Source organism: Lactuca sativa, chromosome 4 (genome assembly GCF_002870075.4).
Source record: "Lactuca sativa cultivar Salinas chromosome 4, Lsat_Salinas_v11, whole genome shotgun sequence".
Classification (NCBI taxonomy): Eukaryota; Viridiplantae; Streptophyta; class Magnoliopsida; order Asterales; family Asteraceae; genus Lactuca; species Lactuca sativa.
Window position 1 is genome coordinate 280133799 of NC_056626.2, and position 72089 is coordinate 280205887.

At 37.9% G+C, this 72089-nt stretch overlaps 1 non-coding gene across 1 annotated transcript; it reads right to left on the minus strand.

Moving 5' to 3' along the window:
- Positions 1–39525: 39525 nt before the first annotated feature.
- On the minus strand, positions 39526–40082 carry LOC111918719 (uncharacterized). The gene is made up of 3 exons (XR_008232220.1): positions 40038–40082; positions 39821–39900; positions 39526–39726 (listed from the first exon to the last, which is right to left on the minus strand). It is a non-coding gene; the product is annotated as an uncharacterized LOC111918719 (transcript).
- Between the last annotated feature and the right edge of the window lie 32007 nt (positions 40083–72089).

A 72089-nucleotide genomic window follows, 5' to 3' on the forward strand; every position in this document is an offset into this window, starting at 1 on the left:
GTGTTTCGGATGTACATGCTGCCTTATCCAACATCCTAGAAGCACATGATCCAATTCTCAACCACTCAGTGAGGCGAACCCTTGCTGAAAAGCTTTCTCCTGCCATGGATCTTCTCAGCAAAATAGAAGGCTTACCGAGTTTCGTGTCCATTCCGAAACAAGAGGGAGAAGAGAAGGAGACCGGATCGAAACCACCTCCTTCCTCCAAAGCTACTCACACAACCGAACCACCTCCGACTGGTCAAGCTTCGGGTTCGGGTGTGAAGGACAAAGGAAAAAACATAGCTGAGGAAGAAGATGAAGATGAAGATAAAGAGACCATTGCTGACATGTTGAAACGAAAGAACAGTCGCAATGCTGATGATGATGCTAGTCGTGTGGCGCGAGAGGCTGAAGAAGCCGAACGCAAGCAAAAGGAAGCCCACGATCTCCTCGAGAGCAGGAAGACTCTCTTCCCTGCCTGGACTCGGGAGCACTTGATCAAAGAGGCCATAGATACTCCCAGCATCTTATGGCTCGAGCCGGTTATCTCGTTCGACTGCAATAATATTGTCGACTCGCAGTTCGACATGCCGCTGACTCGAAAGGCATTTATCTTCCATGCCTTCTCAAATATCTTTGAAGTCCCTCATCCAAATGCTGAACTTGATAGGGAGCTCATAGACTTCTATCTGAAGGCTGCTCGTCCTCAGTATCTAACTTGGAGCGCCCAGAAGATAGTGAACGTTCGGGTATTGAAGCCTTACACCGAAGGAAGGTTTATAAACGTTCGGTTCAAGGTCATTCGAGGATCTGCAAGAACTGCACATCATATCTCCCTGGCATATCTACCGAACTTAAATCCTCATGATTGGATTGTCCTGCATAATATCCTTTTGACTGATGAAGCCGAATACAGTCCCATTATAGACCATATCAAAAGGATGTTAGTCTGCTACATCATGGAGGTTGCCCTTATGGATCAGGAGGTTGCCACAGTCTTCAAGAAGAAACCGAAGATAGCTCCTGTGGGATCAGCCAGTGATCTCAACCAAATGCAAATGGGCAAGATCGACCCGAGACGCAACTCGGTTATGTTCACTAGAGCAGAAGGACCGAAATGTCTCTTTGCTTTAGCTGACAAACATCTTTACACCACTGCTTGTCTGGAGCATGTGTTATCGATCATCAAAAGGTGTAAAGAGAATTCAGCTGATGACATCAAGTACTTCAACGACATGATCCAATGGTACATCCGGTTTAGACAGACAATTCTCGCTCTCACCAAATGTCTGTTTAGTACCGTGAAGAAGAAGGTACCTGCTTCAGCTGCTGGCCCAAGTAACAAGTGAAGATCTCGCTCCAATTGACGCAAAGGGGGAGATTGTTGGGTTGAAGATTATTTTGAAGATTGCGTCATTTGGGCTCGGCTGTTTATTTGTTTAGTTTGTATTCCGGTTTGGGCCTGTCCAACCGAGAGCCCATTTTGTTTATTATATAAGTATATGCTTGCATGCATATTAGGTTAATGATTTTAGCAATTCATCTAGAGCATAACGATAGTATTTCCAGGTTTCTTTAATCGTTCTTGTAACCTACCAATCCTCTACAGTTGATGTTCTTAATCGAGCTCTTCTGAGGATTTTGTTTAATCATTCGACACGTTTGATTCACTCTTGTCTCGTTCTTATTTTCGTGTTCTTACAGTTTTATATTTACTTACTTGTTCAAGATCTAATCGATCTTCATAGATTAAAGGTTTTAAATCTCATCACAACTCCCACCAAAATCTAATACGCACGCACGTAGCATGTCCTCAAGAGTCTGAATCGTCCTCTCACTCTGTCCATCCAATTGCGGGTGGAAAGCTGTACTAAAATGAAGACGAGTATCCATCTCCTCATGAAACCACTTCCAAAATCTGCAAGTAAAGCGAACATCTCAGTCTGACACAACTGAAACCGACACTCCATGTCGGTTCTGGGAAGCTTTGTGATGAAATCCATAGTGATGTCTTCCCATTTCCACACACGAATCTCCAACGGTTGCGTCTTGTCGTTAGGTCACCGATGCTCGAACTTGACTTTCCTACAAGTCAAGAACCACTCCACAAACCAAGCTATATACCACTTCATGTAGGGCCACCAATAATCAGGGCGAAGATCTCGATACATCTTCGTCACCTAGGGATGAATGAAGAATCTCGACTTGTGAGCTTCCTCCATTAAAACTTGGCGCACACCGCCCCAGTAAGGAACCTAGACCCTACAATGCAGGGTCAACAATCCACGACTATCGTAGTCAAAGGAAGCCACATACCCTATAATTCGCTGACACTTTCGGCGTTCTTCCTTCATACCGGTGACCTAAGCCTCCTGTATCCGTTCCAGCAATGGAATAATCACTGTCATCCTCATACATACGTCCCTGATTGGAGTCGCGGCCGCCTTGTTGCTAAGAGAATCGGCCACCACATTGGCCTTCTGTGGGTGGTAGAGGATTTTTCAATCATAATCTTTCACCACATCCAACCAACATCACTGCCTCATGTTCAGATTTGACTGATCCATCAAGTACCTTAGGCTCTTGTGGTCCATGTAGATAGTACAACGGACCCCATAGAGGTAGTGTCGCCAAATTTAAAGGGCAAAAACAACTACCCCCAACTCCAGGTCCTGTTTCGGGTAATTCGCCTCATGAAGCTTCAGTTGCCTCAAGGTGTAAGCGATGATGTACCCTCTCTACATCAACACTATGCCTAAGCCCATGATAGACGCATTACAATACACTACAAAATCCTCAACGCCCTTTGGCAGGGTTAATATTGGTGCCTCGCACAACTTCTGCCTCAAAGTCTCGAAAGATGCCTGCTACTCAGGCCCCCAACAGAATGTAACTGACTTCTTGGTTAGTCAAGTCAGTGGAACAAAAATCTTGGAGAAATTGTGGATGAATCTCCAATAATAACCCACCAGAACAAGAAAACTCTGAATCTTAGATGGAGACCTCGGAACCTCTCATCTCATCACAGCCTCTACCTTGGCCGGATTGACCAGTATACCGTTTTGGTTGACAAGGTACCCCAGAAACTATACCTTGCATAACCAAAACTTGAACTCGGAGAACTTTGCGAAAAGTCTCTCCCTCCTCAACGTCTCTAGCACCTCCCTCAAGTGCTCCTCGTGTTGCTCCTGCATCTTGGAGTACACCAAGATGTCATCAATAAATTCTATCACAGATCGATCCAGCATCAGTCTTCATACGTGGTTCATGAGATCCATGAATGTGGCAGGAGCATTGGTGAGACCAAACGGCATCACCATGAACTCTTAATGACCATTTCGAGTCCGAAGGGTTGTCTTATGCACATCTTCATCCCGGACTCTCATCTGGTGATAGCCTGATCGCAAATCAATCTTGGAAAACCAAGATTCTCCCAGAAGTTGGTCGAAGAGATCGTCGATCCTCAAGAGTGGGTAACAGGTCTTTATTGTTACCTTATTCAACTCCTGGTAGTCTATACACATCTGGTGGGATCCGTCCTTCTTCTTCAAAAATAGAATCGAGGCTCCCGAGGGCGAACTACTCAACCTGATAAATCCCTTATCTAACAGCTCCTATAGATGGGTAGACAACTTCGGCATCTCGGGAGGAGCCAACTGATACGGTGCATTGGCTATCGGATTCGCACCCGGAACTAGGTCAACCCTGAACTCCACCAGTCTCTTTGGAGGTACCCACGAAAATCGTCTGGGAATACATCCTGAGATTCCCGCACCACCAACACACTATCCACAGTCGCCTTACCCTTCTCTCGAGTATCCATAACATAGGCGACAAAACTTGTGCATCCCTAGTGAATGTAGCGTCTGGCTCTCACTAATCGGTCCTCGTTGCGGTCTCTCACCCTGAATCACCAGCTCTCCCCCAGTTGGGGTCCTAACCCAAACCAACTATTGCTCACAGTCAATCACCACCCCATTACGGCTCAACCAATCCATGCATATGATGACCTTGTTTCCTCGCAGAGGAATAGGAACCAAATCCACAAGATAACGCTCGCCACACATACTCAGTTCGCAATCGCTATAAACCTATGATGCTCGAATGCATCAGTCGTCTGTAATCTCGACCTCTAAAGGACAATCCAACATGCTCGTATACTCAGCAAACCTCTTGCTAAGTGCAAGAGACACGAATGATCGGGTAGCCCCCGAGTCAAATAATACCAACACTGGGATATCGTTTACATGGAACGATCCTAAAACAAAGTACATGGAATATAAATATCAAAAATGACATGTAATAAAAGTTAGGGAGATGAAACATACCTGTCACCACATCTGGTGCGACACGCGCCTCCTCGGCGGTCAGCTGGAAGGCTCGGTTCCTCAACACAGGAGCATCTGACTTGCCCTGGCATCCATCTGTGATCCACAGGTTCGCTAGAGCTAGCGCTACCACTAGCGCTCCTGATACCAATCTCAGGCAGTTAGCCTTCTTATGGCCCCTCTGATTGCAATAAAAACAAAGCAGGTCTGATGTCTGAACGGTAGGGATAGGGGCAGTACAATCCCTGCTAAAGTGCCAGTCTTGTCGCACTTATAGCAGCCTGATCCCCATACTCTTCAAGCTCCCTCGTGTGTCTTGATGCATTTCCCACAACGGCTTCGTCCCTGCTGGCCCTTCGACCTGGTGTCGAATCCATTAGGTTTCTTCACCGAATCCCCAGTCGTATGCCCAACCTCAGCCTTCCTCTTCCTAATGTGCTTTATATCAATCTCCCTCTCTCGTGCCCTGGCAATAACAGAGCCCTTTCCCTGAATTTGGCAATAATCTCCGCAACTGTCTCTGTAGTCTGCCTCATATCCAAGAACTCCCTAGCCAGCTGCTGAAACTCCACAACTGATGCAAACTCCGCTCGGAATCTGGTCACAAAATCCGACCAAGTCATGGTCTCGATGGCTGGGGCTCCCAACATGTCACTAGCCACCTCCCACCAGTCTCTCGCTCGCTCCCTCAGACAACCAGCAACAAATCTGACCTTCGACCCCTCCTGGCAGAAGCTCGTCATATAGGAAGACTCAATGTCTGCGATCCATAGCCTAGCCACAATGGAAACTTTCACCCTGCAGACGTCCGGTGCTCCACATCCCCTGAAATCCTTGAAGGAGAGTATACGACTCCCCGATTGTCCAGGTGCCATGTCACTCCAGAATACCCTACGGTGGTACTCCATCAGCTCAATGATACCCTCCTTGATCGACCCAAAAATCACCGGGGTCGCCTCAAGGATTCCTCTCATAATCTCAGATGCAATGAACTAGCGCAATCCATCAGTAATCGGTTCGGAACCCATTCCTGAATCGTACCCAGATCTTGAGCCCCCTTCTCCATGATGTGTCACTACTATTCTGAAACAAACCACACAATCGTCAGAGTCATACATAATCATCTAGAGGTCTCACACTCTGCCACTCCTGGTTCTCCGCAGCTCTCAAGAGTCAAGTACAGATCCTATTCTTTTAGTACTATGGGCCCATACTACCTTCCACATCTATCCGTACTTTCCTCCTAGGTCACCTAGGGTTACCAAGCCGCTTCCTATCCTTCTGAAATTATTTAGTCCTTGTAATATATAACTTAATGTATTCGATTACTAGTTAACTAAAGATAACTAGGACTCCTAAAAGCACAAAGCAAGCAACATTCGAGCATTAATTAACCAAAACCAGGCATATCCTAATCAGACCATCATATCACCGACTAATTAGTACTAGCATGCAGTTCAATAAGCACATACATTACTCATACAAGGCATCCTCCCTAGATCCTTAGCCCTAATCTAGAATGTAGTTCACATATTCGCACTTCATATCATAAAATAACATGTATGGGTATCTTGGGGAAAACTTACTTGAGCTTGGCCAATTGCACACATCACACTCCTCTATTTGAGTCCAGACACCCCTGAAAGTGTGTCCATATCCCTCAAACTAAGGCTCTGATACTAATTTGTAACATCCTAAAACCTAGAGCCAAAAATTTTAGTTTTAGATAAGTAATTATAGAAACCAGTAGTCTGAATCATCAATAGTGCCAACTCATATCATAGTTAAAACCAGTATGTTAAATAACCAAAAACATTTCATATATAAGTAATATCAGAGTACAACTCCCAAAGATCTCCTAATGAAGAAAATCATAGTGTGATGCGTTGCAATCATGCCGGCTCCTTTCCTTTTGAAGAAGAAGTACCTGAAACACAAACTAAAAACTATAAGCACAAAGCTTAGTGAGTTCCCCCATAATACCACATAAAAGCATACTGTCAGGCATATATGGGTGCCCCCCTTTAGTCTAATTCAACTGGATACTATCCATCATATTTGGTTGCTTGAGCTACCCCTCCGGTCTCTTCCAACCGGATACTGTTGAGCATATCTGGGTGCTTGACCTACCCCTTCGGTCTATTTCAACCGGTTACAGAGTCTATTTCACCCTACGACTACCACATACTATCATAGTATACAAGCACATAAATCACAATAGATAGTGGCATTCCAGATAATTATCACAAATACAATCATCTTACTATAACAACAACAAGTGAGCCGATGTTGGTGCCTTCGACCCACTGTTACAAGGAAGGTAACTCACCACGAATACTAGAAAGTAGATAAACAATCCCCGACTTCGAATATCAACCCAACTCAATCCCTAAACATAAAAGATTTCCTTAAGTACCCCTTTATACTCATAACCTCTTAAGGGTCAACTTTGGTCAAAGTCAAAGTCAACGCTCCGAGTTGACTCAACTCGTCGAATTTCCCTTCAACTCCCCAAGTTTCCATGAATCACAAAATCATGATATCGCGATCCAAATCGTCGAGTTTTCCTCCAACTCTTCGTGTTCTTCCTTTTCAACAGAATCGGGACTTCTCAATACAAATCGTCTAGTTCTTCCGTGAACTCGTCGAGTTCTTCAGTCTGCTAACCCTTCTTAATACATTATGTCATTATTCTTCATATCTACACCCTATACTCCAGATCTAGACTGGAAATGCCTCTAGAAGGGTAAAGTTTCCAACTTTACCCTTTAATACCTTTCCTAAAGAGATTAAGCTCAAATCCTAACCCAAAAAGACCAAAGCCTTAATCCAAAAACCACCAAAACTACAAGAAAGATCATAAGGTCATAGATCTGGACTCTAGGGACAAAAAGATCTCGTAAAGTTCCAGCTTTCTCTATATTCATGGCCATTAAAAGCTCCAAAAGGCCAAAACGATGGTCTAAACGTTGCATGGGACCCCCATGGCCATAAAGTTGTCACCTTTATGCCATGAAAAACCCTCAACACCCTAAATCTGAAGTGTTAACCCATTTGGGACGTCAAACTCCCAAGGATCATGATATTTGGACAAAACCAAACAAAATAACCCTACAAAAAGATCTAAACAACTATAAGGCAAGCTTCAAACTTTATACCAGAAAAGTTTCGTGGATGAGCCAAGGATTATGGATCTATAAGCTCCTTCTTTTGTCTTCAAGCTTTTCTTTCTTCCAATGGCTTCAAAACATACCAAAAACACCCAAAATGGATCACAATCACTCAAAGTAGCTTTAGGATTTTGAGATTTAGGGTTAGGACAGTGGAGGCTGGAAATGAGGCCAACACCTTGGGGTTAAGGTGTTTAAGTAGGGTGAAAAACCCTGGAATTAGGGTTTCATTTTACCCAGCCAACCTGTCGAGTTGAGACCTCCCAACTTGTCGAGTTGGTTACCAAAATGCGGGGCCCAAAACATCTCTACTCGATGAGTTTGGGGCCTCCAAATCGTCGAGTTGCTATATAAAAATGAATAATTATAAGTTAAATACATACCACGAACCAGGCGTTACACATCTCTACTCAATATATTTATAGGTATAAAAATACATATATAGTTTAAATCAAGTAAAACTTGTATCAATCGTTCATCTAGCATAGATATCAGGAACATGGATTATAGGCAAATATAACACATAATTATCATAAAATCTTCATATTTATGTGTAATATAACATTAGCTATGGACTCACTTGTCAAAGTGATGACTTGAAACTTGGACAATGCTTCGCTTCTAGCAACTGACTTACCTTTAACGTAACCGGGTATAATTATGTAACATCCCAAAAATATGGTCCAAAAATTTCATTTTTAATATACTAATTATTAAACCATTTGTGTGAAAACAACAATAGTACAAAATCAAAGTATCAATAGTCAAAACATGTCATGATAAAACAATATCAGAGTGTAAATCCCAACGATCTCATGTGCGAAAATCCTGGTGTGATGCATTGCAGTCATGTCGGCTCCTTTCCCTTCGAAGAGGAAGTACCTGAAACCAAAATTGAAAACCATAAGCATAAAGCTTAGTGAGTTCCAGCATCATACCACATACCGTACAATAAACATACTGCCAGGCATATCTGGGTGCCTGACCTACCCTGCTGAGCATATTTGGGTGCTCAACCTACCCTTTTCAGGCATACCGGGGAACCTGACCTACCCTTGTCAAGCATATGTGGGTGCTGGACCTACCCTGCCAGGCATATCTAAGTGCCCGACCTACCCTACAATTTATTTCAACCGGTTACAGGGACTATTTCACCCCTACCTCTACCACATAATAACATAGCATAAGATACTGTCAGGCATATCTGCGTGCCTGACCTACCCTCCGATTGATCTCAATCAGCTACAAGGTCTAACCTACCCCTCCTACCACTATCACATAATATCATAGCATACTAGCACAAAATCATAACAGATAGTGGCATACCAGACAATTATGACAAAGACAATCATCTCAACTATAACCAACTACTAGTGGGTTGGTATTCATGCCTTCGACCCACTTCGACTAGCAGGTAACTCACCTCGATAACTATAAATAGCTGCAAAGACTCCTGTTCTGAAATCAACTCCTCTCAGACTCCAATACATAAACATTTCCTTTAATTATCCTTCCGTACTCATGACCCCTTAAGGGTCAACTTTCATCAAGGTCAAAGTCAACATCTTGGTCAAAGTCAACATTCTGGTCAAAGTCAACATCCTGGTTGACTCAACTCGTCGAGTTTCATGAATCATAAAACCTTGAAATCATGATGCAACTCGTCGAGTTCCTCCTTATAACAAAGTCGGGACTTTTCAGCACAACTTGTCGAGTTCCTCCTTGAACTCATCGAGTTCTTCAGTCTTCAAAACCCAAAACCATGGCCAAGTCACTGAGTCATCTCCTAGACTTGCCAAGTTTGATCAGTAAACAGAAAAGGACGGGGGACCACTATCTAACTCGCCGAGTTGGATGAATAACTTGTCAAGTTCTCTTAGTCTAAATCCATTCAGTCACTTCCAATCGAGTTCAATGCTTCCAAACAATAGATCCGCTCCCCTAGGGCTGATATATCACATAAAGTTCCTATATTTACTTGCATGCATGGACTACTTTGCTCAAAAGGCCAAAAGAATGGTCCATATGTTGCATGGGACCTTCAAGACCATAAAGTTGGCACCTTTATCCCATATAGTCCCATAAAGAACCTAGATCTGAAGGGTTTTCCCACGTTGAACATCCAACTCGAAAAGACTAACATTCTTTGACCAAAACATGGAGAGATCACGCTAAAACTTGATCTAAACATTGAATATACAAGATAGGAGCTTTTATACCTCAAATGAACCAGAAATGGAGCTCAACTTATGGATCCACTCTTCTCCTTCACGTCCTTGCTCCTTCTTCAAGAATCCTCTTCTTCAAATTCACAAAGAATGCACAAAAACGGATCAAAACACTCAAAAGTGAGCTAGGGTTTCGTGGCTAGGGTTTGGGATGATGGAGGGTGTAAATGAGGACAACCTTTCTAGATATCGTATAGACATGAGACATGGATTATAATCATTCTCTCTTTCCATGTGTTTCCTGATTTCCGATTTATGACGACGACTAATTAAACAAATCAAATTAGTCCAGGCTTGGCCAAGCGCTTAGGGTATAATCACTAAATAATCGAGGGGCCCACAAATATCATTTTTATCCCTCTTAAGGTAAAAGGAATGGACAAACTTCGACTCATGTGCTTGCTCTATTTACTCATCAAATCACACACAACAATACTTTTTATAACACCAAGTTACTGGTGCGTTTTCATATCATCAATGTGCAACCTACTTGTCAACTGCAACTCATATCTCTCCGTTCCAAGAATATAAGATATTATCGTCTCATAATCACTCATGATAAAATCCATGCAGTGATTCAAATGAGCGGGGCTTAATCCAATACTCAAATCTTATTACAAGAGTACTCATAAATAATGTAGCAAACTTGTGTTATGTATAACCCTTGAGACAATCTACAGATGGATTCATGATAGTCTTGCCTCAATACCTACTTCCAAAGTATGATCGACTGTGGATGGTTTGAATAATCTTGTTATCCGAGAAGTCAAAACATGTGAAATGAAACACAAGAATAATCGAATCCAATATGGTCTCAAAACTTTTGAATATAAATAAAATACCTTTTATATAATCACCATATTGATTACACATTATTCATTGTATAATGTTTCGACTGATCAACTAAATACTTGAATTAAAACAATAGTCATCCCATGCTCCAAGCATGCACACTATGTTTACCTATGGTCCTTACTTTGTGAAATAGATAACTTGTAAACATTTCAAATGACACTCATTTAACAATTCCAAATCCTTATGGTAAGTGTGAGAATACCAAGTCCTTGCCACTTACTGTAATCTGTTAGATTCTAAGCTTATATGTAGTGATCCTTTTGTAATGACTATGTACACAAGTCATAGAGACTTTGCCAATTACATAACTTTCCATTGGAGATTGTTACATCCTTCTTGCATAAAAGTTTCTAACTTACTCATAGATTCTTGATATCCAACTCCCATTATGGAAACTTTCCCATAATTGCCATATGACAACTCGTTATTACTATGGTCCATTCATTACTATACTTCCAACTATCCACAACCAACCAATCCTTGGTAAACCTTAGATTGTGCTTGATAGTTACTTAATCACTTTAGTCATATCCGGTTCTAGTCCTTTTTCCCTCTTAACGCCCTAGGCATTTGGAAAATTAGAACATGTGAATATTATAGCATATGCAATCGATCCTATAGCTGAAGCATACGGAACACAATTCATAATGTTATACATACAGACATGATACTTGACCAGTCTTTTGCTATAATATTTCCATATATAGAATTTCCAATGTTGAAATATTTCAACACGTTATTCATATATTCATGACCAAGTTTGATTAATATTTTAATCTAAACTTTTAGATTCGAAATAAGGTATAAGTGTCCTCTCCCTTATTATAGCAAAACAACATTTCAAACTTTGCAACTTTTAAAATTTGTAATCTTTGTTTCCTATAACTAGTATTGTTGACTTGCAACACTTCACATGATAATCATGCTCCCACTAGCATAACAATTATTTTGTTACTAGCATAACATTTATGCTCCCAGTAGCTTTAACATGTACCAAAAATCAGCTGGACTTCTAGAAATCAATACTTATTGAATTTATGTCCAAAGTTCAAGTTTCTGATACGAGATGCTTCGATAAGTCTTTATCTAACTCATACACATTTTATTAGAAAGCCCATACATGTGTCTAAACTAGTCAGAAATTACAAAAATAAGTTCCGAATGATCAAACTATTTGCCATTTCTCACAATTCGAACTATGAAGAGGGATGTCGTAATCATAATCTAATTTGAGAACGCAATTAATACAACCGCTATCTCCTTAAAATCTACTTAGTGAAAGTGTTTCCTCACAATCATTTTCATGAATTTGAGAGAAACCTTATGACACTTAGATTTTATGGTGTATGCGTTCCTATCCATGTGAATTTTTCATTCCCAACCATTATCATAAGGCAAGGTCTATGATAAATTCAAACTCATATGGAATGAACTTGTTCAATCTTAATTTTTTGCCACTTGGTAGCACAAGGGCAATGAACTTTCACTGATCAAGGTGATTTACCTTATGTAAACAATTGAGAACTCAAACAACTTACATGCATAGTCAACTTTAACTGGAATGGGCACAGAAACAAGAATATGTCAACACGAAAGGTTACAAACCTCAAGTCGTGTGCTAGTGATTAACAATAGGTTTACTCATGATTAGTTCTTGAAACTTTTCAAGATCTTTAAGACTCCTATTGACCTCTTGACATATAAGATTCTCTTCTCAAGAAACATTTCTTGACAAATAATATTCAAGAGTTAGTGTGGATTCTTATCAAGAATGAAACCTCATATAGTTGGTCTTTGTCTTATCCAAGACATTACAACTACCAATTACAAATGTGCATGAGTATGAAAACTTTTCTACTCCAAATTTCATGATGTGTTATAAATACTACTTAGGATATGTCACTCAATGTACAATCTTGGAGTATAACTCTAAGACTTGATCATGGAATGAAGTATGACTCACCTAAACTGATTTAACCATTTCAACAGTTCCTGATTCCTCTTCTTAGCCATACAAGTGCACTAAGGTGTCCTTAGAGGATTAGTTGTGATATGGTTCTATAATCATTAAGATGATCCTAAAACACGATACTAAAGTACTCTCCTTTCCTTTCAGATTGTAGAAATTTTTATCTTTCTGCCTAATTGATTCTTCTTATTCGTTCTGCTATACATTGAAACTTTTCAATGATTCAGAATTATACTTAATCTTGTAAGCATAATCATACTCACTAAAATCTTAGTAAATCATGACGAATAATCTTATTGTTCTTTGTGTTAGACCCGACTAGTGCACAATAATGTGTACTTGATCCCGTAGTCCTTCACTTGACTCACATCTATATGTAAACAAGGAATTAGTCTTAATTTCCCAAAGATGAAGGTTCTCATTCATCATACAATACAAGTTGCATGATTCCAAGTTTCTGTCTAATTGACACTTGGTGATGAGAATCTTTCCTTATTTGGTAAATTTAGACACTACCAGCCGACTTCCTTGACATAACGACTCCTAACATTCCTAGCCTGTCAATATATGACTTAATCTCCAAGACATGTGCACACACAAACCTTCCATCCTGGTGTTTGAAAGCCAATAGGATCTGAGTGACCTTTAACTTTTCAAGTCAACGAACATGTGGGTTAGGGAGAACTATTGTAGGAGGTAGAGGAAGTGAAGTATGATTTCTGGGAACATAATCTTCATGAGCAATGCTTTTTCCAAAAGGTTTAGGAGGACCATAGTTGTCAACACTAGACATCTATGACGGGAGAAATTCAAGTAAGTTTATTTAAGTCCTTAATATAACACCCAAATGTAATATTAAGGCTAGGACCCAACATAATAGTCTACAATTTGGAAGAGTGATGTCGTAAACCAATTGTAAAATATTTGAAGGAAGGTAAAAGACGATTTACCAATTTCCACCATGAAAAATGAAAAATAACATTAGGTTTTAAATGAACTGAAATTCCTAGATTCTTTGAGATTCATTGAACTTTTCAATTGCATGTTTAATCTCGATTATACCCTTCAAGTTTGTGACTAGGATGCCGAGGATCACAAACAAGGTGTGAATAACCATGCAAATTAGTTTGGTACTCTCAAAGTCATTTATCACCTAATCAATGTGTCGATTAACCACACATGCTCCATTGATCTATGACAAACTGCGAGCTACCCATTGCCATCCTTCATTAGTCTCACATTAGTGTGTGCCGGTTAATGGTGGTTGTCGAGGCCAACACAAATAATAACCCTAAATATTACACACTAAAATAGTGTATAGTGGTAAAGGGATCGAATCCGCGGAGATTGGTTCAATTTATAACTCTATGAAAAATCTCTTTGTAAAAATACTTGAAAATGACAATAAAAATAAAATGGGGGGTTTTGGTGTTTTGAAATACTTGAAACAACTAGAATTAACAATGATTTAAATAGACAAATGCAACAAAAATAAGAGTTTGATGTAAAACCAATGAGGGAGAGATGGTTGACTTATAGTTTCCTCACTTTGACTTTTGATGAACATATCATTAGAATCCAATGGTGCAATACTTTGATTTAAATCCTTAATTTGGCTATAGTAATCCAAGGAGCTTGAGATTACCTAGACTTTTCTTAATTGTTGAAATGGCTAGAGAAGCTCATAACAATTTCCTTAGTCAAAGTCACTAATTCCAAATAGCATGTAATTAGTGAAAGTCAACTAGCATTAAGAACCAAAAAGTCACCAAATCCAAGAGGGGTCAAATGCTTTCACCACCATGTTGGAGGAAATGTTTTTATGATTGTGTGAAGCAAAAACAACACAAAAATCATTTGTTGCTTGCTAATTTGAGGATCCTTTACTTAATCAAGAAATTAGCCAACTAATCACCACAAACACATTTAAACTCATGAACTAAAACATACAAGTAGTGATAAGATGTTAAAACACAAAACATTCCCATAAAGATTTAAGAACATGTTCATGGATTCTTCAACATTCAACAAAAGTTCAAAGGATTAACCAAAAGTCAACCAAAATTAGTTTAGCCAAGCATGGCTAAACACAAAGAAACAAAGTTAGAGAAATTTGTACCAAACATTAAGCAAGAATCAAGAGGTAAAAATATGATGTTCTTCAAGGGTTCTTGGCCTTCAAAAGTCTCCAAAACTCCAGAGAGAATCTTCAAAAATCGGATGTCCAAGAGTATGCAAAAGATGGGCACCAACCTTCCTCAAATAGCTCAAAAGAAGGATTCCCGAAATTGCCCCTGCAGGGCCTTGCGCGACCCGCGTGCTGCTGCGCGGGTGGGTTGCGCGGGTGGTACCTGACATGGGCTCCTTTGAGATTTTGGGCCTCTAAAGCATATCCCACTAGCCCAGATCGAATCCAATCACCTCCTAGCCCATTTTCTTCAAGTTTTTCTTCATTTAAAGCCCAATTTGACCTCTCTAAATCCTCCAAAGCTCGTGAACTCGCCCGATTAATAATTTTCATACGCTTGAATGTTCCCCCGCATCTTTCAAATTTAAAGCTCAATTCTTCCAAGCCTTCAAGCAATTGACAAGTCCACCCCATGAATCACCTTCATAGCCATCAAGCATGAAATCTCCAATTCCCTTCAAGCCCAATCGCCTCGCAAGAGTGCCGCCCCGCTAGTTTCCAAGAAAATCTGCAATAATGCTCAAGAAACTAGAAAGTACCCCGAAATGGTCATAAAAATAACAAAAGGGAAAATATGCATGAAAGTTAACTAAAATGCGAATGAAATGTACTAAAATAAACTATAAAAATAAGTAAATAAAATGAAGCTATCAGTTAACCACACATGCTCCACTAACGCCTAATAAGGTGCAATGTGCAATTTCATGGTTTAGCATCAAATTCACATTTTTCCAAAATAAGTAAGATTGAGAATTTATAAAAGGCTTAGTTACTTTATATTTCATTATACTTTGAATGAGGATTTAAATGTCCTATCAAACCCGTTCGGCTAACGACCCTCCACTAGTCAAGAGGGCGGTGGGTAAGAGTGGATACCCATTCAATCGCCATTTTAAAGGAAATTTTCTTAAACACCCTTATAGACCAGCTTCGTGAATAAGGCCTACTAACGGTAAGACCGACTTTTAACTTATACATATATAATATATTAAACTTTTAATTGTATATAGTATACGGGTGTATTTTTCACATTTCAAATACTTGGTGGTTTAATCTGTTAATAAATTAAAATTTTAATTAAATTAAACTTATACCGTATCATTATGGAATTATTAATTCTCTTTGAATTAAACACTTTAATCAATTTAATAAAGTCCATAAGGTGTAATTAAAATATTCAAAAAACATCAAGGTACTAAACATGAAAATTCAAAATTAAAAACTATTTAAATAATTTTTTAAGTTATGAACCCAAGAGTTGTAGCTTTTGAAACCTTTAAATTACTAGATGTTTTAGAATTCAATATTTCAAATTAAAACTTTTAGTTAAAGTTTTCAAATTCCAAAACTTGAGGGAAAGTTTTGAAACTCTTCAAAACTTTTGGATTCCATAATTTATGGAGTTAATGAATGAGATTTTCCAAGTTCCATAAGTTGAGGACAAGTTATGAAACTGTTCAAGACCTTTGTAATTCCATAAATTAAGATTTTAAAGTTTCATGAATGAGACCTTTCATATTTCATAACTTGAGGACAAGTTATGAATCTCTTCATGAAACACTTAGATCAAAATATAAACTAATACAATTATCATATAACTTATCATTTACCAAGCTGACCTAATTTAACTCTTATTGCAAGCCAATTCTAATAAAAAAAATACAAATAATCAAATTATCATATAACCAAAACATTATCTTAAAATTTGATAATTGTCTTTTTAATTTTGGATGATGGAAATCATTACCTTATCACAAAACAATTTTTTTAATAGTCAAAACAGTTTGTGGTGATGATTCTAATCCAAAACTTGGCCAAAAAACTAAAAAAATCGTCCACTAAATAGTCAGCACATCGAGGTGATCATGTAGATTCCAAAAAAATGATTTTTCTTGCTTTGAACAATTAACCAATGTATCAATATAACAGAAAACACCCATGGCTCTGATACCATTGTTGGGTTTTGTGTACTATAACACTCCTATGGTGCACATACAACCATAATAGCTTTGGATCTAAGTTTTCTCTAGTTATACATGCAACAAAAATTATCCAAAGCATGAAGCCTATCTAGTGTACAAATTTGGTACATGGATCATAAAACTAGTTAGAAGAATATCTCTTATCTGTAGCTAGTAGTTGTTGGCATTTCAAGAGCTTAGCACCTCAAGTGTGATGCCTCAAACAAGTCACAAACACCATGAACAAGTAGAGGATAATGAGAGAGGTTATGGAGCGCACACAATCGTCCATCTCTTAAAATAATCCACCCTTGGTAGAATTTTTGGCTTTAGTGGGTTACATATATAGTGTAGCATTCCAAGAGTTATATGTAACCCCAATTCTTACACTTAGGATTATGATCCATAACTTATTTGGACTAATAACTTATGGATTTTCACATAAGCTTAGCCCATTACAAATTGATCATGGATCGTTAGCCCAAACCATATGTCTCGCTGATTTACATAATCAGTCCCCGTTAATTTAATTAATCTCTTTTGATCACTAAATTAATTCCAAATTAATTCTTGATCAATATCAATTAAATAATATTATTTCTCAATTAATATAATATACTTATAATATATTAATAAATCACAAATAACCTCTTTCTCAAATATCTATCCTATCTGATTGTTCTGGTAAAGGCAACCCGAAATGGCCAAGCTAGTCTTAGGTCAAATACATACCAATTTTAGTTATGGGCTTAGAAACCTAATCCAATATTTCTTACATCAGAGATCACTCGTAGTTCCTCGAATACGACTCCTGTGATGTTTGGTACCATCCAGGAGTGGGTTATGGAGTTGTTGGATGAGCGCTTAGGGGCCTTTCATGTAGAGATTGCAATTGGTCAATTCGGGGAACATACACTCACTTTCGGGAGTTCAAGCCATGTAGAGCCCCATAGTTCTGTTGGGTTTTGAGCATTCTGACACTCCTACGTGTACATGCATGTTGGATTAATGTCTAAGTCCATAACTATATTTGGTATGTACTTGACCCGACCCGGCATGGTCCATTTGGGTTGCACTTCACCGACACAATTTATATGGATTATCTTTTGAGAATAGTATGTTTATGATTAATATTAATATATTATGAGTTCTAATATATTAATATGGAATCATATTATTTAATTAGTATTGATCAAGAATTGATTTATAATTAATTAAGTGATCAAAAGGAACTAATTAAATATGGACTCTTATATATATGGAATGGGCCAAGTTCATTTAGGTTGGGCTAAGCTTTCATGGATAGTCCATGGAGTGTTTAACCCATGGATCCTAGGAAATGAAAGGTCATGGGTATTAGGATTTAACCCTAATCCTCCACACTATATAAAGATGTCCTTGGTTGGTGAAACTGGCACTAGAGTGGTACACTAAGAAGGGCTAGCCAATTTCACTAGAGAGAACCAAGTATCCATATTCTCTAAAGTATTCCAAGGTGTTTTGGTGATTTGTGATTCCATTTGAGGCTTCCACACTATTGGGGCTAAGCTCTTAAAGCTTGAAGACATCAAGCTACATCAAAAGGTATGTCATCTAACTAGTACTTTGTAGTATAAGAACTTCATAATATGCTAGTTAGGATTAAAGCCTTGGAAAGTTCTTATTTGCATGTATTATAGAGAAAACATAGATCCAAGGTTTATAGGGTTGCATGTACACCATAGGAGTGTTAGAATGCTCAAAACCCAACAGTGGTATCAGAGCCTAGGCTTGTTTTCTTGTTATACTTGCAAAACTGCTTAAACAATCGAAATTGTTGTTGTCTGATCATCAGACTCGGCGAGTCCATCAGGAGACTCGGCGAGTCCACGCCTAAAAAGTGATCAAATCGATCCAACTCACCGAGTTGGTTCATGCACTCGACGAGTTGGACCCCCAGACAGCATAACTTCGACTTTTTTTGGCTGGAATTGGACTAGGAACATTACCCTAAGATGTTTTTGAACTTATAAACTTGTTTTTGAAGTGGTAATGTTCATGCTAATACAATATCAAAGATAATTGTCAATAGATTCATCTTTTGTATTAGTTTAAGGTTTAGACTAATTACATGAAAAAGTTTGATTTGAATTATCTTGTTCTTATGAGTTGCTTAGATTAATAGAAAAGTTGAGTGAAATAGTTGTTTTTCAATCCAAATTAATCTAAGAGTTGATTCTAAAATGTGTTTTTGTAACTTGTCCTCAAGTTATATGAAAAGTCACATTTAAGTTTCATAAAACTCATAAAAGTTGGCAATGGTTACAAAAGATGAAGAGTCTTGTCCTTAAGTTATGGAGGTTCAAGAGTCACTTTATTAATAAAGAAATAAATAAAGTGTAACCTTAATTAATTCCATAAGTTATAAAATAATGAAAAAGTTAATTCTTTTATTAGTTTAAAGTCTTCCATAACTTGTCCTCAAGTTATGGAACTTGAAGAGTTTTTGGATTAAAACTACTTTAAACACATAAGTTATGGAATTAATTAGTTTTGAATAGTTTCAAAACATGCCTTCAAGTTTTGGAATTTGTAAAGTTTTCTCTTATGAATACTTTAATTCCAAGTTAGCCCTTAGAATTTTAAAGAGTTAAAATTCAGCCCTTATATATATATATATATATATATATATATATATATATATATATATATATATATATATATATATATATATATATATATATATGTATAAGAGTAAAGTCAGTCTTACCGCTAGTACGCCTCATTCACGAAGCCGGTCTATAAGGTGGGTATAAGGTTGTTACCTATAAAATGGCAACTTAATGGGTGTCCAATCTCACCCACCGCTTGCTTGACTGGTGGAGGGTCGTTAGCCGAACGGGTTTGACAGGATTATATTTCTCCCTTCATTAAAAGTATTAATGATAAATACTAAGTAACTAAACTCTTAATAATACCCAATCTTAGTTACTTAGGAAAATGTGAATAAGGTGCTAATCCATGAAATTACACTTTGCACTTTGTTTAAGTCGGTTAGTGGAACGTGTGTGGTTAACCGGCACACTAACTCGTATTTAACAAGGTAGGCAAAGGGTAACTTAATGTTTATCATAGTATCGATGGAGCGTGTGTGGTTAACCGGCACGTAGATTGAGGGGTAAACACTTAAGGGTACCAAGTAATTTGCATGGTTACTTTACACCTTGTTTTGTGATCCTCGGCATCCCAGTGACAAAACCTGAAGGGCACACTCGAGATTGAAACATGCCATTGAACAGTTTAATGAATCTCAAAGATCTAGGAGTTTCAATACCAATTAAAACCTAATAATACATTTCATTTATCTTGGTGGAAATTGGTGAATCATCATTCACCTACCTTCAAATATTTTATAGCTTGGATTACGACATACCTCTTCTAAGTTATAAAATAGTTTGTTTGGTCCTAGCCTTAATATTTCATATTGGGTGTCATATTATGGACTAAAGATCAACTATCTTGAATATCTCCCAAAAGATGTCTGGTTTAGACATTTATGATCTTCCCAAATCTCTTGAAACAAGCTTTCCTAAATGAAGATGATGTTCCCTTGGAAATCATACTTCTTTCACCTCCTCCAATTATTCTCCCTAACCCACAAGTTCTTGAAAAGTTTAAGGTCACTCAAGCCCAATTGCCAAGGCAAGGTCTAGGTGTGTTCACATCTTGGAGATGTAGTCAGATATTGACAAGCCGGGAGAGTTGGGTGCCAAAGTCTTGAGAAAGTTGGTGGCTCAATCACTTTCTAAGTCACATAGTGAGTTCCTTTGGGACACCTATGAAACAGACTATGACAAGACCCTTAATGATCTTATCTATTTGTTAAGATCAAATTCCATAAAACTTGATGGACATTGACAATAGTGACACGGGAAATCCAGAAAAGCATTCTCTTCCCAATGGAAAGGGATCGGCCATAGTCAACTCGGTTGACCAAATGGTAAAGAGAAAAGCTAAGTCTGTGATAGTCCCGTGTACCATTATCAAAGGGTCCATATGTTTATATTGCCATAGAAAAAGGGCATTGATTGAGAAGCTGCCAAATTTACCTAAGGATGTTAAAGTCAATATGTTTGACTTTACTTCAGGTAAAGTCCACTATCTAACTCTGCTAAGTTTCTATTCTGAGATTCTTATTACATGATGTGACTGGGTCACATGTTGATGTTTTAAGAATCAATGAAAAGTAAAGGAACTTAAAGAAAGAATATGTTGAATCTGATGGCGTAGATGGATTTCTATCGCATAGTTTGAAGATCGGATTCTTGAGCTACTTCTTAGGAGTTATGAGATATTGCTTAGGAATAGATAACAACAAGTTTTCATATGGATTATAAGGATAAGTTTTTCCGCAAAGTTTTAAAATAAAAGAAAATTTTAGATTTTATTTATTTTAAAATATCCTTACAATGGCATTTGAGGAAAAATTGTTGCTTATATGATTCAATTAATAGCAAGAGTGGAAATATGAAATTGATTCTTTCATTTGTGGAAATGTCTAAATTTACCAAATAAGGAAAGATTCTCATCACCCAAGTTTCAATTGGACCGGGAGTTGGAATCATGCAAGGTGTATAGCATGATGAATGAGAACTTTCAAGACTAATTACTCGGTCACATGGATATGTGAGTCAAGTAAAGGACTAAGGGATCGAGTACACATTCTTGTGCACTGATTAAGTCCACCACAAAAGATTGATAAGACTATTTGTCATAGTTTACTAAAGCTCAGTATATATGATTATACTTACAAGCTTAAGTGTAACTCTGAGACATTGGAAAAGGTTCCAATGTATGACAGAGTGAATAAGAAGAATCAAATTAGGCAGAAGGATAAAAGTTTCTCAAATTTGAAAAGATGGGAGAGTACTTTCGTATCAGTTTTGTGATCATCTTAATGATTAAGAAACCATATCAAAATTAGTTCTCTCAGGAAAATCTTAGTGCATTCTTATGACTAAGAAGAGGAACTTGAATTGTTGAAGTGGTTAAATCAAGAAGATGAGTCATACTTCGTTACAATACAAGTCTTAGAGTCATACTCCAAAATTGTAACTTGAGTGAAATGTCTTAAAGAAGGTTTAAAACACTATCTCTTGAATAACTGACAAGAAAATCTTATAGGTCAAGAGGACAGTGGGAGTCTTAAAGGTCTTGAAAGTCTCAAGAACTAATCAAGAATAGAACCTGAAGTTCTTCACTAGCACACGACTTGAGGTTTATAACCTATCGTGTTGACATATTATGTACCCATTCCAGTTAAAGTTGGCTTTGCATATGAGTTCTTAGAGTTCTCAATTTGTTGCACAACAACTTGGAAGCAATGGCAGGCCCTTGAGCTGCCAGGTGGCAAGAATTTAAGAATGAGTTCAATCCATATGAGTTTAGATTTGTCATTATCCATGTCTTGTGACTATGGTTTTGACAATTCACATGGATAAGAACACATACACCAGTAAATCTAAGTGTCATAAGGTTTCTCTCCGATTCATGAAAATGATGGTGAGGAAACACTTTCACTAAGTAGATTTTAGCTAGATAGCAATTGTGATATTTGCATTCTCAAAGTCATTAGTGGAGCGTGTGTGGTTTACCGGCACACTAACCTGGACTTGTGAGAAGTGGCAAAAAGGTATAAACATTATGATTACGGCATCCCTCTTCATAATTGTTTAGATACACAAGTGTGCTATCTAAGGGAAGGTGTATGATTTTGATAAAGTCTTATCAAAATAATCTAGTAACAGAAATCTGAACTTTGGTAAGAAAGTCAATGAAGTATTGATTTCTAGAAGTCCAGCTGATTTCTGAGTACATGTCAAAGCTAGTGGGAGCATGATAATTATAATAAGTATTGCAAGCTAGCAATGTCAATTATAGAAAACAAAAGTTTCAATTGGGAAAGAGTTGTTTTGCTATAATTAAGGGAGAGGAAATTATACTACATCTTAAATCTATAAGTTTAGATCGTGAGGTTTTAATCATTTTGTCAAGGATATATATATATATATATATATATATATATATATATATATATATATATATATATATATATATATATATATATATATATGAATTTCATGTTGGAATGGCTTAACATAAGGAAATTCTATATATGGGTCCATTATTTGCGTTCTAAAATTCTATTATGATTACGGCATCCCTTTTCATAATCTGAATTATGAGAACTTGGCAAATTGAAATGGAAATATTATATCAAAAGACTGGTTTAGTCTTTATGTGAGACATCATGAATCGTGTCCCATATGCTTCGGATATAGGATCGATTACATGTGCTATATTCATCCTTTCTAAAATTTTCCAAATGCCTGGGGCATTAAGAAGGGAAAAAGTTTAGAACTGGATATGACTAAAAGGATTAAACAATTGTTGAGGACAATCTAAGGTTTACCAAAGATTGGGTGCTTAAGGAGAGTTGGAAGTATAGTGATAATTCTGGAAGGACCATATTGACCTAATCTGTAAGGAGGCAACTCTTGTTCAGAAGTGATAATCAAAATGGAATCTAGAAATGTTTCAAAGTTAGATTTTCAATTTGTGTAAGATTAAGGGAACTTAATGCAAGAAGGATTTTTCCAATTAGTTGATCTCCTTTGGAATGCTCTGTAATGTTTGTTGTCAAGTCTTTATGACTTTGTGCATAATCATTACAAGAGGATCAATGCATATAAGTTTAGAATCTAACAAGATTTCAGTAAATGGCATGAATTTGGAATTCTTGCATTTGCAGTAAGGATTTGGGAGTGTGAAAAGAGAATCATTGAAGTTATGTTCAGTTGATCTAGTTCACAAAGTAAAGATCATAGACAAACATAGTATGCATACTTGGTGTGTGGCATGACTAGTGTTTAGAAAACATAGTGTACATGCTTGGAGCATGGGACAACTATTGTTTTAAATTCAAGAATAAAGTTGATAGTTGAAACAGTATACAATGAATAATGTGTAATCATATGGTGATAAAAAAAGGTGTTTTACTTATGTTCATAGGTTTTGATACCATATTGGATTCAATTATTCTTGTGTTTCATTTTGCATGTTTTGACTTCTCGAATAAACTAGGTTATTCTTCCGGAATGACTAAGTTATTCAAACCATCCACAGTCGGTCATATGTTGGAAGTAGATATGAATTAAGACTGTCATGGGTTGGCTTGTAGAGGTCTAAGGTATTGGACAAAGGGCTACAACACTCATGAGTGCTCATAAGTTCTGAGTATTGGATTCAACCCGCGCTCATTGGAATCGCTTCATGGATTTTATCACGAGTGATCATGAGACGATAATATCTTATATTCTTCAAACCTAGAGATATGAGTGTTGGGTTTTGAGCAATCTAACACTTCCTAAGTGTGCATGTAACCCTAATAAACCTTGGATCTATGTTTGTCTAAATACATGCAAAATAATAATTTTCCAAGGTTCATAACCTATCTAACATGGCATGGGGAACATTTAAACATAAAAGAGTTAGATGAGATTACATACCTTTTTGATGAGATTGATTCTTTGGAGTTTGAGAGCCAAGCACCAATAATGTGAATGCCTCAAATGGAATCACAAATCACCACAAACACTTGGAAAACTTTGAGAGAGTGTACACACACTTATATTTTCGGCCACACACAAGCACACACACTAGTGGCTATTTCATGCAACATAAGCATGCTTATATAGTGTACATGGTTAGGGTGAAACCCTAATAACCCATGACCTTTCCTTTTCCAAGGACCCATGGGTTAAAAGCTCCATGGATCATCCATGGACTTCCATCCAAGCCTAGCCCATTAACAAATGAGTGTTAGCCCACACCATATAAAACCAATAGCCCATAATCTAATTAGTCTTCCTTTTAATCTCTAAATTAATTCATAATTAATTTAAGACTAAGACTAATTAAATAAAATGACTTCATATTAATATATTATAACTTATAATATATTAATAAACATATGTGTATAACTCTCATAAAATTATCCATAAATTTTTCGGGTGAAGTGCAACCCAAATGGACCATGCCGGGTCAGGTCAAGTATATACCAAATAAGTTATGGACTTAGACACCTTATCCAACAGACTCCCACTTGGATAAGTCTAATAACTGTATTTGCCTATATAACTTCAGGAACCAACCAGCAATCGTAGCTCTCAAAAACTCTGTTGAACTATGAAGCGCCATTTTAAGACAAGTGATCATATAATCCTCTGTTCTCATGATATCAGCCGGACAAACACATGGAACTATGTCTTGATTATTGTCTGGCAGTTGTTTCTCGATTTCCGATTTGTTTGACAAAGAACTTTACTGAACACATCAGTTTAGTTTTGACTGGGCCCGGTACATGGGTCAACAAAAAATTATCGAGGGGCCCAGATATCGCTTCTATTTCTAGAAGGAACAGATAAACTTCGACTCATATGCTTGTTCTACTACTTGTTGAATTGTGCACAAAGGCACGTTTTATAACATCAAGTTACTGATGCGTTTACGTGCAATCAATGCACAACCAACTCATAGGTAACAACTCATATCTCTAGGTTTGAAGATTTATATGATATTATCGTCTCACGATCACTCGAGATAAATTCCATGAAGTGATACAAGTGAGCGTGGGTTTATACCAATACTCATAACTTATGAGTACTCATGAACGTTGCAGCAACCATTGCCATGTCTAAACACCTTTAGCCATCTACAAACCCAATTCATGACAATCTTGATTCATACCTACTTCCGACGTATGACCGATTGTGGAGGTTTGAATAAATTAATTATTCTGGAAGTCAAAACATGCAAAACTGAAACAATAGTAAATAATTGACAATGACAGTAACACTTTACTCATAAATAAATCACAAATTTTATTCATCATCAAATGTCGATTACATTTTACAAGTTTCAGGAAAACTATCTAATCTTTAAAACTAATATCGTCCCTCAGCCCGATGCGCCTCGCATGCTGAAAGTGCTTAGCCCTCGTCAGTCCCTTCGTAAGGGGATCTGCAGGATTCTCATCCGACGATATCCTCCTTGCCACGAGGAGTCCTTCTTCAATCTTGTGTCTTATGAAGTGATATTTTCTGTCAATGTGTCGGGATCTGCCATGATCTCTAGGTTCCTTGGCTAAGGCAACCGTACTATTGCTGTCACTGGAAATCTCCATAGGTTCCTTAATAGCTGGTACAACTCCAAGGTCTCCGATGAAGTTCTTTAGCCATATCGCCTCCTTCGCTACTTCACTCGCTGCTATATACTCTGATTCACAAGTCGAATCAGCCACCGTCTCCTGCTTGGAACTCTTCCAAGAAATTGCCCCTCCATTTAAGGTAAAGACCCAGCCCGACTGAGAGCGGAAGTTATCCCTATCAGTCTGAAAACTAGCATCACTATAACCTAATACTCTCAAGTCATCACTCCCACCAAGGGTAAGGATCCAATCCTTAGTCCTCCGCAGGTACTTGAGAATGTTCTTTACCGCGGTCCAATGAGCCTTGCCAGGGTTCCCCTGATACCTGCTGACCATGCTCAAAGCAAAGGCCACATCAGGGCGGGTACATGTCATAGCATACATGATCGAGCCAACAGCGAAAGCATACGGTAATTGGCTCATCTCAGCTATCTCTGCCTCTGTACTCGGACTCTGAGTCTTACTCAGTTTGGCATTGCTTTGGATCGGTAAATCTCCTTTCTTGGAATTCTGCATGTTGAACCTTTTCAACACCTTATCCAAGTAGGTACTCTGACTAAGTCCAATTAGTCTTTTACTCCTTTCTCTTAATATTCTTATCCTTAGGATATAGGCAGCCTCCCTTAGGTCCTTCATAGCAAAGCACTTCCCAAGCCAGGACTTAACCTCCTGCAAGGTTGGCATGTCATTTCCTATAAGTAGTATGTCATCCACATACAGTACCAAGAAGCTAACTATACTCCCACTAGCTCTGACATACACGCAAGACTCATCTTCACTTCTCGAGAAGCCAAACTCTTTGGCCTTCTCATCAAAACAAATATTCCAGCTACGAGATGCTTGTTTTAATCCATAAATGGATTTCTCAAGCTTGCATACTCTATTAGGGTACTCTGCACTAACAAAACCCTCTCGCTGATTCATGTACACATCCTCAGCCAACTTTTCATTAAGGAAAGCGGTTTTGACATCCATTTGCCATATTTCATAATCATGAAATGCAGCAATGGCTAGCATAACCCTAATAGACTTAATCTTTGCTACCGGCGAGAAGGTTTCATCATAATCAATACCCTGAGTCTGAGTAAAACCCTTCGCAACCAGTCGAGCCTTATAAGTATGCACTTTTCCTTCCATGTCGGTCTTCTTCTTGAAGATCCATTTGCACCCGACTGTTTTACGGCCTGGTACATTGTCAACCAACTTCCAAACTTGATTGTCATACACGGACTGTATCTCGCTGTCCATAGCCTCCTTCCATTTAGCAGACTCCGGGCCTGCCATGGCTTCCTTAACATTGCTAGGTTCATCCAAATTTACCAGTGTACTATCACTGATAAACGTATCACCTTCCGTAGTAATATAAAATCCATAATAAAACGAAGGTGTGTTCCTAACCCGTGTGGAACACCTCGGAGGTACAGACTCGTCAGCTTGCTCAACAGGAGTTTCCTCCTCAGGTTGATTGCTAGTGTCTGAGGTTCCTTCACCAATTGCTTCTTGAATTTCTTCAATATCAATTTGCCTCCCACTGTCTCCTTGGCTTATAAATTCTCTCTCACGAAAGACCCCTCTTCTTGCTACAAAGACCACATTCTCACTGGGTCTGTAGAAGAGGTAACCGAAGGATTTTTGTGGGTAGCCGATGAAAATACACCTTTCACTTCGGGGCTCGAGCTTATCATGAGTCTCACGCCTCACGAAAGCTTCGCAACCCCAAATCTTTAAGTAGTCTAAATTGGGAACCTTCCCATTCCACATCTCATGAGGTGTTTTGGTAACCTTCTTTGTAGGGACTAGATTAAGGATATGGGCGGCAGTCTCTAAGGCATACCCCCAAAAAGAGATTGGTAGCGAAACTCGACTCATCATAGAGCGAACCATGTCCAACAAGGTTCGATTACGCCTCTCAGCTACACCATTCAGCTGTGTTGTCCTGGGAGGAGTCAATTGTGAGACAATCCCACACTCCTTAAGATAGTCAAGGAACTCGGTACTAAGATACTCACCACCTCGATCGGATCGAAGCATCTTAATGTTCCTGCCCAATTGATTTTCTACTTCCTGTTTGAATTCCTTAAACCTTTCAAAGGTTTCTGACTTATGTTTGATTAAGTAGACATACCCATATCTACTAAAATCATCAATAAAAGTCACATAATACCGACTAGCATCCCTTGTGGCGGTTTTGAATGGCCCACATACATCAGTATGTATTAGGTCCAACAAACCCTCACCCCTTTCACAAGTTCCAGTGAAGGGTGATTTTGTCATCTTTCCAAGTAGACAAGATTCATAACTATCATCTGATTTAAGGTCGAATGATTCCAAGACTCCACTCTTTTGGAGTTGGCCTATGCGTTTCTTGTTTACATGTCGAAGACGACAATGCCACAATGATGCTTTATCTAGGCTAGTAGAAGAATCAATATACAATACATTATTTCCTAAGTTGTCTACAATCGACACAGTTTCATACACACCATCACAAGGTAACGCTTTAAAATAAAACACATTTTTAAAGAAAGCATTAATACCACCACATTCATTATCAAACGAAAAGGTAAAACCTTGTTTGTACAAAGCATGAAAAGAAATAATATTCCTCGCCATATCAGACGAGTACACACATTTATTCAAATCTAATTTTAAGCCATTATTAAGCAACAAAGTATAAACTCCAATCTTGGAAACAGGTGAAGCCTTCCTATTCCCCATGATCAAGTTTATCTTCCTGTGCTCCACATCCTCACTTCTTCTTAGGCCCTGCAAATCAGAACATATGTGAATACCACATCCTGTATCAAGCACCCAAGAGTTAGAATATGTTGAGTAATTAGACAATATAGTGTAAATACCTGCATGGGTGGGTTTCACTTTCCCATCCTTTAGATCATGCAAGTACTTAGGGTAGTTTCGCTTCCAGTGTGCCTTTTCATGACAATAAAAGCATTCAAAATCCTTGGGAATGGCAGAAGGAGTGACAGAACCGCTCTTGGTCTTCGATGAGGAGCCTTCAAGAGACTTTCCCTTGGTACCCTTCGAAGGGTGCTTCCTCTTTTTCCCTTTGCCTTGCCCGATAGCCAAAACAGGGGTAGATGTTGGAGTAGGAGTAGTAGAGGTAACAACCGCCTTGCCCTTAAGACCGGTTTCAGCGGTTTTCAAGAGTCCTTGAAGCTTGTTGAGGGTAACTTCCTCCTTGTTCATATGATATGTCATACGAAAATGGTCATAACAAGAAGGTAAGGAGTGCAAAATGATGTCAATTGCCAACTCCTCAGGGATGTTCACATTCAGCTTCAACAAACGGTCCACATACCTTTGTATCTTTTGCATGTGAGTCGTGCCGGAATCACCGTCCTTCATGCGGGTAGTTATTATGGAGGAGATTATTTCATACCGCTCCTGACAAGCACTCTGATGGTACCTTTCCATCAGGTCTTGGTGCATCTCAAAAGGGTAGAAATCTTCATATGACTTTTGGAGCTTGGCTGTCATCGTGGCCATCATGATACATGCCACCTTAGTAGCATCTCTCTCATGTGTCCTGAATTCAGCGATCTCCTCAGGAGTAGCAGTAGACTCATCAAGCTCTTTTAACTCCTTATCGAGGACATATTCCTTGTCCTCATAATGAGTAACCATCTTGATGTTCCTAATCCAATCCATGAAGTTGGAACCATCAAAGATGGCCCTCCCACAAAGATTCATGAGAGAGAAAGAACCAGTTGGGTTAGAGCCTGAAGCATTAGTGTTGGAAGACATCTGAAAAAAGAAAGCAAGTTTAGATTAGATATATAGAATCCTTAATAAGACACCAAAATGTAATATTAAGGCTAGGACCCAATCACAATATATTATACTCAGAAGAGGGATGTTGTAATCTAAGTAATAATATATTTGAAAGGTAGGTGAATGACGATTCACCAATTTCCACCATGAAAAAACAAAATGTATTATTAGGTTTTAATTGGATTTCAAATTCCTAGATTCTTTTGAGATTCATTGAACTTTTCAATGGCATGTTTCAATCTCGATTGTGCCCTTCAAGTTTTGTGACTGGGATGCCGAGGATCACAAAACAAGGTGTGAATAACCATGCTAATTCACTTGGTACCCTTAATATTATCACCTAATCAATGTGCCGGTTAACCACACACGCTCCATTGATCTATGACAAACATTAAGTCACCCTTTGTGATCCTTACTAGTCCAAGTTAGTGTGCCGGTTAACCACACATGCTCCACCAACGACTTGGTAAGGTACAAAGTGTGAATTCCATGGACTAGCACCATGTTCACATTTTTCCTAAAATAACTAAGATTGGGAATTAAAAAGGTTTAGTTACTTTATAATAATCATTATACTTTTAATGAGGATTTAAAGTCATTGTCCTACCCGTTCGGCTAACGACATTCCACCAGTCAAGTAAGCGGTGGGTGAGAGTGGACACCCATTAAGTTGCCATTTTATAGGCAACAACCTTATACCCACCTTATAGACCGGCTTCGTGAATGAGGCCTACCAACGGTAGAACGACTTATTCTTATACATATATATAATAATTAACCATTAATGTTATAAATAGTATAAGGGTTGAATTTTAACTATTAAAACTCTAAGGGTTGGAATTAAAGTTTATTAAAGTGTGTGAAACTTTACAAATTCCAAAACTTGAGGGCAAGTTTTGTAACTATCCAAAACTTTTCATTTCATAACTTATGAATTAAAGGTTCATAAAAATGAAGACTCTTCATTTTCATGTAACTTATGTGTTTAAATATGTGTGTTAAAGAAAAGTGAACTTTGGATATCCATAACTTGAGGACAAATTATGGACTCCATTAAAACACATAAATGATCAAGAATTAATTCTAAACAATTCAGCAAATAATTCCTATCATCTTCTAAATTCATAAGAACATGAACATGATCATCAAAATTTCAAGAATTATATGAACACATAAAAATCATGGAATTTTGATATATGCTATTGTAAATGGATTAGAACAACCATTACACCAACTAAAACAAGTTTTAAAGCACCAAAACAGTTTATGGTAATGTATCTAGTCCATTTCCAGCAGCAAAAGTCGAAAATCTACACTCTGTGGCTCCTACTCGTCGAGTGCATGAACCTACTCGGCGAGTAGGTTGAAGATACACATGAACTCGGCGAGTCCCCCCATGGACTCGGCGAGTTCATTAGGCAGACAACAAGTTTTTTTGACTTTTTCAACTATTTTGCATCAAGTATCAAACAAGCAAGCCTAGGCTCTGATACCACTGTTGGGTTTTGAGCAATCTAACACTTCCTAAGTGTGCATGCAACCCTAATAAACCTTGGATCTATGTTTTTCTAAATACATGCAAAATAATAATTTTCCAGGGTTCATAACCTATCTAACATGGCATGGGGAACATTTAAATATAAAAGAGTTAGATGAGATTACATACCTTTTTGATGAGATTGATTCTTTGGAGTTTGAGAGCCAAGCACCAGTAATGTGAATGCCTCAAATGGAATCACAAATCACCACAAACACTTGGAAAAATTTGAGAGAGTGTACACACACTTATATTTTCGGCCACACACAAGCACACACACTAGTGGCTATTTCATGCAACATAATCATGCTTATATAGTGTACAAGGTTAGAGTGAAACCCTAATAACCCATGACCTTTCCTTTTCCAAGGACCCATGGGTTAAAAGCTCCATGGACTTCCATCCAAGCCTAGCCCATTAACAAATGAGTGTTAGCCCACACCATATAAAACCAATAGCCCATAATCTAATTAGTCTTCCTTTTAATCTCTAAATTAATTCATAATTAATTTAAGACTAAGACTAATTAAATAACATGACTTCATATTAATATATTATAACTTATAATATATTAATAAACATATGTGTATAACTCTCATAAAATTAACCATAAATTGTTCGGGTAAAGTGCAACCCAAATGGACCATGCCGGGTCGGGTCAAGTATATATCGAATAAGTTATGGACTTAGACACCTTATCCAACAATGAGTTGTTACTATGAGTTGATAGTACATTGACTGCACGAAAACGCATTTGGTAACTCGGTGCTATAAAACGTGCCTTTGTGTATGATTCAACAAGTAGTAGAACAAGCCATATGAGTCGAAGTTTGTCCATTCCTTTTATCTTCGGGATAAAAGCGATATCTGTGGGCCCCTCTATGATTTGATGATGATAAATGGAAGTGCTCGGCCGGGCCAGGACTGATTTGATTTGTTCAATTAGTCAGTCGTCATAAATCGGAAATCGGGAAACAACAAATGGACAGAGAGAATGATTAGAATCCATGTCTCAGTCCATATGATATCTAGAATGGAGGAATATATGATCCCTTATCTAGTCGACAAGTTCGTTGACAAGAACAAAGTTCGACAGCGGCTTTAAGAGCTACGATTGCCAGTTAGGTTTGAAGTCATACACAATAATAGTTTTAGACTTATCCAAGTGGGAGACTGTTGGATTAATGTCTAAGTCCATAACTATATTTGGTATGTACTTGACCCGACCCGGCATGGTCCATTTGGGTTGCACTTCACCGACACAATTTATATGGATAATCTTTTGAGAATAGTATGTTTATGATTAATATTAATATATTATAAGTTCTAATATATTAATATGGAATCATATTATTTAATTAGTATTGATCAAGAATTAATTTATAATTAATTAAGTGATCAAAAGGAACTAATTAAATATGGACTCTTATATATATGGAATGGGCCAAGTTCATTTAGGTTGGGCTAAGCTTTCATGGATAGTCCATGGAGTGTTTAACCCATGGATCCTAGGAAATCAAAGGTCATGGGTATTAGGGTTTAACCCTAATCCTCCACACTAGAGTGATCAAATCGATCCAACTCGCCGAGTTGGTTCATGCACTCGACGATTTGGACCCCCAGACAACATAACTTCGACTTTTTTTGGCTGGAATTGGACTAGGAACATTACCCTAAGATGTTTTTGAACTTATAAACTTGTTTTAGAAGTGGTAATGTTCATGCTAATCCAATTTCAAAGATAATTGTCAATAGATTCATGTTTTGTATTAGTTTAAGGTTTAGACTAATTACATGAAAAAGTTTGATTTGAATTATCTTGTTCTTATGAGTTGCTTAGATTAATAGAAAAGTTGAGTGAAATAGTTGTTTTCAATCCAAATTAATCTAAGAGTTGATTCTAAAATGTGTTTTTGTAACTTGTCCTCAAGTTATATGAAAAGTCACATTTAAGTTTCATAAAACTCATAAAAGTTGGCAATGGTTAGAAAAGATGAAAAGTCTTGTCCTTAAGTTATGGAGGTTCAAGAGTCACTTTATTAATAAATAAATAAATAAAGTGTAACCTTAATTAATTCCATAAGTTATAAAATAAAGAAAAAGTTAATTCTTTTATTAGTTTAAAGTCTTCCATAACTTGTCCTCAAGTTATGGAACTTGAAGAGTTTTTGGATTAAAACTACTTTAAACACATAAGTTATGGAATTAATTAGTTTTGAATAGTTTCAAAACATGCCTTCAAGTTTTGGAATTTGTAAAGTTTTCTCTTATGAATACTTTAATTCCAAGTTAGCCCTTAGAATTTTAAAGAGTTAAAATTCAACCCTTATATATATATATATATATATATATATATATATATATATATATATATATATATATATGTATGTATAAGAGTAAAGTCAGTCTTACCGCTAGTACGCCTCATTCACGAAGCCGGTCTATAAGGTGGGTATAAGGTTGTTGCCTATAAAATGGCAACTTAATGGGTGTCCAATCTCACCCACCACTTGCTTGACTGGTGGACGGTCATTAGCCGAACGGGTTTGACAGTATTATAATTCTCCCTTCATTAAAGGTATTAATGACAAATACTAAGTAACTAAACTCTTAATAATACCCAATCTTAGTTACTTAGGAAAATGTGAATAAGGTGCTAATCCATGAAATTACACTTTGCACTTTGTTTAAGTCGGTCAGTGGAGCGTGTGTGGTTAACCGGCACACTAACTCGTATTTAACAAGGTAAGGAAAGGGTAACTTAATGTTTATCATAGTATCGATGCAGCGTGTGTGGTTAACCGGCACATCGATTGAGGGGTAAACACTTAAGGGTACCAAGTAATTTGCATAGTTACTTCACACCTTGTTTTGTGATCCTCGGCATCCCAGTCACAAAACCTAAAGGGCACACTCGAGATTGAAACATGCCATTGAACAGTTCAATGAATCTCAAAGATCTAGGAGTTTCAAAACCAATTAAAACCTGATAATACATTTCGTTTATCTTGGTGGAAATTGGTGAATCGTCATTCACCTACCTTCAAATATTTTATAGCTTGAATTACGGCATACCTCTTCTAAGTTATAAAATAGTTTGCTGGGTCCTAGCCTTAATATTTCATATTGGGTGTCATATTAAGGACTAAAGATAACCTATCTTGAATATCTCCCAAAAGATGTCTGGTTTAGACATTTATGATCTGCCCAAATCTCTTGAAACAAGCTTTCCTAAATGAAGATGATGTTCCCTTGGAAATCATACTTCTTTCACCTCCTCCAATTATTCTCCCTAACCCAAAAGTTCTTGAAATGTTTAAGGTCACTCAAGCCCAATTGCCAAGGCAAGGTCTAGGTGTGTTCACATCTTGGAGATGTAGTCACATATTGACATGCCGGGAGAGTTGGGTGCCAAAGTCATGAGAAAGTTGGTGGTTCAATCACTTTCTATGTCACATAGTGAGTTCCTTTGGGACACCTATGAAACAGACTATGACAAGACCCTTAATGATCTTATCTATTTGTTAAGATCAAATTCCATAAAACTTGATGGACATTGACAATAGTGACACAGGAAATCCAGAAAAGCATTCTCTTCCTAATGGAAAGGGATCGGCCATAGTCAACTCGGTTGACCAAATGGTAAAGAGAAAAGCTAAGTCTGTGATAGTCCCGTGTACCATTATCAAAGGGTCCATATGTTTATATTGCCAAAGAAAAAGGGCATTGGTTGAGAAGCTGCCAAATTTACCTAAGGATGTTAAAGTCAATATGGTTGACTCTACTTCAGGTAAAGTCCACTATCTAACTATGCTAAGTTTGTATTCTGAGATTCTTATTACATGATGTGACTGGGTCACATGTTGATGTTTTAAGAATCAATGAAAAGTAAAGGAACTTAAAGAAAGAATATGCTGAATCTGATGGCGTAGATGGATTTCTATCGCATAGTTTGAAGATCGGATTCTTGAGCTACTTCTTAGGAGTTATGAGATATTGCTTAGGAATAGATAACAACAAGTTTTCATATGGATTGTAAGGATAAGTTTTTCCGCAAAGTTTTAAAATAAAAGAAAATTTTAGATTTTATTTATTTTAAAATATCCTTACAATGGCATTTGAGGAAAAATTGTTGCTTATATGATTCAATTAATAGCAAGAGTGGAAATATGAAATTGATTCTTTCATTTGTGGAAATGTCTAAATTTACCAAATAAGGAAAGATTCTCATCACCCAAGTTTCAATTGGACCGGGAGTTAGAATCATGCAAGGTGTATAGCATGATGAATGAGAACTTTCAAGACTAATTACTCGGTCACATGGATGTGTGAGTCAAGTAAAGGACTAAGGGATCAAGTACACATTCTTGTGCACTGATTAAGTCCACCACAAAAGATTGATAAGACTATTCGTCATAGTTTACTAAAGCTCAGTATATATGATTATACTTACAAGCTTAAGTGTAACTCTGAGACATTGGAAAAGGTTCCAATGTATGGCAGAGCGAATAAGAAGAATCAAATTAGGCAGAAGGATAAAAGTTTCTCAAATTTGAAAAGATGGGAGAGTACTTTAGTATCAGTTTTTTGATCATCTTAATGATTAAGAAACCATATCAAAATTAGTTCTCTCAGGAAAATCTTAGTGCATTCTTATGACTAAGAAGAGGAACTTGAATTGTTGAAGTGGTTAAATCAAGAAGATGAGTCATACTTCGTTCCAATACAAGTCTTAGAGTCATACTCCAAAATTGTAACTTGAGTGACATGTCTTAAAGAAGGTTTAAAACACTATCTCTTGAATAACTGACAAGAAAATCTTATAGGTCAAGAGGACAGTGGGAGTCTTAAAGGTCTTGAAAGTCTCAAGAACTAATCAAGAATAGAACCTGAAGTTCTTCACTAGCACATGACTTGAGGTTTATAACCTATCGTGTTGACATATTATGTACCCATTCCAATTAAAGTTGGCTTTGCATATGAGTTCTTAGAGTTCTCAATGTGTTGCACAACAACTTGGAAGTAATGGAAGGCCCTTGAGCTGCCAGGTGGCAAGAATTTAAGATTGAGTTGAATCCATATGAGTTTAGATTTGTCATTATCCATGTCTTGTGACTATGGTTTTGACAATTCACATGGATAAGAACACATACACCAGTAAATCTAAGTGTCATAAGGTTTCTCTCCGATTCATGAAAATGATGGTGAGGAAACACTTTCACTAAGTAGATTTTAGCTAGATAGCAATTGTGATATTTGCATTCTCAAAGTCGTTAGTGGAGCGTGTGTGGTTTACCGACACACTAACCTGGACTTGTGAGAAGTGGCAAAAAGGTATAAACATTATGATTACGGCATCCCTCTTCATAATTGTTTAGATACACAAGTGTGCTATCTAAGGGAAGGTGTATGATTTTGATAAAGTCTTATCAAAACAATCTAGTAACAGAAATCTGAACTTTGGTAAGAAAGTCAATGAAGTTTTGATTTCTAGAAGTCCAGCTGATTCCTGAGTACATGTCAAAGCTAGTGGGAGCATGATAATTATGATAAGTATTGCAAGCTAGCAATGTTAATTATAGAAAACAAAAGTTTCAATTGGGAAAGAGTTGTTTTGCTATAATTAAGGGAGAGGAAATTATACTTCATCTCAAATCTATAAGCTTAGATCGTGAGGTTTTAATCATTTAGTCAAGGATATATATATATATATATATATATATATATATGAATCTCATGTTGGAATGGCTCAACATAAGGAAATTCTGTATATGGGTCCATTATTTGCGTTCTAAAATTCTATTATGACTACGGCATCCCTTTTCATAATCTGAATTATGAGAACTTGGCAAATTGAAATGGAAATATTATAGCAAAAGACTGGTTTAGTCTTTATGTGAGACATCATGAATCGTCACTACTAGAAAAAAGGCCTTTTACGACACTCATTGCACGTCGTAAAACGCTCAGACGACGCACAAATGCGCGTCAAGGAAGGCCCTGTCATAACGAGAGACGACGCGCTTTTGCGTGTCGTCTATAGACGAAGCGCATTTACGACGTGCATTTATGACGCGCATTTACTACCCACGGTTATGACACGCAATGCGTATCAAGGAAGGCCCTGTCATAAAAGAAGATGACACGCATTCGCCTGTCGTAACCTTACAACGCGCGTGTTTATGACACGCAATGCATATCAAGGAAGCCCCAGTAAAGAAAGGCCATGTCATAAATGAAGATGATACACATTTTTGCGTATCATAATTTTAAATGTTCTAAAAAAATATTTATATATTTATTAATTTTTAAATTACATTTTCATTTAATGTCTCATAACATAAATAGAATATCATATACAAAAAATACAATCCATTGCATAAAATTTAATGTACATTGCTAACACGGATTATACATTCCTATAAAACTAACAAATAATCATCCAAATCCTTACTTATATACAATTGAATTCAAATCCTTACTTATATACAACCAATTGAATTCCAATTCTTGATAAATCCTACAAACCAAATGCCCCCTAAATTTGATATGTAACAAGTGTATACCTTCCAGGAATCCAAGGACCTAACCAAGCATCTCTGCTGTCCAAAAGTATCCTTAAGTAGGAGCTTTCTTCATATTTAGAAGACTCTCTGTTCCCCAAATCCAACATATAAGGCCAAACACACATAAATATTCTTACCTGAAGGTACTTGTGCATATTTGAATAAGTTGTGGGTGATCATTCTTGTATGCTTTTGGATCGGAAAGTGACTGATAATCTATCAATATTCTACTGATGAATATGTCCATAGAAGCTTTCACATCAGGCAACTTGGTTGTTAAGGAGGAAATAAAGTTTAATGCCCTGTTTTTCATGATACATTATGTTTGAAAATTCAGCAAATAAATATATACTTATGATTTGAAAATAAAAATAAAAAGCATCAACACTTTTAGATTCCAGTTGTACCGAGAAAGGTATAATAGCACTGGTTGGAGCAAGATCCCCTTGTTCACAACATCTTTATATCTTATTATTGTGGTAGGAGGCTGTGCAATTGAGCTTTTATACACAACCAGATGGTTCAGTGACATGACATGAGTTACCATATGTGGTTACCTTAGGGAGGGACCAGCCCATCTATTTTTCCATCCTGACCAGCTCGTTTCTTTTTCACCTGTACTCACAACCAAATGTTGACATGTGCTGTTGTGAAATTACATAGGTGGTAAATCCCAAAGGTGGAACAGATGCTATAAATGCAAGTGATTGTACTGAACTGAACCTCTGATATGATGCCTAGAATTCTTGCTGAAGAGCTTTGTATTTGGTCATCATCGTTCTAGATCAACTCGTTTGAGAGATCAAAAACACGTGTCTTAACGGGACCACTAACACTCTTTCCAGCATGCTTGACAACACCTTTTAGGGCGACCAATATTGCCTCACGAACCCCACCATCTGATGCAAGTAGGTTAGATAGAAGACCCCTAACTAGGGGATCAACTCTTGTGCTAAGTGCACTAAGCTTACCAAGTGCAAGAGCAACACTTGAACGAACACTCCTGCAAATTGACGAGAATGCCCTTGTAAGTCGAATAATCAACAAAAGATAATAGTATAAAACAAGTCTTATCTTGGGTTGTCCTGCAAGAATTTGACAAAGGTGGTTTGTGGCTGTAGGAGAAAAGGTTTAAGTGCCATCCCATCTTTTGCTATTATGATGGTAAAAGTTGACAAAATAGCACTTTAATTTCACTTGCCATGGGAATCGATCGCCTATAATTCGGATTAGAGGTCTGGAATCATCATAAAATAGACAACACAAGTCGAGCAAAAAAAACTAAAAAGGAAAAAAAGAATTAAAATAAAAGACTCTTATGCATAAATGGTAGGATCTTGATATGTGTCTAGCCTAGCTAACAGTTCCGTAGACATAAACATGAACACAGAAAAGAACAAAAGTCACAGGTGACAATTCTACAAAATTGAAAATAATTTTGACTCTGATGATCAAACAACTCCTAAATAATAAATAAATAAATAAAAATAAATAAAATAAAACTAAAAAAATGATATTACAAAATTTAATTTGGAAAAACTAGAACATCTTATCAAACCAAAGTTACATTTCCTTTTTCCTGTGCACCATAAAAGCCAAATCTATTCTAATCAGTAACATGAAACTACAAAGTAGGTAACTTATCAAACCATCAACACCGAATCAACTTCCACTTTCTTGATTCAGTCATCATCTTCCTCCTACAAAACACAAATTAAAACCACATTTAGTTTCATTTGTTAAAAAAAGTTAATCATATACTGAAAAAAAAAAAATAAGTATCAATATCGTTATGTTTTATAAAAAAACATACATCATCACTTTCATCCTCATCTGCTTCATCATTGACTTCAGACTTAGATTTGTCAGAATCCTCATTATCATCATCATTACCACCTCCAGCCTATTTACATGGCAGCAAACTCAAAGTCAATGAATCAAAACAACAATATTAAAATGATAAGCATATGAATTCTAAGTTTAAACAAAGATTTTACAAGTTTTTTGTTGTAGGTGTCCAAGTTCTTCTCATATTCCTTCTTTCTTTTGTCAGCTTTGGCTTGAAAAGGTGCCTTTCCTACATTCACATCATCCAAAAAACAGAGGTAAATAACTACATACTACATATTTTTTTATAAATTCTTAAGAAGTTGATGAGCATTATGATTTTGCCTCAAAAACTAAACATAGTAATGTAATGTAAGTGCTACTTACAGAGTCGGACATTGACTTCCATTTTGCCCCACCAGATTTACCAACCTGATAATTATACACAAGTGAAATCCAAATCAAAATCTAAAAACACAAACTCAACTCAATCTAGATACAGAATACTTGAAACAAAGCTTAAGAAGTTTCGATGACAAAAGGCAAAAAGGAAGATCACTTACAGCAGCAACAGATTTGTTGTCAGGCTGATCTTCTTTGAACTGCTTTCTAAAGTCCTCCCTTTATAACATTAACAAGAGGAAAAATATTTAAACTTTGGAAATGGAAGTAAAACATGAAGGTAGTGATAAACGAAGAACAGCTACTAACATGAACACAAAGAAGGCGCTAGCGGGTCTCTTGGGCTTATTGGGATCCTTAGCTGCTTTCCCCTTGGCTGTAGTCTTCTTTACAGCCAACCTAAAATTACAACAAACAATTGTTAAAAAGTACCGAAATCATGATCCTGAGGAAGAACAAAAACCTAATTTCATTGAAGATGAAAAAAAATACAACATTAAACCCTAGCAGATGGTATGTTTTAAACATAGTTAGATTAAATCGTACTTGGTATCGGCTTTCCTAGTAGCACCGCTTGATTTTCCTCCTTTCATCGTTTGATCCTGAATGAAACAACTGAAACAACAAACTAGGTCAAAAATCGAAGCGAAAATGGTTGTAAATGAAAAAAATTAGAGTTGACATCGAGGAAAAAGAGGAAGAAAACATACCTAGTTAGCAAAAAATCTAGGGTTAGGGTTTGATTCGTTTGCGATTGGGGGATACTGGGGTAAGGAAATCGACTTATAAATGGCTACGATACGTTGGCAATAGAACTATTTGGGCGGGAAGATTTTCATTCCAAGAGGGCTTGATTATGTTCATGATTTTGGGCCCATTTTGGATAAAACAATGGGGCTTCATTAGTGGCGGTGGTGAACCAGAGAGAAGACGAGGGGTGGTGGGTGCCTAGGTTGTTGTTGAACAGTAGGGGGTAGAGAGAGAGAGAGATAGATAGAGAGAGAGAGAGAGAGACTTGTAGTTGGTCGTGTATTACCTGCATCAAATTGAAATTAAGGGAATGTTGATAGGGCGGAGGTGGTGAATGAGATGTTTGGTGATACTGATAAGATGAAGATGAAGGACCTAGGGCTTTTTCTTGCTAAGTAGAAGAGGCGGGGGGATTAATTTAGGGATTCAATAGGCGGGGGTAATTTTCGTCGATTTCATTTCCCGCCTAAAACGCGTGTTTCACTTAAAATTATAAAGCGACACATTCACATGACGCACATTTTATGAAAGGTGCCCTCCGCATTTCTTTTTTTTTTCTTTTCTGACGCTAATTTTTGGGCGCGCAAAAATGCGTGCCCTCTATCCTTCAAATTTTGCAAAACTGACATTATCTTTTAGGGCACTTACAAATGCGCGTCGTCTATCAGCGAGTGTCATTGTTTGCGCGTCATTAAAGGGCTATTTTCTTGTAGCAGGTGTCCCATATGCTTCGGATATAGGATCGATTACATGTGCTATATTCATCCTTTCTAAAATTTTCCAAATGCCTGGGGCATTAAGAAGGGAAAAAGTTTAGAACTGGATATGACTAAAAGGATTAAACAATTGTTGAGGACAATCTAAGGTTTACCAAAGATTGGGTGCTTAAGGAGAGTTGGAAGTATAGTGATAATTCTGGAAGGACCATATTGACCTAATCTGTAAGGAGGCAACTCTTATTCAGAAGTGATAGTCAAAATGGAATCTAGAAATGTTTCAAAGTTAGATTTTCAATTTGTGTAAGATTAAGGGAACTTAATGCAAGAAGGATTTTTCCAAGGAGTTGATCTCCTTTGGAATGCTCTGTAATGTTTGTTGTCAAGTCTTTATGACTTTGTGCAAAATCATTACAAGAGGATCAATGCATATAAGTTTAGAATCTAACAAGATTTCAGTAAATGGCATGAATTTGGAATTCTTGCATTTGCAGTAAGGATTTGGGAGTGTGAAAAGAGAATCATTGAAGTTATGTTCAGTTGATCTAGTTCACAAAGTAAAGATCATAGACAAACATAGTATGCATACTTGGTGTGTCGCATGACTAGTGTTTAGAAAACATAGTGTACATGCTTGGAGCATGGGACAACTATTGTTTTAAATTCAAGAATAAAGTTGATAGTTGAAACAGTATACAATGAATAATGTGTAATCATATGGTGATAAAAAAAGGTGTTTTACTTATGTTCATAGGTTTTGATACCATATTGGATTCAATTATTCTTGTGTTTCATTTTGCATGTTTTGACTTCCCGAATAAACTAGGTTATTCTTCCGGAATGACTAAGTTATTCAAACCATCCACAGTCGGTCATATGTTGGAAGTAGATATGAATTAAGACTGTCATGGGTTGGCTTGTAGAGGTCTAAGGTGTTGGACAAAGGGCTACAACACTCATGAGTGCTCATAAGTTCTGAGTATTGGATTCAACCCGCGCTCATTGGAATCGCTTCATGGATTTTATCACGAGTGATCATGACACGATAATATCTTATATTCTTCAAACCTAGAGATATGAGTTGTTACTATGAGTTGATAGTACATTGATTGCACGAAAACGCATTTGGTAACTCGGTGCTATAAAACGTGCCTTTGTGTATGATTCAACAAGTAGTAGAACAAGCCATATGAGTCGAATTTTGTCCATTCCTTTTATCTTCGGGATAAAAGCGATATCTGTGGGCCCCTCGATGATTTGATGATGACAAATGGAAGTGCTCGGCCGGGCCAAGATTGATTTGATTTGTTCAATTAGTCAGTCGTCATAAATCGGAAATCGGGAAACAAGAAATGGACAGAGAGAATGATTATAATCCATGTCTTAGTCCATATGATATCTAGAATGGAGGAATATATGATCCCTTATCTAGTCGACAAGTTCGTTGACAAGAACAAAGTTCGACAGCGGCTTTAAGAGCTACGATTTCCAGTTAGGTTTGAAGTCATACACAATAATAGTTTTAGACTTATCCAAGTGGGAGACTGTTGGATTAATGTCTAAGTCCATAACTATATTTGGTATGTACTTGACCCGACCCGGCATGGTCCATTTGGGTTGCACTTCGCCGACACAATTTATATGGATAATCTTTTGAGAATAGTATGTTTATGATTAATATTAATATATTATAAGTTCTAATATATTAATATGGAATCATATTATTTAATTAGTATTGATCAAGAATTAATTTATAATTAATTAAGTGATCAAAAGGAACTAATTAAATATGGACTCTTATATATATGGAATGGGCCAAGTTCATTTAGGTTGGGCTAAGCTTTCATGGATAGTCCATGGAGTGTTTAACCCATGGATCCTAGGAAATGAAAGGTCATGGGTATTAGGGTTTAACCCTAATCCTCCACACTATATAAAGATGTCCTTGGTTGGTGAAATTGTCACTAGAGTGGTACACTAAGAAGGGCTAGCCAATTTCACTAGAGAGAACCAAGTATCCATATTCTCTAAAGTCTTCCAAGGTGTTTTGGTGATTTTTGATTCCATTTGAGGCTTCCACACTATTGGGGCTAAGCTCTTAAAGCTTGAAGACATCAAGCTACATCAAAAGGTATGTCATCTAACTAGTACTTTGTAGTATAAGAACTTCATAATATGCTAGTTAGGATTAAAGCCTTGGAAAGTCCTTATAGGCATGTATTATAGAGAAAACATAGATCCAAGGTTTATAGGGTTGCATGTACACCATAGGAGTGTTAGAATGCTCAAAACCCAATAATGCAACCCTAAATACCTTGGATCTATGTTTTCTCTATTATACATGCAAATATGAACATCCAAGGTATTATCCTATTCTAAGCTATAAAACATTGAATATAACAAGATAGAATACATACCTCTTTGATTTAGAATGTCTTCATGAAGCTTAAGTGCCTAGTGCCCAAAGTGTGACACCTCAAATGGTTCACACAACACCAAATACAAATGGAATGACTTGAGAGAACTTCACACTTCATGAAAATCGGCTAGCCCTTCTCTAGAATAATACTAGTTCCGATTTTGGTCAAGAATAAAATGCATATATAGTTAGGGTTACACCATGTAAACCCTAATTGACATGGCCTTTCATTTCCATGATCCATGGGTACAAAACACCATGGAGCCTCCATGGAGAATCATATGGGTTTTAGCCCAACTAGATAATCCATGGAGCATTAGTCCACTATATAAGTATGGATGATTTGCACAATCAACCCATATATTTAATTAGTCTTCGTTTAATCACTTAATTAATCCTAGATTAATTCTTGATCAATACTAATGAAATAATCTTATAAATATTATTAATATACTAGAACTTATAATATATTAATAACCATAAGTGTCTTATTTCTCCCATTTAGTCTATCCAAGTGCATGATTCCATGCAACCCAAATGGACCATGCCGGGTCGGGTCAAGTCTTACCAATTATAGTTATGGACTTAGACATTAATCCAACAAGTTCTTTGGGAAGAAGGACCCTATTTCTAGTAGACGGTGGATTGTATACATAAAGAGTGCTCAATGGACGAGCTTCTACCCCGATGGGTCGAGAGTGAGATTTTCAGCTTTCCTTTTAAGGGATAGGGTTTGTGATTGGTGGGAAGAAGTTGGTCAAGGTAGAGCCAGTTGAGGTTATGATCTGGCTTGATTTTGTTGTGTGGTTCAAATTGGAGTTTGCACCTGCTATTGAGGTACAGTAGTTGGTGAGCAAGTTTTAAAACCTTCTCTACACGATGGAGTATGTGGTAGATGTAACTGCAATATTCATGGAGTGGGATTTGTTGGATCCATTGTATGTTGCAGATGAAGAGATAAAGAATATGAGATATTACAACATCCTCAGAGATGAGATAAGGGAGTTTGCTAGTATTTTGAGTTGCAGGACCTTAGAGGATATGACTAACAGAGCCAGGGAGTGGGAGATTAAGTTAGAGCTTCAGACGAAGTGCAAGCCAGTGCAAGTTCAGACAGCTACGAGTCCAGCGAAGAGGCCCAAGTCTTTTGATTCGAGATCGAGAGGTCACCTGGTTCGGGGCAATTTTGCCATGTGTAGGAGGTTGCATGAGGGGATCTATCATGATAAGGGAGGTAACTACTTTAATTGTGGCCAAATGGGTCATTATATCATGGATTGCACTCGGAGAGCACTCATATGTTTCGATTGCAATCATAGGGGCGATATGAAGGTTGATTGCCCGAGATTATCAGAATGAGGGATGAGGGAACCCACTCTACCAACATTAAGGATTACCGATGGAAGGGAGGGAAAGGCAGAGACTCCTATGTTGAAGAGTAGAGCTTTTCAGTTGATGGTCTAGGAGGCCCGAGCTGCTCTTGGCGTTGTTATTGGTAAGTATCTCTATCATGTCTTTTCCTACTTTCATTATTATGATTAGTTTTTATCTTATCATGAATAGGGATATTTTAGTGAATGGTATGATTGCTTATCTTCTTTTCTATTCAAGTACTACTCGATTTTTTGGGCCTCTTGCACTTCGTAAGAAGTTTGGTGACGCTCCAGGAGCAATATATTACCCATTGGAGATATAGATTATTTATGACCACACTATGAGCACCTTTGTAACATCCCAGAGTTCAAGTACTTTGAAAATTTTCCCTATAATTCCATTTCATGTCAAATTGGTCCCTAAGTCCAAGAGTTATGCTTTGAAGCCCTAGTGGCAATTTTCGTAATTTGGGCAGGAAAAGTACGCCAAGCGTACATGTGTATACGTTGAGTGTACTAGGGCATGCCCTAGTCCATTGGGTGTTTACTTATATATGTAGGGCGTACTAATTTTAGGAGGAAACTCTAATTTTTAGGGTTTAAGGGGTATTTAAGCAAAAATATGACTCATTTCTCCACACCTTTTCAGCATCCACCTCCTTTGAGACGTTTTTTGCAAACCCTAACCCTTGAGTATGTGTTTTGGAGCTCAAGTGTGTGTTCTTGGTGTATTGAAGGAAGAAGAAGATTCTTGGAGAAGCCTTGATGTGGGAGCAACTTGTAGATCTAGGATTCTTGCCTTCTTGAGAACCTCCAAAAGGTATAAAGCTTTGATCTTGACTGGTATTTCTTTAAGATCTTGCCATGAGAAATTTTGTGTTTTTAGTCCCTTTCTTGGCCCAATGAGTATGAGCTACTCTAAGACCAAAGGATCTGTCATTTCTGAAGAATTGAGGTGCATTAAGTCGTAAAACTGCTATCTTGGCGCATTTGGTGCATGCATACAAGGTATAGAGGTCTTACATGTTTAAGACAAACTAGGATCTTGGTTTTGGGACTTAATAATACATGTACAACCATAACGTTCGAAACTTTATGGTTTGGAACACCTTTTTAGGATTGGATCTAAAATTAGACGTTTGGACTTATTGGATTAAGCACTTAATGGGGATTTTGGGAGGTGTTAAGGTACACCCCGTGTGCTTCGTCAACCACCACGATGGTGGTCAATGCGATGCTTGGAATATACTAAGCGTACCTCTGGAGTACGCCCCGCGAACTCACACTAGGTCAGCTCGGTGGGTTGACTCGGATGGGTTGACTCAGTTGACTTAGTGGTTTGACCAGTTGACTTTCACAAGTTTTTACCAAGTTGGACCTTGGGGGTATTTTGGCTATTTTGGGATGTTGATGGAATTGGTCATTTGGTCGAAATAGGTATCATTTTGAGAACTGATATTCAGAGTCCAGCCTTATCAATTCAGTTCAGTTTGCAATGTGAGTTTTCCTCAGTGTACTTACGACTAGGCCGACCCTTTAGATTGTTATCCTGGTTTATCGTATGATTGTGTACCATGGTGATCTGTTAGATCTGTATCCTGGTCGATAGGATGATGTTATGCTTAGTGATATGTAAGATCTGTATGTTTTTTTATTGGCTGGTTGTTTGTATGCTTGTCTGTTATACATGTGTGTGTCAACACGGTGTATGTGTGGTTGGGTTGAGGCGGTCCTACTTTGTGCTGAAGGCCAATAGACCTAGGGCCTCCTGGATAGACTGAAGGCTAGTGGGGCGTACTAGTCAGGTGGAAGGCCCGGAGAACGGTCCAGATAAGTTGAAGATCGGTGTGGCGTACCAGTCATGCTGTAGGTTTTGTGAGCATACCAGGTAGATTGCAGGCCAGTGGGGCATTCTAGTCAGACTGAAGGCTCTATATGCATGATGTTGTCTATTATTGTTATGATTATGTGTTGTGTTGGTATTTTGGGGGAACTCACTAAGCTTTGGGCTTATAGTTTGGGGTTATGTTTCTGGTACCTCAGATGATCTGTGTGATTTTGCACCTCCTTGTGTTTTGATTTATGATTTTTGGAAAACTCTTATCTTAAAAATGTTTTGAAAACTAAATTTTAAGCAATGATGATTTGTGGGATGGCTTTAAAAGTTTAAATTTTTCAAGAATTTTATGGATGTTACAAGTTGGTATCAGAGCCTTGGTTTGAGTGAATTGGAGGAATACTCGTGTGAATCCGGACTCAAACTAAGGAAAAAGATTTTTTCAAACAATTTTTAAATAGTTTTCAAAATAATCAAGGTGGATGCGATGTGTATGATCAGCTGGAGCCAGTAAGTAGACCCCAAATTACCATACAAATATTTGAGATTATGTTTTGATATGTTAGAACAACATGCGAGTATTAGGATAGGGATCTCCAGGAACTGTATGATAGAATTGTCTGATTTATGATGTCATATCTCTTATATAATCCTTGATTGGTTATTATATGACACTTTCATGTGTGAACTGGCTATTGAGTGAATACGCTAAGTCACCTACTACATGGTTTAAATGATCTTAGGATAAAGGATTTGGTCTTGATGTGCATCTCTTATTTGAGTCCAACCGTTGTGAGATTGAATCTTTTAGCCTAAGATTGTTTAAACTGTGTGGCATGTGATTGTATTCATGCGATAGTCATCATGCACCAACGGAGGGTTATGTGGCAATTACTTGTAGGGTGAGTTGTGTTGGATAAGTCGGCCCGTTTCGTTATGAATAGTGTTCCTCTAGGAAGTGAGGATGGAGCGCATGCGTATTTCGAGTGTTTGGCCTGAGTCTATAAGCACACTTGTATGTGTCGTCAGGGCTGTTGTGATGATCCTGTAAGACAAATACGGATAGGTGTGGAAGGTAGTATGGACCCATACTACCGAAACATAGGACCCGTACGCATAACAAGCAAGTTACGACCCTTAGGGCTTTGTTGGGAATTGGTTCCCCTGTTATGATATGTGCGTTATCTGGTATCTGCCTGGTATATTTTCAGTATGGTGACGACGAGACGATTTGAGGCTGGATTTGGATTGGGATCGGGAGCTAGCAGTCAGGGTAGGCAACCTGTGTCTGAGGACAGGATCAGGGAGATCCTCCATGAGGAGGTTGTGACTATTATCCAAGGTCAAATACCAGAGCTTTTTGGGTCTATCAAGACCGCTATGATGGAGTTCTTTGATGACAGAGATGCTGCTTTGTCTGAGCCACCGCAGCCATCGCAGCTACAGGGATTGGTGTTGGGCGAGTTTTTCAGTATCGGGACTTCGACAATATGAATCCCCTAATGTTTGATGGATTTTAGGACCTAATCGTAGCCATGAGGTGGCTATTTGATGTTGAGGGATGCTTTTTCACCTGCTCTTGCCCAGCTGACCAGAAGGTCAGGTGCGCTCTGAACCTCCTGAGGTCCAGAGTAAAGGATTGATGGAGACTTGTTATGGGATCGTATTCTGCTAAGTAGAGAGCTATTATGTCTTGGGAGCAGTTCTCGGAGATGTTCCATACTAGATATGTGTCGTGGGTGGAGAGAGAGAGGTTGGCCCAAGAGTTTTTGGACCTGAGGCAGGGGACGGAGTCCGTGATGGAGATCACCAATATTTTTATAGAGAGGGCCATATTTTGCCATGTGTTTGCTTCAGAGCAGGCTCAGATGACCCGTTACTTGAGCATGCTCAAGACAGATATCAGGCAGTTTGTTTCCACCCAACGATATGATTATTTGTTGGGGAAGCTAGAGGCCTCTTGGTGGCATGGGATTGAGATAAAGCTACATACGAGAAAGTAGAGACTAGCCCCGGTGTAGTCGCAGCCAGCACTGAAGCAGTTCAAGGACACTGATTCTAGATCTGGGGGTTAAATAGGTCGCATGTGTGGGAAGTGCAGTAAGGTTCATGATGAAGCTTACGATCAAGAGGTGGGTGCCATAAATGTGGCAAGGAGGGGCATTATACGAGGGACTGCTGCCAGCTGGCCCCAACTCTGAGTACCAGGATTTGTTATCATTGTGATTAGGTTGACCATGTAAAGGTCAACTGTCTATTGCTCACCGCTAATCCGGCGCAGGCCCCACCGCCAGCTAAGTTGAGGATCATAGATGGGCGCCATGGGAGGGTGGAGCCCCCGAGAACTCGAGGTTGCATTTTTTTAGCTCACTGTCGAGGAGGCCAGAGCAGCTCCAAATGTTGTGATTGGTATGTTTCTATTTGTTATCTTGTTGATTATGTTTGTGTTACGCTTATATATGTTCCTCTGTTAGGTATGTTCCTAGTGAACTCTTTGCCTACTCTTGTGTTGTTTAACTCGGGTATGAGTCGTTCCTTTGTATCTCGTTCGTTCAGTAGAGAGTTTGATATGCCTATTTGGGAGTTAGAGTGTCCATCATGGGTTTCTATCACCAACGAACATGGAGTTTCTGTGTCATCAGTGTATCAGGGTTGTGTAGTGGAGATCTTCGGGATGCCTTACCCGATCGATCTGATCGCTATTCCCATGGGGGATGGTTGCGTAATTGTGGGCATGGATTGGCTTAGCCGGTTTAGTGCTATGATTGACTGTGAGGGCTAGCGGGTGGTAGCTTGAACCTTAAGTGGGGGAGAACTGGTTATTTATGGAGAGGGCACCAAGATGGGTTCAAGGTTTTGTTCAACGGTTAGGGCTCGTCAGTATATCCAGCATCGGTGTGCGGGCTACTTGGCTTATGTGGTGGATACACGTGTTGGGAATCAGATTTCAGTTTTAGAGGTCTCGATTGTTAGGGAGTTTGTGGACTTATTCCTGTAGGAGTTGCATGGTGTACCTCCCTAGAGGCAAGTCGAGTTCAGGATTGACCTTGTTCCAATTGCAGCCACGATTGCCAAGGCATCGTACCATTTGGCCCTTCCTGAGATGCAAGAGTTGTCATCTCAGCTGCAGGAGCTTCTAGGCAAGTAGTTCATTAGACCGAGCAGTTCTCCGTGTGGAGCGCCGATACTATTTTTCAAGAAGAATGATGGTTCACACTGGATGTGCATTGATTACCAGGAGTTGAACAAGTTAACGGTGAAGAACCATTATCCCCTCCCACGGATTGATGATCTCTTCGATCAATTGCAGGGTGCATCTTGATTATCCAAGATTGATATGAGGTCTGGGTATCATCAGGTTTGAGTGAGGGAGGAGGACGTGGAGAAGACCACATTCTGGAATCATTATGGGCATTACGAGTTCATGTTGATGCCATTTGGGCTCACAAATGCACCTGCAGTGTATATGGATTTGATGAATCAGGTATGCAGGACAACGCTCGATCATTCCATTATTATGTTTGTCGATGATATCTTGGTGTATTCCAAGACTAGAGAGAAGCATGAGGATCATCTTCGTGAGCTTTTGGGGTTTTGAGACGAGAACGACTCTATGCCAAGTTCTCAAAGTGTGAGTTCTGGCTACGAGAGGTCCGGTTCCTTGGGCACCTTGTTAACCAGGATGGGATTTTGGTCGATCCAGCCAAGATCGAGGCCATAATGTAGTGGGAGGTTCCGAAGTCTCCTTCGGATATCAGGACTTTCTTGGGTTTGGCATGGTACTATCAGAGATTCATTCAGGATTTCTCCAAGATAGCGGTACCCCTCACTCATCTGACGAGGAAGAGGGTTGTGACAACCGTCAATTTCCAGTCAAGTCAAAGTCAACAAGTCACACCGGTCGACTCAATTAACCCTTATGTACTAGGGCTTACGTTAGGTAAGTACTATACAACTCGCTATTCTAATGAGAAATCATTAATTGAAAAGTTTGTATATCTAGATTTCCTTAACGTAAAACTGTGGTAAGTAATGAACCAAACTGATAAAACAATGTTGCATAGTGTGTTAGATCATTAAACATGGCTTAACGGGGTTTACGAACCTTGCGTTGTGAAGCCAAACACTCAAAAAAGTCACAAAAGAAGCCTCTCCCAATCTCATTCACTCTATCTCGCTCTATTTAAAATCTCTCCTAAATCTCTCTAAGTATGTGAAATCTCTCGCAAATCTCTCGAAGTATGAGAAATATCTCCAAGAATGTGAAATATCTCCCAAATCTCTCTAAGTATGTGAAATCTCTTTCAAATCTCTCCAAGTATGGGAAATCTCTCCCAAATCTCTCTCAAAAGATCCTTTAACTTTTTATAGTCCTTCGGGCCATCATGACCCTTAACCGGGTCAAAAACCGCTTGAAACGGGGTAAAAACGGGTAAAATAGCCTTAAGGACCCAAAACCCCTCTTAAAGGGCCGAACCCTCTTAGGGCTGAAGGTCTATGAAGGGACCGAACTGCTGAGCCGAAGCCCCAAGAACCGAACCTGCATTTTGGACCGAGCCTCGCAAGGACTGAACCCGAAGGTCCTCTAGGACCTGAACCTCGCACGAACCAAACCCGAACCCTTCGGTCCATTTCACTTCCGACCAGTTTCGCCCCATTTCGCTTCCTAGCCCATTTCGCCTTCGGGTCCAGCACCAGGAGGGACCGAACCCTCGCACCTTCACTCCTTCATGCGAGAATCCTCGCAGCTTCACCTCAACTTCCCGATTTTCGACTACGAATTCGTTTTAGGCCCGTTTTTCATCATTTTAATGCGGGATTTTCACCTAATACTTTATTTTAACATATAAGGCCCCATATTTATTAATTAATCACGTTTTTGGGGATAAACCTTATCCAAGAACAGTGGGTGAAGTACTAGAGGTGGAGTGTTGACTTTTCTTTAGTTTATGACACAAGCAACCACCCATACCCACTCTATGACCAACCCACACCCTCCCCACCATACCTAGTCACTTCCTTGTACTTTTCCATCAATATCCATCCATTCCCACATCCTAAGAGTTGGACAACCCACTCTCTCTGTCTTCACACTTCCTTCATTTTCTCATTTTTCCTCCAAGGATCACACTCCAAATTCTCTCACCATTCTCTCTCACAATTTCAAGATTTCCAAGACATTTTTCAAGCTTTCCTTCTACATTTGGTAAGTATCATCACCCTTCTTATGGTTATTGCACTTCCTTCTACTCAAAATAATAGAAATCTCACACAAACATCGTCTCCTTCATGTTAGGTTCTCAATTCATCAAGGCATATTCTTAGTGTTCTTGAGTTGAACACTTCCTTTCTTCAAACTTCCATCCACTAAGAACACATCAGGTGAGTCCATACCCCTACATTTTCATGTTTTCTTCAAGTTTTTTTTTTGGGGGGGGATACAAGTTAAAACATCAAGAACACAACTAAACTCAAACAACATCTTTCATCAGAAAAGTTGAGTCTTATTCACGGACTGTTTTGACTATCTTAAACTTAATATCTTTCAAAACTGTTTAATTTGAAAATAGTTATGGTTCATACCTTTAAAATGACTATTTTCAAATCTCCATACGATTTTTCTACGAATTATGGTAATTTTTACAAAACTGACTATCATTTCAGAAACAAATTCGGACTCTATGAATATGAACATTTTAACACAAGTTAAAGACTTCCAAAAATCTTTAATTAAAAAATTATGAACAAACTAGACACATTTTATGAACTTTCAGAATTTACGGATTCAGTTTTCAACTTCGTATGATTTTTCTAAAACAGTGCTGAAATGTTAAAAACTAGTTAACAGCTTACAACTTGCATAACACTTTGTAATATGTTGAGCAAAGTGTATAACCATAAGTTCTAAATATTGAATGTATTATCTTGTTTGTTTATCATCATAAACTGAAATTTAGCCATTCATGATAAGGTTTACTCATTCATTTCGAACACATATAATAAACTTCAATAAGCATAGTTTATGGATTTTACTATATGAAAAAGGTTTTACTCTCAAAACAGATGGATTATCATATCCTACGTGATAAATTATGATAGTAATAGTTTAAGGATTTCATATTACTAAATTTTTCAAAAAAGGTGATTTTACATCCTCCACGGAAGAGGTTTTAATATCAAGCTATGTGTAAACTAGTTAACTTGGGTTGTGAGGCAATTCTCTCCCCGTACGTTCGAGTACGGGATCCCAATTCCTGTAAGTTATAACCAGAGTCTCTTGTAGGGGGAGCATGATAATTGTGTATAGATCTATATTGGGTTTGACACCCCACACCTTGCTGCTAGCTACAGCGGGACCTGCAGGTCTACGGGTGACAAGAGTCATAATATCTTAACGTCTGAAAAACGTTGTGCAGGTTATTTATCGTCATAGTATGGTTATAGCGACTCACATAGGTAGTTAACTATCTTTCAAGTTTACATGGAAAATTTTACTTTGAAAAGGGGTTCACTTTCAAATCAAAAAGGGTTTTATGCTGATTTAAAACCACTTTTATATCTTTAAGTATGGCAAATACTTGTTTATTTTTGGTCCCGGGATTTAGGACCACATAACTTTTATAAGGAAAATATAGGATTTTCTTTGGAATCATTGTTGGGTTTTGAGCATTCTAACACTCCTAAGTGTACATGCAACCCTAAATACCTTGGATCTATGTTTTCTCTATTATACATGCAAATATGAACATCCAAGGTATTATCCTAATCTAGCATATAAAACTATCAATATAACAAGATAGAATACATACCTCTTTGATGTAGAAAGTCTTCATGAAGCTTGAGTGCCTAGTGCCCCAAGTGTGACACCTCAAATGGTTCACACAACACCAAATACACTTGGAATAACTTGAGAGAAATCCACAACTCATGAAATCGGCTAGCCCTTATTTTTACACACTCTAGTGGCCGATTTTGGTCAAGAATAAGATGCTTATATAGTTAGGGTTACACCATGTAAACCCTAATTGACATGGCCTTTCATTTCCATGATCCATGGGTAGAAAAACACCATGGAGCATCCATGGAGCATCATATGGGTTTAAGCCTAACTAGATAATCCATGGAGCATTAGCCCACTATATAAGTATGGATGATTTGCACAATCAACCCATATATTTAATTAGTCTTCTTTTGATCACTAAATTAATCCTAGATTAATTCTTGATCAATACTAATTAAATAATCTTATTATTCTTATTATTAATATACTAGAACTTATAATATATTAATAACCATAAGTGTCTTATTTCTCTCATTTAGTCTATCCAAGTGCATGATGCCATTCAACCCAAATGGACCATGCCGGGTCGGGTCAAGTCTTACCAATTATAGTTATGGACTTAGACATTAATCCAACAGTCTCCCACTTGGATAAGTCTAAAACTATTATTGCGTATGACTTCAGGAACTGACCGGCAATCGTAGCTCTCAAAAGCTTCTGTCGAATTCTGACCTTGTAGATGAACTCTAACCTTTGTCAATGACTTGTCCATTAGATAAGGGATCATATATTCCTCCATTCTAGATATCATATGGACTGAGACTTGGATTATAATCATTCTCTCTGTCCATTTGTTTTTTCTCGATTTCCGATTTATGACGACTGACTAATTGAACAAATCAAATCAGTCCTGGCCCGGCCGAGCACTTCCATTTGTCATCATCAAATCATCGAGGGGCCCACAAATATCGCTTTTATCCCGAAAGTAAAAGGAATGGATAAACTTAGACTCATATGGCTTGTTCTACTACTTGTTGAATTATACACAAAGGCACGTTTTATAGCACTGAGTTACCAAATGCGTTTTCGTGCAATCAATGTACTATCAACTCATAGTAACAACTCATATCTCTAGGTTTGAAGAATATAAGATATTATCGTCTCATGATCACTCGTGATAAAAGCCATGAAGTGATTCCAATGAGCGCGGGTTGAATCCAATACTCAGAACTTATGAGCACTCATGAGTGTTGTAGCCCTTTGTCTAACACCTTAGACCTCTACAAGCCAACCCATGACAGTCTTAATTCATATCTACTTCCAACATATGACCGACTGTGGATAGTTTGAATAACTTAGTCATTCCGGAAGAATAACCTAGTTTATTCGGGAAGTCAAAACATGCAAAGTGAAACACAATAATAATTGAATCCAATATGGTATTAAAACCTATGAACATAAATAAAACACCTTTTATTTATCACCATATGATTACACATTATTCATTGTATACTGTTTCAGCTATCAACTTTATTCTTGAATTTAAAACAATAGTTGTCCCATGCTTCAAGCATGTACACTATGTTTTCTAAACACTAGTCATGCCATACACCAAGTACGTATACTATGTTTGTCTATGATCTTTACTTTGTGAACTAGATCAATTGAACATAACTTCAATGATTCTCTTTTCACACTCCCAAATCCTTACTGCAAAAATGCAAGAATTCCAAATTCATGCCATTTACTGAAATCTGTTAGATTCTAACCTTATATGCATTGATCCTCTTGTAATGATTATGCACAAATTCACAAAGACTTGGCAACAATCATTACAGAGTATTCCAAAGGAGATCAACTCCTTGGAAACATCCTTCTTGCATTAAGTTCCCTTTAATCTTACACAGATTGGAATTTCTAACTTTGAAACATTTCCAGATTCATTTTGACTATCACTTCTGAACAAGAGTTGCCTCCTTACAGATTATGCCAATATGGTCCTTCCAGAATTATCACTATACTTCCAACTGTGCTTGAGCAACCAATCTTTGGTAAACCTGAGATTGTCCTCGACAATTGTTTAATCCTTTTAGTCATATCCAGTTCTAAACCTTTTCCTTTCTTAATGCCCCAGGCATTTTTAGAAAGGATGAATATAGCACATGTAATCGATCCTATATCCGAAGCATATGGGACACGACTCATGATGTCTCACATAAAGACTAAACCAGTCTTTTGCTATAACATTTCCATTTCAATTTGCCAAGTTCTCATAATTCAGATTATGAAAAGGGATGTCGTAATCATAATCGAATTTTTAGAACGCAAATAATGGACCCATATACAAAATTTCCTTATGTTGAGCCATTCCAACATGAAATTCATTTATATATCCTTGACTAAATGATTAAAACGCCACGATCTAAGCTTATAGATTTGAGATGAAGTATAATTTTCTCTCCCTTAATTATAGCAAAACAACCCTTTCCAATTGAAACTTTTGTTTTCTATAATTAACATTCCAAGCTTGCAATACTTATCATAATTATCATGCTCCCACTAACATGATGATTATTAGCATAACACTTATGCTCCCACTAGCTTTGACATGTACTCAGAAATCAGCTGAACTTCTAGAAATCAATACTTCATTGACTTTCTTACCAAAGTTCACATTTCTGATACTAGATGGTTTTGATAAGACTTTATCAAAATCATACACCTTCCCTTAGATAGCACACTTGTGTGTCTAAACAATTATGAAGACGGATGCCGTAATCATAATGGTTAGACCTTTTTGCCACTTCTCACAAGTCCAGGTTAGTGTGTCGGTAAACCACACACGCTCCACTAGCGACTTTGAGAATGCAAATATCACAATTGCTATCTAGCTAAAATCTACTTAGTGAAAGTGTTTCCTCACCATCATTTTCATGAATCGGAGAGAAACCTTATGACACTTAGATTTTTATGGTGTATGTGTTCTTATCCATGTGAATTGTCAAAACCATAGTCACAAGACAAGGATAATGACAAATCCAAACTCATATGGACTGAACTTAATCTTAATTTCTTGCCACCCGGGCAGCTCAAGGGCCTGCCATTGCTTCCAAGTTGGTGTGCAAGAAATTAAGAACTCTAAGAACTCATACGCAAAGCCAACTTTAATTGGAATGGGCACAAAATATGTCAACACGATAGGTTATAAACCTCAAGTCGTGTGCTAGTGAAGAACTTTAGGTTTTATTCTTGATTAGTTCTTGAGACTTTCAAGACTTTTAAGACTCCCACTGTCCTCTTGACCTATAAGACTCCCTTGTCAAACATCCAAGAGATAGTGTGGATTCTAATCAAGACAAACACTTCACACAATTGGCCTTAGTTGGTCTTTGTTTTATCCAAAACATCACAACTTACCAATTTCAAATGTACAAGAGTAGAAAACTTTTACTCTTACATTTGACAAGTGTTTTAAACCTTCTTTAAGACATGTCACTCAAGTTACAATCTTGGAGTATGACTCTAAGACTTGTATTGGAACGAAGTATGACTCATCTTCTTGATTTAACCATTTCAACAATTCAAGTTCCTCTTCTTAGTCATAAGAATACACTAAGATTTCCTTAGAGAACTAACTTTGATATGGTTTCTTAATCATTAAGATGATCACAAAAACTGATACTAAAGTACTCTCCCATCTTTTCAGATTTGAGAAACTTTTATCCTTCTGCCTAATTTGATTCTTCTTATTCGCTCTGCCTTACATTGGAACCTTTTCCAATGTCTCAGAGTTACACTTAAGCTTGTAAGTATAATCATATTTACTGAGCTTTAGTAAATCATGACGAATAGTCTTATCGATCTTTTGTGGTGGACTTGACCAGTGCACAAGAATATGTACTCAATCCCTTAGTCCTTCACATGACTCACACATCCATGTGAGAAGTAATTCGTCTTAATTTTCCAATACTTGAAAGTTCTCATTCATCATGCTATACCCCTTACATGATTCCAAGTCCCGGTCCAAATGAAACTTGGGTTATGAGAATCTTTCCTTATTTGGTAAATTTTGACATTACCACAAATGAAAGAATCAATTTCATATTTCCACTCTTGCTATTAATGGAATCATATAAGCAACAATTTTTTTTTCCTCAAATGCCATTGTAAGGATATTTTAAAATAAATAAAATCAAAAATTTTTCTTTTATTTTAAAACTTTGCGGAAAAACTTATCCTTACAATCCATATGAAAACTTGTTGTTATCTATTCCTAAGTATTATTTCATAACTCCTAAGAAGTAGCTCAAGAATCTGATCTTCAAACTACGTGATAGAAATCCATTTATGCGATCAGATTCAGCATATTCTTTCTTTAAGTTTCTTCACTTTTCTTTGATTCTTAAAACATAACCATGTGACCCAGTCACATCATGTATCAAGAATCTTAGAATATAAACTTAACAGAGTTAGATAGTGGACTTTACCTGAAGTAGAGTCAAACTTATTGACATTAACATCCTTAGGTAAATTTGGCAGCTTCGCAACCAATGCCCCTTCTTTTGGTAATATAAACATATGGACCCTTTGATAATGGTACACGGGACTATCACAGACTTAGCTTTTCTGTTAACCATTTGGTCAACCAAGTTGACTATGGCTGATCCCTTTCCATTGGGAAGAGAATGCTTTTCTGGATTTCCTGTGTCACTATTGTCAATGTCCATCAAGTTTTAAGGAAGTTGATCTTAGCAAATAGATAAGATCATTAAGGGTCTTGTCATAATCTGTTTCATAGGTGTCCCAAAGGAACTCACTATGTGACTTAGAAAGTGATTGAACCACCAACTTTCTCAAGACTTTGACACCCAACTCTCCCGGCTTGTCAATATGTGACTACATCTCCAAGACGTGACCACACCTAGACCTTGCCTTGCCAATTGGGCTTGAGTGACCTTAAACTTTTCAAGAACTCGTGGGTTGGGGAGAATAATTGGAGGAGGTGAATGAAGTATGATTTCCAAGGGACATCATCTTCATTTAGGAAAGCTTGTTTCAAGAGATTTGGGAAGATCATAAATGTCCAAACCAGACATCTTTTTGGGAGATATTCAAGATAGTTGATCTTAAGTCCTTAATATGACACCCAATATGAAATATTAAAGCTAGGACCCAAAAAATATTTTATAACTTAGAAGAGGTATGCCGTAATCCAAGCTATAAAATATTTGAAGGTAGGTGAATGACGATTCACCAATTTCCACCAAGATAAACGAAATATATTATTAGGTTTTAATTGGTTTTTGAAACTCCTAGATCTTTGAGATTCATTGAACTGTTCAACGGCATGTTTCAATCTCGAGTGTGCCCTTCAGGTTTTGTGACTGGGATGCCGAGGATCACAAAACAAGGTGTGAAGTAACCATGCAAATTACTTGGTACCCTTAAGTGTTTACCCCTCAATCAATGTGCCGGTTAACCAGACACGCTACATCGATATTGTGATAAACATTAAGTTACCGTTTGCCTACCTTGTTAAATACGAGTTAGTGTGCCGGTTAACCACACACGCTCCACTAACCGACTTAAACAAAGTGCAAAGTGTAATTTCATGGATTAGCACCTTATTCACATTTTCCTAAGTAACTAAGATTGGGTATTATTAAGAGTTTAGTTACTTAGTATTTATCATTAATACTTTTAATGAAGGGAGAAATATAATCCTGTCAAACCCGTTCGGCTAACGACCCTCCACCAGTCAAGCAAGCGGTGGGTGAGATTGGACACCCATTAAGTTGCCATTTTATAGGCAACAACCTTATACCCACATTATAGACCGGCTTCGTGAATGAGGCGTACTAGCGGTAAGACTGACTTTACTCTTATACATATATATATATATATATATATATATATATATATATATATATATATATATTATTAACATATAATATTATAAAGTATAAGGGTTGAATTTTAACTCTTTAAAATTCTAAGGGCTAACTTTGAATTAAAGTATTCATAAGAGAAAACTTTTCAAATTCCAAAACTTGAGGGCAAGTTTTGAAACTATTCAAAACTAATTAATTCCATAACTTATGTGTTTAAAGTAGTTTTAATCCAAAAACTCTTCAAGTTCCATAACTTGAGGACAAGTTATGGAAGACTTTAAACTAATAAAAGAATTAACTTTTCTTTATTTTATAACTTATGGAATTAATTAAGGTTACACTTTTTTATTTATTTACTATTTAATGAAGAGACTCTTGGTCCTCCATAACTTGAGGACAAGTTATAGAGTCATAAAACCATTTAATTAGAACTAGACTCTTCATTTTTTTTGTTTCCTTTGCCAACTATTATGAGTTTTATGAAACTTAAATGTGACTTTTCATATAACTTGAGGACAAGTTACAAAAACACATTTTAGAATCAAATCTTAGATTAATTTGGATTGAAAACAACTATTTCACTCAACTTTCTATTAATCGAAGCAACTCATAAGAACAAGATAATTCAAATCAAACTTTTTCATGTAATTAGCCTAATCACTAAACTAATTCAAAGCATGAATCTATTGACAATTATCTTTGAAATTGGATTAGCATGAACATTACCACATCAACAAACAAGTTTATAAGTTCAAAAAAAACTTAGGGTAATGTTCCTAGTCCATTTCTAGCCAAAAACCTCGAAAATATGCTGTCTGGGGCTCCTACTTGTCGAGTGCGTGAACCTACTCGGCGAGTAGGATGATTTTACTCATGGACTCGGCGAGTTCATCAGTGGACTCGGCGAGTCCAGTGCCCGGAAAGCCAAAAAATCGAGTTTTTCAGCATTTTTCAGCAATTTGCATCAAGTATAATTGAAAACAAACCTGGCTCTGATACCACTGTTGGGTTTTGAGCATTCTAACACTCCTATGTGTACATGCAACCATAAATACCTTGGATCTATGTTCTCTCTATTATATATACAACTATCAATATAACAAGATAGAATACATACCTCTTTGATGTAGAAAGTCTTCATGAAGCTTGAGTGCCTAGTGCCCCAAGTGTGACACCTCAAATGGTTCACACAACACCAAATACATTTGTAATAACTTGAGAGAAATCCACAACTCATGAAATTGGCCAGCCCTTATTTTTACACACTCTAGTGGCCAATTTTGGTCAAGAATAAGATGCTTATATAGTTAGGGTTACACCATGTAAACCCTAATTGACATGGCCTTTCATTTCCATGATTCATGGGTACAAAAACACCATGGAGCATCCATGGAGCATCATATGGGTTTTAGCCCAACTAGATAATCCATGGAGCATTAGCCCACTATATAAGTATGGATGATTTGCACAATCAACCCATATATTTAATTAGTCTTCTTTTGATCACTTATTTAATCCTAGATTAATTCTTGATCAATACTAATTAAATAATCTTATTATTCTTATTATTAATATACTAGAACTTATAATATATTAATAACCATAAGTGTCTTATTTCTCTCATTTAGTCTATCTAAGTGCATGATGCCATGCAACCCAAATGGACCATGTTGGGTCGGGTCAAGTCTTACCAATTATAGTTATGGACTTAGACATTAATCCAACAATCATATCTCTGTTAAAACTACATTTCATCTAGAATTGTTAGACTTCAGCTATAATTGCTAAGTGTATATGCTAGAGTTATAAGCATCTAGTCATAATCGACTTAGAATTGGTGAGCCCGCCTTACTTCCTGTTCCTTGTTTGGTTGTGGACCTAGGGCAGACCCGTTATATTCAATGGTTTATTTAATTTTAATTTTATATAACTTATATACACTGGGCGATTATAGAAGGAATCTATGGGTCTTTCTAGGGTTCATTATCGCATAACATAGAAGTATTCATCTCACTTAATAAAGAAAATATTGGATTTTCTGGAAGCATACTTTGTCGCTTTTACAAGGAAAACGGTTTCTTTCTCAAACAAAACTCTTATGAACTCACCAACTTAATTGTTGACACTTTTTCAAAACTACTTGTATTCTCAAGAAATCAGTGAAACAGGAAAACCAACAGCATTTTGAGGATGGCACGATAAGTCGTCAAACAGTTCATTTTGTCATCATAATGTAATTGATTTGAATCATGTAAACATATACTTTGGTGTAACTTTTTCAATTATATTTATGATGGTTGTTTTTACTTTGAGCACTATTATACTATACATGAAGCCCTCCACCCGCGGACGTTTCCGCCATCCTTGGTTTGCGGGTGTAACAAGGGTGGATTTATGATGGGGCCCTGAGTAGTAGTCGGCATTTAAGACCCTTCGGAAGAGGCTATGTGAGGCCCCGTTTTTTATCCTCCTAGAGGGAATTAAGGATTTCGTGGTATTCTGTGATGCTTCCATCACTGGTCTAGGGGTAGTCCTCATACAAAGAGGATGGGTGATAGCTTATGCTTCATGATAGCTGAAGTCGCACGAGACGCGATATCCTACCCATGATCTAGAGATGGGGGTAGTGGTTTTAGCCCTCAAGATTTGGAGACACTATCTTTATGGGGTCCATTGTACTATTTACACGGATCACAAGATTCTTAGGCATATTAAGGATTAGCCGAACCTGAACATGAGGCAGCGCAGGTGGCTGGACGTAGTCAAGGATTAGGACTGCGATATCTTTTACCATTCAGGTAAAGCAAATATAGTGGTGGATGCTTTGAGCCGCAAGTCGGCTGCGAGATCCCCGCTTTTGGGATTGATCAGGGAGGCTCGGGGCGTGGGTGTTCGGGAAGAGAATTGGAAGAAAGAGAGGATCAAGGGTGAGATTGCCAGGATTTATCTCGAATAGTCGTGGGTTTTTGACCTGATGTGGTCAGGTCTGGGTTCCGATGTCTGGTGGGGCCAAACAGATTGTGTTAGATGAGGCTCATAAGTCTCTATTTTCTATTCATCCGAGGGCCACCAAGATGTACCGGGATTTAAGATTGAGCTACTGGTGGTCGTGTATATAGATAAATATAGTCTGGTATGTGGAGAGATGCATGACTTATAGGATGGTCAAGGCTGAGCATCGAAGGCCGCATTACAAGCTGCAACCTCTATAGGTCCCCTTGAGGAAATAGGAGCAGATTTCGATGGATTTTATCACCAAGTTGCCGAAGACAATAAAGGGATTCAATGCTATCTGGATCTTCGTGGATTGATTGACCAACAGTGCCCACTTTCTAGCAATTTGGGAGAGTTCTTCAGCCAAGAAGTTGGTTGTTGTGTATGTTCGTGAGATCATTGCTCGCCATGGGGTTCCAGTCTCCTTTGTTTCAGACCATGATGTTCGGTTCACTTCCCCTATTTGGCAGAATTTCCATGATGAACTGGACATGAGGTTACACTTCAGCATTTCTTATCATCCGCAGACTAACGGCTAGAATGAGTGGACGATACAGACCCTTGAGGATATGTTGCTAGCCTGTGTTATCGATTTTGGTGGGATTTGGGACTCCTACCTGCCTATTGCGGAGTTCTCTTACAACAATAGTTATCACTCCAGCATTGGTGCTCTGCCCTTCAAGCTCTTGTACGGGCGGAGATACCGTACCCCGGTTTGCTGGGGCGAGGCTGGTCACAGGGTTATGTGGTGGACCGAAGGGGTCCTTCACACAAAGCTGATTCAACAGATCAGGCAGAGGCTCCAGACCGCTCAGAGTCGGCAGAAGAGCTATGCTGACCGGCGCTGATCCGAGTTGGAGTTTCAGGTTGTCGACATGGTATTACTAAAGATGTCACCTTGGAAAGGTATGATACACTTCAGGAAGAGGGGGAAGTTGGGCCCTCAGTAAATTGGGCCATTTCGGGTGATTTCCAGGGTTGGCGAGGTTGCTTACAGATTAGATCTTCTTGAGGAGCACAATCAAATTCACAACACTTTCTATGTTTCGCAGCTGTGAAAGTGCATATTGGATGAAGAGGCAGTGGTTTCCTTGGATGATATTCAGGTCGATGAGCGCCTGAACTATGTTGAGAGGCTGGTGGCTATCGTAGAAATGAAGGTGAAGGTTTTTCATAGCAAGGAAGTACCTCTGGTAAAGATATGGTGGCAGCACCGGAGGGGCTCCGAGTTGACCTGGGAGCCAGAGGCTGAGAATAGGGAGCACTATCTGGATTTTTTCACTACAACAAACTTCGAGGACGAAGTCTAGTTCAAATGGGTGAGAATTGTAACATCCCAGAGTTCAGGTGCTTCTAAATTCATCCTTATAAGTCCATTTCATGTCATATTGGTCACTAAGTCCAAGAGTTATCCTTTAAAGCCCTAGTGGTAATTACGTAATTTGAGCAAGAGGAGTACACCAAGCGTACATGTGTGTACATTGAGCGTGCTAGGGTGCACCCTAGTACCTTGGGCATACACTTATGTACATGGGGCATACTAATGTAAGAAGGAAACCCTAGTTTTTCAGGTTTGAGGGGTATTTAAGCAACATTATGGCTCATTTCTCCACACCTTTTCATCCTCCACCTCCTTTGAGACGTTTTTGGAAACCCTAATCCTTAAGTTTGTGTTTTGGAGCTCAAGTGTGTATTCTTGGTGTATTGAAGGAAGAAGAAATTCTTGGAGAAGCATTGGTATGGGAGCAACTTGTAGATCTGGGATTCTTACCTTCTTCAGAAGCTCCAGAAGGTATATAGCTTTAATCTTGACTTGTATTTCTTTAAGCTTTTTCCATGACAAATTTATGCGTTTTTAGTCCTTTTCTTGGCCTTAATGAGTATGAGCTACTCTAAGACCAAAGGATCTGTCCTTTCTAATGAATTGAGGTGCATTAAGTCATTAAAATGCTATATTGGCTCATTTGGTGCATGCATGAAAGTTATAAAGGTCTTAAATGGTTAAGACAAACTATGATCTTGGTTTTGGGACTTAATAAGAAATGCATAACCATAAAGTTGGAAACTTTATGGTTTGGAACACCTGTTTAGGCTGGGATCTAAAATTGGACGTTTGCACTTGTTGGATTAAGCACTTAATGGGGATTTTGGTAGGTACGAGGGTATGCCCCGCATACAAGGAAGTACGCCCCACGTACTCGGTCAACCACCCCGATGGTCGTCAATGCGGGGTGTTAGGTATTATGTGTTGCATCATGGGCCATTCTTTTGTATATCTGGTTTGGGCCTGTTCATCAATGATTATAGATTAGGGTTACACTATAAATTGTGCATGCATGTATGCCTTAGTTATGCTAGTCTTTTGATAATCATTTATTTAATTTTAACCTAAACACCTCTATAGTAAAAGTTCTTCATCGAGTTCTTCTGGGGTGTTAAAGTTTAATCATTCGACATCGGTTAAACCATTCTCATGTTCTTTATTGTGTTATTTATTACTTTTCTTCTTAAATATTTAGATCATTAAGGAATATTATTCCAACAATTGGTATCAAAGCAGGATATTGTGTTACTCATACGCATTCCTTATGTGTGAAGAATTCTTTAGGGTTTCCGCTTTTATCAACTATATAAATATCGTCTTCTTTCAGTTGACGATATTGTCTAGTGTTTGATAAAACCGTAATCTTAACTTTACAAGTCTGATTCTAGCAGATCCGAGAAATAAGCTCATCATGTCATACGACGATTCTCAATCCAATCCCATTAACATCTCAAACAGCATTGGATCCACTACAAGGGTTCCGATTCTCTATACTCAAGATTACGAAGTATGGGCGCATCACATTGAAGATTGCATGGTTGGTTCTGAAGATAATGGCTATCTCATCTGGGAAGCTACTACGATCGGTCCATTCATTCATTCTAGAACTAACAGGACAGTAAAGACTCAAAAGGAATATAATTAGCTTTTGTTGGACGTAGAAAAGATACCACAAGACGAAAAAGATAAGTTGATGTGTAATCTCAAAGCTTTAAGGATGATCCAATTTGCCCTGCAAGCCAATACCTTCTGTCTAGTCAATTCATGCACTACTACAAAAGAGATATGGGATAGACTGAAAGAACTGTATTCAACCGACGATGTCACACCCCGACACCGATGGCGGAAACGTTCCGGGGCAGAGGACGTCATGAAGTATCGCAACCAATGTACATAGTAAGCGTAGTAAACACAAAACATTACATTACATATATATATATTACATTTGTTTGAAATCAAAGTGTTACAAGAGTTATATATATATATATATATATATATATATATATATATATATATATATATATATATATATATATGAACAAAAGACGAGTCTTCTATACACTCCGTCTTCTTCAAAAGATCTCCGTGTACCTGCCTAATGTGGACCTAAGAATACAAGCAGTTTGAAAATCAGCATAAACCTGGTGAGTTCATAAGCGGTTTAGTTTTTGTGAAAGAACAGGTTTCCTTTGGTTTTCTGAAAAAGTCGTTATCCATGAAAATCTCATATTTTCTTATAACTAAAGTTTAGTTATTCGTTTATCCTACAGTTTGATTTGGAAACATTTCGTTATCCCAGGAAAAACCCTTATTTTCCTATATGTGAGTTAGTTATTCGTTCGGAATGTTATGCCCTAGTATATATCATACTTGTCGTATTAGTTATGGATTCTAATATCCTGGTTATCCTACACTTGAATGTCGATTATTTACTTTACTTAGCAGTATTTTCAAATGTTTGGAGACACTCAGAGGCGTGTATATTTCGAAACTCTGTCGATATCCAAAGGCGTACTTTTCGTATTCGTATTCGTATTCGTATTCATATTCGTATTCGTATTTTATTAGTATTCATTTTATTCCAAATTGTACTTTCGTATTCGCTCTATTTCTAACTGAACTTTCATATTCACTCTGTTATTTTCGTATTCGTATCTTATTAGTATTAATCCTAACTTATGATTAGTACTAATCTTTCGTAAGATTATAAAATGAAACATAGATTATAACATTTTATAAAGAAATCTACATTTAGTCTGAAAGTTAACTCTGCAACTCGAACTATTGGTTAATACGGTTTTCAATATTAAAAGCATAAAAATTATGAAACTTTTGGTCTGAAAATAATAAGTTTAAGTACAAAATTTCCTTGTACTTTTGCTTGTATTCCCCCCCCCCCCTGAAAACATTTGAAAAACACGGAAAAAGAGTAGGGGTATGAACTCACCAGTCGTGGAATGTGTCGATTGGGATGCTAAACGTCAGTTCGGGGCTTGAACGCGTGCGAGGTTCCTATGTAATATGAAAAGATACACATATGTATCTAATTAGGCTTTGAACTATTAATTAGTTGAGGATATACACTTCTAGTCGCGAAAACAGGTGACATCTATCGACGTACATGGCTTGGATATGGAGTTTACTCTTCAAGAGTAAACTCATAGGAGAGTTTACGACCCTAAGGACCCATTCCCCATAAGTTTACGGACATAAACTCATGGTAGGGTGTTTTATGGTGCTAAATAGTCTTATATCTCTTGGGAAAATTAGCTAGGATCAAATCTAGTGTATAAGAATGGATTAAACCAACATATGGACCATCAAATGGAGTTTACGGCAGTAAACTAAGAGTTTACGGCCGTAAGCTCCCCCACACACCTTCCTCTGATGTTTTGGTGGTCCTAGGTCATTTACAAGTGTTTCTAGCTAAATCTACAACCCATAGAATGAATTTAAGGCCCCATTTGACTAAGTTATAGGAGTTTACGGCCCAGGAACCCATCCTTGGGGGGTTTACGGCCGTAAGCTACTATGGGGTTGGTTTTCCTTTTGTTTAAGGCCTCTAACTCGTTTGTGGTTGCTTCTAGACTTTATTCCAAGGCTTATGAGGTGTTTAAGTGGCATTTTAACAACTTAAAATGAGTTTACTACCCATGAAAGGGTGTTTACAGCCCAAGAATGTTCTTGGGTAGTAAAATCATGTTTACTCCCTAAATTATGAGTTCAAGGTGTTTTAAGTCCATTCCAATAAGTCGTTAAGCCATATCTAAGCTCTATAGGTGGTTTGGAAGGGTTTTTGGGCTCCAAAACCCATTTTATGTGATTTCACGGCCTAGGACTGTTCTAGGTCCGTAAACTCATGATAATGGTCCTATTTCATAGATTAACCACGAATTTGAAGGCTAAAGATGTTATACTAGGAGCTAGGATAGTTACCTTGATGATTTGGAGCTTGAATTTGATGATTTTTGGACCTAAAACTTGGATTGAGGAGAGAGAGTAAAGAGAGAGTGGAAAAGGCTTCAAATGAGGCTCTCTTAACTTTATATATGGTTAAAGTTTGAGACACGGTGGAATTCTACCCTATAGTGATGTTAGACGGGGCTTTTGGTCGTACCGGATTTAATTGTTTATAACCCGACGGAATAAAACTAAAATTTTTCTATGTAATAGTTGATGGGTTTTGAGCATTCTAACACTTCCTAAGTGTCCATGCAACCCTAATAACCTTGGATCTATGTTTGTCTAATTATCATGCAAAGTTGAATTCCAAGGTTATATTCCTATCTAGCATACATGGGGAACAATTTCTAACTTAAATGAAAGATAGAATAACTTACCTTGTTGTTGCTTATGTTCCTTGAAACCTTGTGAGCCTAGCACCCCAAGTGTGATGCCTCCAATGCTTCACACAACACCAAATGCTCTTGGAAAGACTTATAAGAGAATACACACTTCTTGAAATCGGCCTACCCCTCTTGTTTCATATGTGTAGCCGATTTTGGTGGAGAATGGGACTCTTATATAGTGTTGACACATCTAGGGTTACACCATGTAAACCCAAATGGACCATGCCAGGTCAGGTCAAGTACTGACCCGAAATAGTTATGGACTTAGACACCTTATCCAACAGTCTCCCACTTGGATAAGTCTAATAACTATAACTCTAGTACTTCAGGAACCGACCGGCAATCGTAGCTCTTTCAAGGTCTCTCGGAACTGAGAAGATGTTGATACGCCATTTAAGATAAGTGATCATATAATCCTCTGTTCTAGATATCAGCCGGACAAATACATGGAACAATGTCTTACTTATTATCCAGCAGTTTGTTTCCCGATTTCCGATTTGTTTGACAAAGAACTTAATTGAACACATCAACTTAGTTCTGACTGGGCCCGGTACATAGGTCAAAACAAAATCATCGAGGGACCCAGATATCAGCTTCTAATCCAAGACGGAACAAATAAACTTCGACTCATATGTTTGTTCTACCACTCATTGAATTATACACAAAAGCACGTTTTATAACATCGAGTTACCAATGCGTTTTCGTACAATCAATGCATAACCAACTTGTAAGTAACAAATCATATCTCTAGGTTTGAAGACTTATATGATATTACGGTCTCACGATCACTCGAGATAGAATTCCATGAAGTGATTCCAGTGAGCGTGGGTTGAGTCCAATGCTCAGAACTTATGAGCACTCATGATTGTTGTAGCCTTGTCCAACACCTTAGACCTCTGCAACCAATCATGACAGTCTTGAACATACCTACTTCCGACATATGACCGACCGTGGAGGTTTGAATAATATGTTATACCAAACAAAATTATTCTGGAAGTCAAAACATGCAAAAGAAATATAGTAAACGATCTACAAGAGATAGCAACACTTTACTCATAAATAAAACACCTTTTATTCATCATTTAATGTCAATTACACTTTAAAAATTTCAAGGTTATCTAACTACTAAATCTAATATCATCCTTCAGCCCTATGCTCCAAGCATGCTGGAGATGCTTAACCCGAGTCAGTCCCTTTGTGAGGGGATCTGCTGGGTTCTCATCCGATGATACCCTCTTTGCCACGAGGAGTCCTTCTTCGATTCGATGTCTAATAAAATGGTATTTTCTGTCGATGTGTCTGGATCTCCCGTTATCCCTTGGTTCCTTGGCTAAGGCAACAACACTTTCACTATCACAGAAAATTTCCATTGGCTCTTTAATAGCTGGTACAACTCCAAGGTCCTTAATGAAGTTCTTCAGCCATATCGCCTCCTTTGCCGCCTCGCTAGCTGCAATATACTCTGATTCAAAAGTTGAATCAGCCACTGTCTCTTGCTTGGAACACTTCCAAGAAATTGCTCCTCCATTTAGGGTAAAGACCCAGCCCGACTGAGAGCGGAAATTATCCCTATCAGTCTGGAAGCTAGCATCACCATACCCTAGAACTCTCAAGTCATCACTCCCACCGAGGGTAAGGACCCAGTCCTTAGTCCTCCGTAGGTACTTGAGGATATTCTTTACCGCAGTCCAATGTGCCTTGCCAGGGTTCGCCTGATACCTGCTAACCATGCTCAGGGAAAAGGCTACATCAGGTCGAGTACACGTCATAGCATACATGATCGATCCTACAGCCGAAGCATAAGGTATTCGACTCATTTCTGCTATCTCAGCCTCAGTGTTAGGGCTTTGTGTCTTACTCAATCTGGTGTTACTCTGGATGGGTAACTCTCCTTTCTTGGAGTCCTGCATGCTGAATCTCTTCATCACCTAATCCAAGTAAGTACTCTGACTAAGTCCAATTAGTCTTTTACTCCGATCTCTCAAGATCCTTATCCCTAGAATATAGGTAGCTTCTCCTAGGTCCTTCAAAGAGAAACACTTCCCAAGCCAGGACTTAACTTCCTGCAGGGTTGGGATGTCATTTCCTATGAGTAGTATGTCATCCACATACAATACCAAAAAGCTAACTATACTCCCACTAGCCTTGACATACACGCAAGACTCATCTTCACTCCTAGAAAAGCCAAATTCCTTGACCTTTTCATCAAAGCAAAGATTCCATCTGTGAGGTGCTTGCTTCAATCCATAAATTGATTTCTCAAGCTTACACACTCTATTAGGGTACTCGTTGCTGACAAAACCCTCTGGATGACTCATGTAAACATCTTCAGCCAACTTTCCATTAAGGAAAGCGGTTTTGACATCCATTTGCCATATTTCATAGTCATGAAATGCAGCTATGGCCAACAGAACCTGAATAGACTTAATCTTGGCTACTGGAGAAAAGGTCTCATCATAGTCCACTCCAGGAATTTGAGAGAACCCCTTTGCAACCAGTCTAGCCTTATAAGTGTGTACTTTACCATCCATGTCGGTCTTTTTCTTGAAGACCCATTTGCACCCTACTGTCTTACGACCTGGTACATTCTTAACCAAGTTCCAAACTCGATTGTCATACATGGATTGTATTTCGCTGTCCATTGCCTCTTTCCACTTGGCTGACTTAGGGCCTGCCATGGCTTCCGCGTAACTGTTAGGTTCATCCAGACCTATCAGTGTCTCATATCTGATAAGTGTATCTCCTTCTGCAGTAATATGGAATCTATAGTAATGCTCAGGAGCATTCCTAACCCTTGTGGAACGCCTCAGAGGTACAGACTTGTCAATTGGCTCAACAGGAGTTTCCTCCTCAAGTTGAGTGCTAGGGTTTGAAGTTCCTTCACGCTTGACTCTTGAATTTCTTCAAGATCAACTTGCCTCCCACTGTTTCCTTGGCTTATGAACTCTCTCTCTTTAAAGAAATCCCTCCTAGCTACAAAGACCACATTTTCACTAGGTCTGTAGAAGAGGTAACCAAAGGATTGTTGTGGGTAGCCGATGAAAATACACCTCTCGCTTCGGGGTTCGAGCTTATCATGAGTCTCGCGTCTCACGAAAGCCTCGAAACCCCAAATCTTGATGTGGTCTAGTTTGGGTACTTTACCAGTCCACATCTCGTGAGGAGTTTTGGCAACTTTCTTTGTATGGACTAGATTAAGGATGTGGGCGGCAGTCTCTAAGGCAAACCCCCAGAATGAGATTTGTAGCGAAGCTCGACTCATCCAGGAACGAACCATATCCAACAGGGTTCGATTACGCCTCTCAGTCACACCATTCAACTGTGGTGTCCTGGGAGGTGTCAATTGTGAGACTATCCTACATTCCCTTAGATAGTCAAGGAACTTTGAACTAAGATACTCACCACCACGATCGGATCGAAGCATCTTAATGTTCCTGCCCAATTAATTCACGACTTCCTGTTTAAATTCCTTAAACCATTCGAAAGTCTCTAACTTATGCTTGATCAAGTAGACATATCCATATCTACTGTAATCATCAGTAAAAGTCAAATAATAACGATTAGCATCCTTTGTGGCATGTTTGAATGGTCCACACACATCCA